Source organism: Cygnus atratus, chromosome 9 (genome assembly GCF_013377495.2).
Source record: "Cygnus atratus isolate AKBS03 ecotype Queensland, Australia chromosome 9, CAtr_DNAZoo_HiC_assembly, whole genome shotgun sequence".
NCBI lineage: Eukaryota > Metazoa > Chordata > Aves > Anseriformes > Anatidae > Cygnus > Cygnus atratus.
In genome coordinates this window covers 4884039-4944986 of record NC_066370.1, presented here as the reverse complement: position 1 = coordinate 4944986, position 60948 = coordinate 4884039, and the positions used below count along the sequence as shown (strand labels likewise).

At 39.6% G+C, this 60948-nt stretch overlaps 1 protein-coding gene across 1 annotated transcript; it reads left to right on the top strand.

The window, feature by feature from the left end:
• The first annotated feature begins 6555 nt into the window (after positions 1-6555).
• On the top strand, positions 6556-55528 carry ACSL3 (acyl-CoA synthetase long chain family member 3). Its single transcript, XM_050712583.1, has 16 exons — positions 6556-6670; positions 18466-18567; positions 22171-22592; positions 28590-28767; positions 34471-34580; positions 36324-36462; positions 38178-38328; positions 38917-39040; positions 39332-39403; positions 40219-40358; positions 40988-41160; positions 42193-42267; positions 43320-43511; positions 44754-44868; positions 49317-49474; positions 51321-55528. The coding sequence occupies exons 3-16, from the start codon at positions 22242-22244 to the stop codon at positions 51482-51484; spliced, it is 2142 nt and encodes a 713-aa protein (XP_050568540.1). The 5' UTR covers positions 6556-6670; positions 18466-18567; positions 22171-22241; the 3' UTR covers positions 51485-55528.
• Positions 55529-60948: the final 5420 nt, after the last annotated feature.

Sequence of the window (60948 nt, the reverse complement as noted above, 5' to 3'; positions counted from 1 at the left end):
CAGCTCCAGTCTCCAGAAGAGAAGTTTAATGTGCAAACAGCAGTTTGTCTTACCTAAACACAACAAACTATTGCCTCGCAAGTGTCAAGCAGCAGAGTCTAGCACTGCTGAGCACAGCCTGCAGAGCAGCACAGGTCTGCTATAGGCCTAATTTTTTGAAGGACTGACTATTTGAGCTTAGCGAAATCAGTGTGATAGTTTAGTTCCCTTGTCTCTGGCAGGGGAAAGGTAGCTGTTCCCTCCTGTACAGAGCATGCTGAAAGCCATTCTTCTGAAGCTTCACAGATTTATTGAAGCATTGCTGCACTTCACTACAAAGGAAATCCAAGTGTGTTCAATGAACTTATTTTTCGCTGACTAAATTTCATGGGTATTAAAATGATTGATTTGTTATGCCAAAATGAAATCAGATGCAGGTGTTAGGATTCAAGAAACTCCAGATTCAAAAACAATTTCAAACATGAATACAGAATGCGGTTTGAATAATCTGACCCTGAATGTATTGATCAACAGCACTTCGGTGTCTGTGAATCACAAAACACTTGATTTTTACACACCAGTCCTGAGACTTACTGCAATAGCTTTCTTTTTTGAAAGAAACATTTGTTTCTTACGCATCACAAGAGAGACAGAGCAACTGCCTGTTTTTTACAGAAGTTGCCTTTGTTTTTCCAGGAATAACTTCTCTGTAATTAAATTATTCTGTTGAACCTGCAGTGAATGAATCCATTGCTTGAATGATTTCACAGCTTGCTTTATAGTTTAGGCAGAACTCTAACTCCTTTTAGCCCTACTTTTATAATTCTCTATTAACTTCCAGGATAACCAAGTTCACCATAAAGTACTGTTACACTTAGCCACAACTTTGTGTCTGAAATTTGCTCCACTCCAAAGCAACTTTACTTATCTTCAGCTAATATGCCACAGAAAGAAAAAGTATTCATTCATCCTCCTTTCGTTTTTCATGTTTGATTTTTTTTTGCGTTGGTTACGATTCTCAGGTTTACATGTTTGAAGTGATGTTATACAAATACAGTAGGGTAGCAATGACTAATTTCATGAAATTTTTACGCAGACGTCGACCCTTGCGACAGAAGTACATTGCAAATGTCTGCGGAGGAGTTACATCAGGGATTTGGTCTGCACAGAAGACATGAGAAAGAATTGGGGGATGTTTTCCCCAAACAAATTCAGGCACATTCAGGCTCCTAACTAAGTAATGGTGTTTCCTAAGTTTAGTTAAGTTCCTAGTGTTTCCCAAACTGCCAAGTACCCAGTAGTTTACCTCAAATAATTTTCTCAAATAACACCAAACATTTGACTTGCACAAGAACCTGAATTTAAGTTTCTCTTTCAGAAACTCTTGACCATGTTTGTTTCCTAGTCAGTCTCAGACTGGAAAATGTTTTTGTTTTAGAAAAACTGCACGGTAGTTGACTGAACAAAACCTTGTAAAGAAAAGCAAAACCTCAGAGGCCTGTGCAGCTTTCACTTGCTGCAGTGGGAAGGCACGCTTTGATTGTCTGAGCCACTCACTGTCCATTACAAGCAGTTCATAACTACCGACTCCATCTGTAATACTGCTGCTTTTCCGTGCTTGTTTTTTCAAGATTGTCGAAAAAAGCAAGTCTGGCTTGGGAATTGCGTTTTTTCCTGCTTCCTTCTCAAATTTCAGGTGAGCACAGGGTAATCTGGACAAATCTGGGGAGTCTGACCATGGTAGTCTAAAAACCAAGATCTCCCACCGTGGTCCTGCCCTCTGCCAGCAGCCCCTGGGGGAGGCTGATCGGCCCCTGCTGTGTGGTGAGCACACAGGCTGCTGTGGCCAGTGCTTCGTTACTTGTGCTGCCAACAGCACTGCGACCTTAAATATGAGGTGTATTAAATATTGAGCACAAAGCTGCAACAGGCATTGGCACACCAGGTTGTGGCATGCCCAGCACACCCGTGCCCGTGGAGTGAAGTTTGGGTGCGTGGTGAGGTGCCAGCCGGCAGGCACGTTGGAGCTCAGACAGGGGCAGGGGCTCAGACCATGTCTGGGCGTTTCTTTGGTCTATTTGATGATTAAATTATATTGTAAGACACTGGTCATTCAGAACATTGCTGTCTTTGGAGCCCGTAAGGATCACCTTTTTTCTGCAGGCTGGAGTCACTGTTCATTGTTAGACGCTTTTGATTCCTCTTGGCTGCCTTTGACGCTGTCAGCTCAGCTGTAAAGCTTCATTGGCCTAGAAAATGACAGGAGGCTTTTGAGCAAGAAAGTTCAAGAGCAGAAATAAAATCTATTTTTAATCCTTCCTCTGATTTTGTGTGTGCGACACAATTTCTCATGGCATGGCAGGTCCAGAGCGTGGTGGTGTTACAGAGTGCACCTTGTAGGTTGTTTTACAGATTTACGTGCTTCCCCCAGCTGGAAATTTCAGTTTCTGGGGGTTATCATACTATTAATACTTAAATGGCACGCTGATTTATTGCAATAGGTTAGCAATATATTTGGCATTAGAAAATACAAGAGAAGCATTTAAAGAAGTACACAAGCATTTACAAAGCGGAACTGTGTCAAGTGATGATGAATTTTACACTATACCCTTGATCACCTTATTATTAATGTCATCAATCTCTCTCTGTGAAAAGTGGCGGTGCATATTAGCTCTGGGCACGACCATATTACCAATTGGTCTAATAAATAATTAATCATTTGGGGGATGTTGCCAGAGTTTGCTGCTTTCCAATTTAAGCTTAGCAACTTACTCATTTGTTCCTTTATTTGGAAACAAAAAGCTTCACGGATAAAAATGAGTCAAATGTACTGATACGTAAGTGGAGACTATTCAGCATAGAAACCTCATGCTGCTTTCTCTAGGAGAAAAATAAATCCATCTTTTAAAACAACACCCCAAAATTAGTAGTTCTGGGAACTGATTACTTCAGGAACACAGGCAGCTTCTGCTGCCAGAACCTGCATCCCAGCTGGTTTCCCTGCCCTCTGCAGTATTAGTTCAGCCTTCCCCATGTTTTAAGAGGGCATTTGGAATGCCACAACCAGGCTATCTTTAGAAACAGAGCATTGCAATGCCAATTTGATTGTTTAGTTAAGAAATGCAAGGTGTATGTGCCCTTTTGCTGGATGGGTTATTGTTTGTAGCCGAAACAAAGTAAGTTCTAAGCAAACAGCTTGAAAACTTCTTCTCTTTAGTTAAAATCTTCTTTTTAGTTAAAATCCATTTAATTTGAGTAACTATTTTAATTTGCAATGCTCAATAACTTAATGAGTCATGGAGAAAGCTTGCTAATTATAGAGTCATTTATTTTTCACAAGTCTGAAGGCATACAAAAGAAATACATTCTATCCAGACGAAGAGATTTGTCCTACCCAAGTCCTTTAATTATCTCTGTTATTTCACATAAGAAGTCAATTTGGTTTTAGTTTAACCATATGCACCTTCTTGAAGTTCTTAATTTTGTTTGTGTCCCCCCAGGGAATTTTAGCTATAAGCTTTCACATCTGTTATATCCGTGGCACTGTTTTTTTCCCCTCTGGCTTCTTCCTGAGTATCAGTACGCAGCAGTCTGCTCATCAAAGATTAATGCCAACCTTCCACACACATCTACCCATCATAGACTCTCCTCTTTCAGTGCAGTTCTTACTTTTGTTTTTATTAATTCCCACTGGATATTAGTTTGAATTGGCCATATTTAACAAGATAACGTTGCTTCTCTGTTCTCTTCCCTGATGAGTCAGTTGACTGCATTTCCTAATCAGTATTTTCATAAGCTCACTTGCAAGCTTCCCTGCTAGTTACTACTTGCTATTCATTCTCTGTTGTTGATCAAAACATATGGCAGCGTTCCTTTTCCCTTCACTGGACGCCTGAAACTTTTTAAAGTGAGAACAGTTAATGAGTTTTTCTCACTGGAAATTGAAAAAAAATAAACAAGTGTTTGTGAATATATTAATGCAATTTGTAGGAGCCACGTATGTTTTTGTAGAAACTCCTTTACTGCCTAGGGTGACACAAGAACTTCTTTATTGCCTTTAATTGTGCTGCTGTGCCTTTTTATTTAAAATATAAATCAGCCAATATTTTAACTTGGCAGTTCTTATCATCGTACATAGTTTGTATAGGAAAGCTTGCAACCTCCCACGGTCGCTAATGTATGCACCTTATACAGGAAAAGCGTTCCAGTGTAAAACACACATTAATTACACTGGTATCCTCCACAACTTCCAAAGCCCTACTCTGTACCAAACTATGTTCAAGCAGAATAATATGGTACAGTCCCTGAAATCAGGTAAAACTTTGTCTATGCTAGATGTATACATCAGGAATCTATAAAGAGGCTCAAAAGAATACTGAATATATGTAGAAATCTGTTTAAATCAATATGTTGTCATGTGTTTGTATATATGTTTAAAACTTAGGTGTCTCTAGCTCTGAAGTTGCTTAATCAGCATGGACTGCAGGTAGCTTTTCACCTCTGATGAGGAAGCACAGGGAATGCCAGGAGCCAGGCCATCTAACCTGGAGTACTGCCTCCAGCAGCTGCCAGCACTGAACTGTACAGAGGAAAGTTTAAGAGATGTCATTGTAGATTAATGGAATTGGACACAATTGAGCCTTTTTAATTAGAACTCCTTAGAAATTGGTTTGAACATTAATGAATGAAAACTTCAAAACCTGTCAAGATTTCCTTGTTTGTTCTAGGCATTTTTGTTGTTGTTTGGCTTACTCCTGTCTAAATTATCTGAAGATATGGAGTACACTGGACAGCTTTTGGGGACATAAGCAATGCTGTGTTCTGAATGCCTGACATGTAGTCCTGCCCACAGGGCATCCGGGCAGGGTTAGGCCGGTTATATTTCTAGAGCAATGAAAGTACTTCGGTTGCTTTGGTTTTTGTAGCGAGCTAATTCGATACAGGCGTGGAGCAATTGTTTGGATAACGTAGCTGTTATCTCACTGAATACTTCGATAGGATTCAGACCTAGCAATTTAATAAAGGGTCATGTTTAATTTCAAGCCCTGTATTCCATGCCTTTCTCAAAGTGGGGCTTTTGCCTAGGTATTGTGGTGTTTGGGCACTGGTGATTACTCGTGAATTCAATGAGATGAGCTGTGCCCCATGCCACTATCCAGTGTTGCGTTGCCCATCTTCTTTTCTGTAAAAGAGTTTTTCTTGTTTTATTCTGAAAATTCTTTGCCTTGAATGGAATGTGAAAGTTTACATGACCCAAGTGTAGAACTCCTTTCATTGTGCTAATATCGAGATGTCATATTTATTAAGTTTACTTTATCTCTATTGATGTGAGTCCTTTGGCAGAAAGCCATCTGAATTCTCTCCTGTTGCAGAAATGCCCACGTGTTCCATCTTTGAAAAATGAGTTTCTTCTCCTGTCAAGTGTACTTCTCTTTTTTAATTTTTATTTATTTTTTTCCCGATGAGTGTGAAACTGTTTTAAATATGACCACTCTGTGCTCCTACCCATATTTCAGTTAGCATCTTTTTCGGCTGGGCAGTTCATGACCTTTGTATCTCAGATGTCTCCTGTGGATAACGTTTTCTGCTTTTCAGAGCTGTCAGTGGTCTTCTCTTGGGTTCCACTTCTAAATACTTGGAAGCAATTTTTCCAGTAACCGAGGTGACTTTAGTTGGTCTTTGGGTAAGAAGTAAGTACCCTGTTAATTAACTTTTAGGAAGAGTTGGTATGTTTCTGCCACTCAAGGGCTCCACATGCAACCAGAGATGTAAACAGCGTTTTTTCCTCTGAAATGTGTGGTGTTTGTAAAGGAAAAGAAGGAGGGACTTTGTGGGACATATTCCATGTGCCGTTGTCCGCTGCACAGTGTATAAATGGTACGGAGTAACTCCCTGCCAGGCAAGCTGTAGGTTAGGTTGGGTTCAGACTGTTGCCCTTATCATTTAAATATGACTTTCTTGTTCCTTGTGCTGCTCAGGCCTGGGGGCTGTGTGAGAGAACACCTGAGCTGCACATACAGGGGAAAGCAAACCGAACCCTCCCGGCAACGAAGGCTGCCACCACAGCCGGTACAACCCCCCAGCCTGCTTTAATTACATCTTCTTCTGGGCTTAGGAACGTTTTTCCCAGCTGTTATTTTTATTTTGTTCATCTTGGTCAGGTGCTCAGCGACTGTCTTTCAGTAACACCTTAGGTCAGTGGTTTTGTCTTTGTATTACGTTAAACGAAACCCTTTAATTCTGAAGGAATCCTTGCAGGATCTGAACGAGTCAATACTGACAGAAGGATTTTAGTTACTGCTAAAGAGAAACCTAGAGCCCCCCAGACCAAAACGCGCCCCAGCTACTGCCGCTGGTGCGACCTGCTCCCTTTGTGCGGCGCCGCCCCGCCGACCCCCTCCCCTCAGCGCCTCAGGGAGGCGGGAACGCGCCGCGCAGGCGCAGTGGCGCTGCCCCGCCCCTCTCCGCACCGCGGCTGACCTGTAGTAACCCCAGCGCCGCTCTCCCCCCTCCCTCCCTCCCCGCTCCGCAGCCCGGCCCCGCGCGCCACCGGCCGCCAGCCAATGGGAGGGCGCCGTGCCGCATACGGAATGAGCGCGCCCGGCGGCCGCGCCGGGGCTGAGCCGAGCCGGGCCTCGGGGGCGCGCAGCGGGGCGGCGGGGGCGCGCTGCGGGGCGGCGGCGGCGGGGCGGTGAGTGCGGGGCTGTGAGTGTGGGGCGTGCGGCGGGGCCGTGCCGTGCCGTGCCGTGCCGTGCCGTGCCAGCGTGGCCGCGCCGAGGGACGGGCCCCGGGCTGGGGGCTCCGTGCGCAGGGCGGAGGCGGCCGGGAGGGAGAGGAGGGCCGGGGGTTAAGGGCTGCGTGGGCGCCGCCGCCGGCACCGCTGCGTTTTGTGGTGTCCGTAAGTTTCTGCAAATAACCCCCCCGACGGCACACGGCTTGTGCGTAATGGATGTGGGGTTGTGCGTAGCGACCGGTAGGTAAAGAAAGGGAAAATGCGGGTTTTTTATGGCACGTAACGATGGTATGATTAAAAAAAAAAAAAAAAGAAAGAAAAAATACTTTATTTTTAATGTACTGCTTTTCTGGCCTATAAAATGGTCTTGCTGGCACTGAGCATGAAATTCGCATATTTAAATGGGTTAACTCTCCAACTTTAAAAATGATGGCGTGGTTATCGATCCGGAATTTGTGAAAGAAGAGCAAAGCCGCGGGTGGCCGTCCTTAAGTAATTTAAGAAGTCCGTGTGCCACATCACGTCTTTTTGGGGTAAGAAGTAGTGGTCGGAAAGTGTGGGTGCTTCGTCCTGCCCCGGTTACCTCCCGAGGGGAAGGCGACAGCGGTCTGGGTGCAGCCACGAGACCTGGTGCGTGTGGCCATGTGCGCTGCTGCGGGAGCGTCGCTGGTTTTGCCTGGGCTGCGAAGTCAGGAGAGGCGTCGGTAAGGCTGGCAGCTCCTCGTTGTCGGGGGCATTTGTGCCTCGGGAATGGATGGAGCTGAGCGCTGTGACGGAAGGGCTCACCTTTGCTGAGTTGTCCTGGTGTTTATTGTCGGAGTCCCTGGAAGCAGGGCCGGGCTTCGTGCTTTGTTGTGCTTGGTGTTGGCTGGCTGCCGAACTTGAGTAAATCTGGGGGTCTGCTGGGCCCTGTGCTCAAGGTATCTGAGACGTTGCAGCTTCACTCCATGCGGACCCACTCCCTGTTGGCTGCGCAGGGAAGCCAGCTGCTTACTAATGGAAACTATCCCTCATAGAGTGGCAAACCTACCAAATTTGTGTTAAAATAGCCTGTGTGATCTGCAATGAGCTGTCACTTTGTTCTGAAGGCTGCGTTGTTTCCAAGCATCCCATTCTGCCCAAAGTAATCGTGAAAAGAATAAACCGTCAGCCTCAACAAAACAGAGACGTGAGCAGATAGTGGACACTTCACAATCGTGCGCCTTGTTGGGGTGCTGTGTATGGAGGCAGAGCTGGCCTGGAGCTGTGGGCAGGGGAAGGCCTGCTGGGGCATCTGGAGTGCCGTGGCTTTGCCACAGGGGGGTCCCAAGCACTGCCCACGTGCTGAGCTTGTGCTGATGAGACGAGCTGCCAGGACAGTGGTGTGTCAGTCCTGGTTCCTCTTCTCAGCGGCGGTGGTGGGCACTTCCCGTCTCCTTCCTCCGTCTCTGCGTGCGGAGGATCCTAATTACATAAAATCGCTTGAGTAGAGCATGGCAGGATGAGCACGCTGGTGTGTTTAACTTCTCAACTTAGGACACTATTATAAAACCATAATGCCGTGAGAAGTAACTTCTCAAATCAAGGGATCTGGCTCAGCCTGAATCCTAAAAAAAAAAATAATAAAAAAATACCAGAATGATACTCGCTGGAAAGCTGATAGTCTTTGAAGAACTAGAAGGAGCACCTTCCTGCCTGGCGGGAAGCTCTGTGCGTGTGCTCTCTGAGCTGGTGGGTGTCTAAGCCACTGATCCGTCAGCACACATTTAGTGCTGGTCTAGGGCTTTTATTCCTCCTTTCAGCAGACCAGTGAATAATTTGAGCCATAATCATATTAAAGACCAAATTTTTATCAAAGAGTCATCAAGACACCTGAAACAAAGCAACACATGTGGCTTAGGACAAAATGTGAGGACTGTGGAGAAATAGAGCATCCTTGTTCAGGGAGATCCAGATAAGGAATAAACTTCCAGGAGGGACTGCGAAGAATTAAATCCCGAATTGTTTGGAAGAGTAACTCAAGCCCCCCTTTCCCAGTCAGTGGAGAAATTGAGGTGTTTTTGGAGAGCAATTCAGAGAATTTACGTAAGATGCTGAATGGGGAGCTGCCTGAAAGCCAGCTAATAAGAAATGGGAGGCAGAAGGATTTATGTGGAATTTAGGCCATCTGAATATGGCCCTAAGATGCGACTTAGTACCACTAAGTAAGGTGTATTAACACTAAGAACACTTGGCTTCGATTTCCATCCATTTCGTGTACTGCAGGTTACTGAGCAAATTCACCCTTTAAACATGTCGAGGAGCGGGCTGCCTGGTGGGGAGCAGCCCCTCATTGCCCCGTGTTAACGTGAACGAGACAAGGGCAGCGAGTGTCCCCCTCTGCTCAGCAACTTGTTGGCCACGTCCAGAGCACTGATGCCCCTTGGGCCGCCCCCGGGACGAGGCGCATGTTGATAAATTGGGGTGGTGGAGGAGCGTCGGGGCCCTCTGAGGCGTGAGGAGAGGTGGCAGGACCCGGCCCTGCTGAGCCTGGAGATGAGGGGGGCCTGCAGGAGCCTGCTGGTACCCGTGGGGAGATTCTGGGGAGAGCAGAACCACGCTCTTCTCAGTGTTAAGTGATGGGAGGCCAGGAGGCTGCAGCATGAACTGAAATAGGAAAGGTTTGTGTATAGGGCATTTTTCAGTGAGGCCGGTCGAGCAGCTGACTCGCTGCCCAGAGAGGTTGTGCAGTCTTCTTCCTTGGAGATGTTCAAGATGCAGCTGGATAAAGCCCTCAGAAAGCAGGTCGGATCTCGTGGGTGACCCTGCTTTCAGCTGGGGGTTGAGCTGGAGACCACCAGAGGCCCCTTCCCACCTGGGCTACCCTGTGGTCCTGGTTAGAGTCTGCCCGCAGAGGCGTCCTCGAGGAAGTTTCTAAGCCAGCTTATTTAGGGCTTCGTGCAGTCTGGCAGTGCAGGTTTATTTATCGTACGCGGAGGAATATAGCAGGCACTTAGGGCTATCTTAAGAAGCTCTCAAATGGCAAAGTTTGATTTGTTTAATTTTGCAGTTAGAGTTGAAGGAACTGCTCTTCATCCTGAGATCCTGATCTACATCGTGGTTTGCACTGTACTAAGGCCTGGAGGGCTCTTGAGGGTTTAGTACTCTGCTTTGGGGAACCGTTTGGGATCTAACAACTTTGAGGCTGTTGGAGGAAATCACCTGGACAGGCCGTATCTCAATCATACCTCCCAAACGACCGTTATTAAATCCAGAGCTACAGGTGAAACAGAAATTGAGATCTCTGAAGAAAGCTCAAGTCTTATGCTGCATTAGCTTCTAAATCAGTTAGGGAAAAATAATCAAAATTCAAAACTGTTTTGCAGCAATCTTCATTGGTCCTTGGGAAGGAATCACCCTCACACGTGTCCTCTTGTTCCTTAAGCGAAGCTATAGCTTGCGGGAAGTCAAAGTACTGACTGGGTGTCTGTAATCCCACAGGAGGAGGTGGCAATCTGTCAACACGTGTGTGTCGGGAAGTCATGTTTCAGTGCTTGTGAGCGTTGTTAATTACAAAGACATGCTGGTTAATTACAGTATCTCATGTGGGACAAACTGACTTTTCAGTTTTATCAGTTTCCTAAAAAGCAGGAAAGATAGCAAGGTTTATCAAAAGTTACGGAATTGCAGATTTTCACTGCTTATAGTCGAAAGCAGCAGTAACAAACTGCAAGCATTTTTCCATTTCACTTGAAAACTAGAAACCGAGTATTTTGTTTCTTCTGGGCACTGTGTAAATACCATGCTTCCCCTGAATGCTTGTATCTAATAGATGAAACCAGGGTAAGACCCAGAAGGGGAAAAGAGATGATAAAGAGTAGAAGTGACTTGATGGAGATTAATATAGCACACAATAGCGCTAGCAACAGCTCTTCTGCATCTTTAGAGGAAAAAGTTTTCTGCCTTCCTGCTCCCCAGAACAGGGAGTAGAACTCGCCATGTTTTGTTCATGTTGGCTGTTGGGAGACTTGTGAGAAACCTCGGTGTCCAGAGGGAGGTTTTGTTTGGCTTCTTTGCTTTTCAAGCAGACTTCAGAGCAGTAAGTACAGTAGCATGCGTCTGAGTGCATGATGGCATAAGGCTTGTTGGATCAAACATATGGTGTGATTTCTGCGAACCCAAGTTTTAAGAATATATTCTGTGAAGCAGTGCAGCATGGTCTGCAATTGTTTCACCAAGCTGTTACAAAAATCAAAATTTATGGGCTTGTGCTCTGAGAACCTACAAAAAAGTTGGAAAGTGGAGCATGCATGGTGAGATCTTAAAAGCTAGATGTGTGTAATTTACATTTGGTAAAGAAGATGTGTATAATCTGTGTTTTAAGTAAATTGGTGCATGAGAGAGGCAGAAGGGAACAGGGAGAAGCTGGAGGTCGCGAAGGCTTTGCGGGAGGGTTTGAGTGGTTATATTCCCAGATGTACAGTGTGTCTGCTGCTTTTGTCTCCAGATTTTGTCAGGATTTGTATGGTGAGTGCCGAAGAGGAGACTGTAAGGCAGCAGGTGTAGGAAGGAGGCAGAAGTCCCTGCAGTGCTGGGGCAGGGAGCTTGGTTGCGTGTGGTAAAATGCGAGTTACAGCTGTTCTGCAGCCCTAAGTTCACAAACTGCTTGGGAAGCTCTGCCACCAGGGTTTGTCATTTATTCATAGCTGCATGTTTGATTGTTTTGATGAAGTATTGTTCCATTGTATTGTTTTAGGTATGCTGTGACTAGAGAAATCATTTTCCTAATGGGCAGTTTGAGATACATAGAAAATGTTTTGCAGTGGTGATAACTGTGTAGTTTTTTTGTTCTTGTAGAGAAAGATGCTTATGGAGATTTTTGTCTAGTTCTCTTACAATCTGCATAAATAACTTAACCTTGTAATGTCCAAGACTTTTATGAACAGTACTAATCTGCTTCCCGACCAAGTGTAGCAGTGCTGTGAACCAGGGTTTGAGCATCCCGGCCACGGAGGTGTCGCCTGACCAAGGCTGGTAGTGGGAGGTGGAAGGTGGCCTCAGGCCTTTTGTTCAGGAGCTAAAGTTAGATGGTCATGGAGGCACTTGTGGCAGCTTTTGTTTTCAAAAATCTGTCATTTACCAATTAAAAAAAAGTTTTATCAAAAAGGAAAAGAATTCTGCCCACATCCTGCGTTGTGCATTCACAGGCCCAGTTTATGAAAGAAGGGAGATCTTTCCAGCTGGAAGTTTTTTTCTGTGCATTGATAGATGTTTCTGTACCTATGATAAGAGTCTAAGAGTTTGATCGTTGAATTTGTATGTATTTTAATTACATAGTTAGCTTCATCTTTCATGATTCTTTTGGGGATTTTTTTTTTTAGTGAAAGATGTAATTATGTCTTTGTTTGAAGTGTATTTTAGCTGCTTCATGAGCCACAAACTTTTTCTGTTCTTATATTCTAGAAATGTTTAATAGTTCATTCTGGACTTCTAATTGTCGACTTGTGTTAATCTAATTTGACCATCTGTATAACACAGGCAAAATAATTTTGACTGAGCATATTCACAAAATTCCTACAAGTGCTGTTAGTACAATGGCACTTTTCTTTTTAACAAAGTCAATGTTCGTGTTTTAAAAATAGTGAAGACTCCACACAGCCAGGTACTTGAATATTTTGGTTTTGTTTATGTAATCAGAGTCTGAGGGTGTGTTTGTTTTCCCTGAATAGAAGAACAGGATTCCTTTCTGCCAAAAACTATTTACCTACATAGCATTTGTATACCAATTCCGAACTAATGACTTGAATTATCTCCTGTGAGCAGGTAATTACCTCCTCCTCCTCTTTATCCCCTCCAGTCCGCATCACTGGGTGCTAGATGTTATCCTCTCATTTTCAACACCTGGGTTTGTAAGTTCTGCTTTTAAGGGTGACACATGAGGAGCTGGAGCTGAGGATCACGCTCTTAATGCTTCTTTGCCTGGAATAAAACTTCCTCTAATGTAATGAGTCCCTGTTGTGCATTTGTTTCATGTTGTCGAATTGTCAGGCATGTTCATCCCTGATCCTGCCTGGCTTTGCTTACAAAAAAGCAAGAGGGGATTATAAAAAGAGAGGAAATGATAGTCATTCTGGTGCAGCTGAGGAGAAGGGTTGTCCTGATGTCCTCTTACTTCTAGGGTTAGAAAATAGGATGGTATCTCAAATGAGCAGGTTAGGCATCCTCGTATCTTACCTGAATAAATGTCAGGTTTTCCCCGCTGTCCCTAGAAAGCCAGAGCAGCCAAGGGAAATCGCCTTGCAAAGCAGCCTGCGAGTTTTTTTGCACTTGAAGCTTCTGTGCAGCTCCCCCGTGTCCTCTCCACATGCCTTCCGAGTGCAGGGGAAGTGCTGACTGCTGCGTAAATACCTGGGGACGGGGCACAGGGGGACGGAGGGCAGAACAGGACCAGCTGAGATGTCCTGCTGTGGTAGCCAGCCTTACCTGGGCTCCAGGTGTCGCGCTTCTCTATGTGGGAAACGTTACGTGTCTGAGTCCAGTTCTGCTGCTGAAATGCGTGTGCAGCCTTCTGGTGTTTTGTAAGCCATGGCTTGGTTGAGTTTTAGCCTTTTGGAAATCTGGAGTTAAATAAGCCAAGTAATTTTTGAATATGAGGTTATTAGGGGAAAAGGAATTTCTGTACATTGCAGCATGACTGGGGTGTATGTTCAAATATAATCTTAAAGTATTTCTGTAAAAACACAGCTTGGGAGCCAAGGGTAATCATCTATGAACTTGTGTTTTGGAGATGGGATTTCACAGATAGAAATGTAAGCAATCTAGTAAACAGAAGACTGGTGTTGAGAATAGATTTGTACCTTAGGATAAAAGTAAGTCTGCAAAAAGTGTGCTTGAACATTTCATATTCACAGAATTTAGGATGAGTGAATCGCATTTTGCGCTTTCTATTCATGCTGAGAGAAAGCTCCATGGACTATGCTCTGCATTTATATAGTTTCTGGAATGAATACTGCTTCTGATACACCTTGCCTGGCCCTTGCGGAGAGGTTCACTTCGTGAGGCATCGAGTCCCCACAGAGTCTTGTGCAAGTGTTGTCCTGCGGCTGTCATTTTCCAAATGACTTGACAGCTGAAAAACGTGCCGTTTGCCTTCCTGCCCAGTGGCTCAGGGTTCTCTGTGTTGAGAGGGACTGCTACAAAATGTAGTCTGAAACCTGAAGGCAAGAAGGTGGTGGACCCCCCTGGGGACTTGTGCCTTCCAGCGAGGCCTGCTGGCCAGGGGAGAGGGATTCCTCCTGCCCTGGAGATGCAGACACCGCAGCAGACAGTGAGGGGAAGGAAAGCAGCTGTTCGTGGGAACAAATTCATTACGTTTTTTGGTAGCAAGTCCTTGTAGATGAATGGACACCGTGGTGTTACAAACAAGAAAACCCAGCAAGCAGTCGGAGCCGTCCTTACAAGAGGAAGTGTATTGAAAAGTCAACAGCTCAGCCTTTCAAATGAAGTGGTGAAACATGCCCCTGTATCAGTTGGATGGCTTTAATCGTGCTGTGGATATCCTTATTCCTTTAAAGTGTATTGTGAAATTCCTCTTGAAAGTGTTGTTCCACTGGCTGATATTTTTGTTGTGAGGAACTCCTTTAAAGGCTTGGAGTAAAACCTTTACTTTTTCTTCAGAAACCTGTAACATCAATTTGGTGTCTCTGTGTTGCTTTGTTGCTTGACTTAAGTGTATTCATCTACTGCTTGCTCTCTGAAGACATTCTGCGTTAAAGTTATCCCTAACAGAAGCCCATCAAAGAAAAGAAGTGTTAGAGAAAGAAGGCAAAGATCTAACATAAATACATGTTCTTACCAGATTTTGGAGCTGGCCACTGACATTTTTTAAAAGGAATATAGGATAATGGGTAATCATTTTTACTGTCACACTATAGTAAAGTAATTAATCTAAAAGTAAGTGAAAATGTTTTTTTGTGCATGCTAAAAATAGCTAAAAATTTCTGGTATTGTTAGGTTAGATTTTTGTCCTGATCTGACAGATATGACTAGAATGCAGCATGCAGCCAGATTTTGTATACAGCAACAGAACATCTATTTCTATTTTGATTTTTAAAGAACCAAGCCTGTTTCATACCTTGATGTTTCAGATTTCCCATAAATAAGAGGACTGATCTGAGGCTGTATTTTGTAGTAGAAAATGGCACATCACACCATTCTGTTTGTTCCCTTCCATTTGGACTGAAAGCAGAGTCTGCCTCCCAGTGGAAGTACTTCGGACGATTGTTTTAAGTGACTGGAAAATGATGGAAGTTTGGAGAATGATAAATCAGCAGTGATAACTGAATTGCTACTTCTCCAGTAGCCAAAGGTTGGGGATAACGATAAAGCTTCCATTTTATTTTTACACAGAATTTTTCCATACTCTATGTGTAGTGATATTGGTGTCCTTGTTTAACTGCTCCTCCATGTATAATTCATAGTGTTTTAAAAATATAATAGTGTACTTGGGAAACGGGTATTTGTGTTTCTTTCTGGCAGCTAACGTGCAGATACCAAAGTTACTTTGAGATCTTCAGCAGTAGTAAGGTACACTGCCCATTAAATTTATTTTTCTCTGACACAGAAGTGAAAGCATTAGTTTTGTGTGGCATTAAATACATCTCTTAAATGCTGTAATAACTGCTTATGAGACGGGATAAAACCAATGTATTGACAATATCTGATGAATCAAAAGTGTCTGAAATGAATAAGACACTTTTTTCCTATGAAGCAATATTACGTAGTGGGAGGAAAAGGAGTCAGAGATGTAGTTGCAGCACTGGTTGTGTTCCTGGGTTAGCCATTACTTGGTTGAATGGCTTTGAGTAAGTGTGTTTATACCTCTGCTTTTCCTCTGTAGTAGGAGTAGCAGTGTCGGCAACTTTCTGGGGAGTACTTTTGTGTTTGCTGACAACAGTTGTTACCTGTTTTTAATTTCTCTTATTAGTAGAAGATATATTTGTCAATCCATGAAATAATTAGCTTTAAAATGTTTTGAATAGGAACATTCCTAAGATGCACAACTACAGTGTAGTTGTTTTTATCAGCTGTTTTTAATATCTTCAAAGGTTATTAATGCATCTTAGGTAACAGTAGCTTTAGGAGTGCCTGTTCAAGTATTGCTCCTGAATTAACTTTTTCTGCAGTATTAATTTTCTGTTGACTTAGGTTCCTGCAGTGACTCACCCTAGGCTCAAGCAAGCATCAAAGTGATAAAAAGGAAAATCCACCCTTCTGCACTGACGAGAAGGTTTAAACTGGATCAGCAAGCTAATCTGACTCGTTCCTGGCCACACAGGCGCTAGTGTGTCGGTACAATGGAGGCAGAGAGCTGGATTTTGCAAACAAACGGGCTGTTTTCATTAGCAGCCCAGCGTTAAATCTGCTTGAGCCGCATCAGAACCCTACCCTCATGAGCAACCTTGGCTGCCCCGGCAGCCTGTTGGATGCTTTTCCTGGGAGCTGTTTCATCCCAGGCCATGGCCGGTGTGTCTTCTGTGGCCTCTGTTTGGGCCCAAATGATTCCTATGTCCTGCCTGTGCTGCCAGCAGGAGTGGAAGTTATTGTGGATTTGTGTATGTTTGAGCCTTCCTGGGGGTGTTTAGGTGGCTTGGGGAATCTGCCTGCTCGTGTTTGTAGTGCCAGGCAGAGCCGCTGGAAGTTGTGAGAATTGGGGTATTTGCCTGCGCTTGTGCGAGAGGCGGGTGGCAGAGCTGAAGGCAACAGGGGCGCCTGAGCGAGGCAGTTTAAAATCAGCCTGGATGTGCTCGTGGAGCACGGTTATTCCCCACACTTGCTATATAAATCCCATGTCTTTCTAAGAGAAAGTTGTAGTGTCAGCTCTGCTCTCCCGCTACAGCCCTTCCTGCTGAACCAGGCGCAGGCCACAACACGCATGGTGGTAAGGGCAGCGAAGCCTTGGGAGATCAGAGTAGTGGTGAGGCTGGCAGGGCTGCACCATCCTTTGAGCAGCTGAGGGAACTGGGGATGTTTAATCTGGGGAAGAGGAGGCTCAGGTCAGACCTTACTGCTCTCTACAGGTACCTGGAAAGGAAGCTGTGGGGAGCTGGGGGTCAGCCTCTTCTCACAGGTAACTGGTGATAGGACTAGAGTCCAAGTTGTGCCAACGAGGTTTATGTCGGAAATGTGGAGACGTTCCTTCTCAGAAGGAACAATCAGGCGTTGGAACGGGTTGCCCAGGGAGGTGGTGGCGTCACCGTCCCTGGCGGTGTTCAAGGGAAGGTTGGACGTGGTGCTTAGGGACATGGTTTAGTGGGTGACATTGGTATTAGGGTGATGGTTGGACCAGATGATCTTGGAGGTCTTTTCCAACCCTAATGGTTCAATGAAAGGCCTTTGGCTTGGCAAGCCCTGTGGGGCCAGGTGGGGCTGCTCAGGAAGGGGCAGGAGTGCGGGGCACCAGCACTTCTCAGGACCCAGCTCTTCCCTTCCACCGTGCCTTGGAGCTCTCAGGGATTTCCATCCTCTCTGTTTCCTCTTAAGAAATGTGCAAAAACACTCTTGCTGTAGCTGCAAGGAACATCTGTTTCAAATATCACTGTCTTAAAGTTATCTTGCAAAATGGATATTCCACTCACATTGGTATATGTTACAATTTTTTTTCCTGACAACATTCATTACCTCAGGATATATCTCGCTTCATATTGAAGGGAATTTCCTGGTGAAATAGAGGCTGCTAGCTACTTTTGCATATTTCATTTTCTTCTGCACAGACAAGTACATTAATATTTATAAATGAGTAATTGTAATTTCTTTTAGAACTTCTTGTAAAAATAAAAAGTGTGCTTGCTGAATGCTAGCTAAGAAATGTTTAAAGTTCATATGGAAACTAGCAGAGGCTAACTTCTAATGCAGCTTAAGTTCTGTATTATGTGCTTTGTTATATTGTCTTGAGTTAGTTTTTTAACCAAGGTGTCAGACAATACATGCAGATACTCCGATATTTTGTCCAGTAAAGCCAAACCCTGTCGCAAACCCTTTTTTATCCTTTCTGTGAATATTAACAAATCAGTTTCTGTCTGTGAGATTCACTGATGTGAGAAATTTTGTGTATGCTCCTGTGACATTAAAACATTGACTGAAGTGTTCTTGAGTGGGGTCTTGGAACCCTGGGGTGTGAGTTTGGTCATGGGAAATGGCGTAGGTCGAGGAATTGCAGGAGTTGGGTGGGAGCACCTTGGGAGCTTACCTCAAGCACCAACTAGTCTGTCCACCAAACTGTCTTCTGGAAAAGATTATTAAGTGTTTCCATTTGCCGTGTATTTAAATGTGAATTGCTGGCACAGGTTTTTAAGTGTGACTTGTTTCCACAAAGGGTGATAAATAATAAAGCCTTGATGTATAGTAGAGCAAAGTCAATGCATGGGATGATTACTGTTTTATGTAATCTTCCAGGAATATTTATTACTAATGCTGAAATGTATTTTATACATAGTTACACAAGGACAGGTATATTTTTTTCCACCCAAAATGGTGGAATCAGTGTTACAGTGAGAGGCACCAGAGAACTGGAGTTTGTCAGGGAGACGAGTGGCACAGGCTGCCAAATCTGACAGTTCTAGCTACCCTGAATATACCGTGCTTGACTACGAACCGTGACTATCTTCTGGGTGTTGTAACAGATTTTAACTTGGATATAGTTTAGATTTACTTACTTATTTATTACAAAAGCCAAGTGAAAGAGCAGAGGATGTGTTTTGCAATTGCCATATTTAATTGGGATTTTCCATTTTTAGATTTTGCAGTTGCCTGTGACAGCACCTGTTGAGTAAACTGAGACGGGAGCACCTTGTATCAGCTGTTGTACCTGTACCTGCCACAATGAGAAGTTGCATAAGGTTTTCTTTTCTTGTTAATTCATGATTTTATTGTAATTAATGTAAGCAGGTCAATTAGTAAACACATTCCTGTAAGGATTTTATCTTTCGTTTAACAAAAGTTAGCCCCTAAAACTAAAGGGTGTGACAGTATTAGTGTAAGAAGTATATCAGGCCAAATCACTGATTATGCATTAAGCAGGATCAGTCCTGAGCACTGCCTGTTTACTGCCCCAAACTCTTCAATGAGTGTGCAGGTTGCCTTTTCTCCTTGCTGTTGGAAAAAAAACAACAATAACAGGAAAAAACAAAACAAAACATGGCCTTACTCTGCTGTTTGGTGACTGCTTTGTGAAACAGAATTACATAAAACCAGAACAGCTGTTATGCATGTGCAGAAACATTTGCTTCCACACCTTTTCTGTAAAAGTGCTTTTGCATAAATTAGCAGCTCTTTCCTCCAGGATTTAATCTGCCAGCTTTTCTTGCATCACTGGTCAGGGCTTGAAAACCAATGCCTCAAACCCCCCAACACTGTTGCATGAAACCAGAATGCATGCATGTTATTTAAGAACCTGGATGTTTACAGCTACTCTGCAGAGTGGACCGCTAACTTAAAGTTATGTTTTCACGTGTATCTTGTATTTTTATTTGTCAGTGACTAAATGGGAGTTACCCAAGAACAAAACTCAGGTATTATAAAGGCAGTGGACTTTGTTACAATGAAATAAACTAGCCAATACTTACTAAAACTATTTAGGATTCCATTCTTCTCTGCCTTCCATTCCCTACCCCCAAATGTTGGGTTTACTTACCCTCTCTTTATGATCAAAAGTAGGTGTAATAATAGATTGACCGCAAGTTGTAACTTCAAGGATATCTTCAAACAAATCTTAGAATATTATAAAGAGAGGAAAACTGAGTCTTACTTGGCCCATAGGGCAAGAAACCGTATTTGCAAAAGATACTTTTTTTTTTTTTATAGATAGAGAGTATTTGAAGTGGAAAAATACTTTTTCACAAGGGTTAATTTTTAAAAGAATCTGTTTGAAATAAGTTACTTGTAATAGCCTCAACTTAATGAAGGAGAAACTGCAATAATTAGCAACTTAGGGTAATGAAGGTTTATCAGAATTGAGTTCTAGAGCTGGTTTCTGTGCTGGACGCTTGATTTTTCTGAACCAGAGTGACATTCCCAAGTAGTTCATCTTCACCTGCCCTGTTGGAGCATTCCTCAGACCTGTGGTTGCAGTGCAGCCTTTATGAAATAGCAGGTTGGCACAATTTATGACTTGCAATTCAAAGAAATAATTTCCTTTTTGTTTTTTTGTGTACAAGGCTTCAGTTAAGTCAGAAAAGAGATCTTAAGATCAGACCTTGGTGTATTTATTTTTTCCCCAGAAAGAGTGAAGAAGTTACCTTTCTTATTCTGAGGCAGGAATAAAGCTGTTGGAAGATGTGCAAAATTAAATGGCAAGCTGTTATTCTAGAAGGTCTCGGTGCTTCCCTAAAAGTTATGAAACCTACTGGGAATGTTCGGGGACAGGCCTGTTTATTTGTCAGGGAATTTCTTTGGAGAAGAATTGTCCAAAAGGTATTAAGTCAGTTGTTTTCATTTTTGCTTGTCACGGTGGTTAAACTCTTCTTCTACTTTGTAGACACAAAGAACTTCTCCAGCTTTATAAGGAGAAAAGAAAAAACTTGTCTTCTCTTCCTTTCCTTGAGCTGGGCCAGTCAAGTTTATAGTACAATGCATACCTTTCTGTAAAACAGGTGAACGTTTGTCTGGTGAACTCTGGATTCTGCTTTAAAACATCACATTCTATGCTGCCATCAACAGCAACATAATTTTTCTGGACTTCAGTAGCTTATTGGCTGGCACATGATTATTTCCATTAAGTATCCTTCAGTGACAGCCTAAGAACATAAGTCTCTTCAAACGATTACTGAATTTGCCCTTTAGCCTACTTAAGTGTTTTTTTATGTCATCACTTGTTTTGCCTTTGATCTGAAAATTAAAATATATGCATTGTTCCATTTTTGGTTTTAAATCCCTTTGCCCTGCTGCTGCTTGATCCCTTAAGTCTCTGCTATGAAGAGCTCCCGTGCTTTAAGTATATATTGTCTGGGTGCTGTACTGCCTACAATGAAGAAACGTTAGTGATGAGGTTACAGTAGCTTGTTAGGGAAGAAGTTGACATTGAAGTATTTTTGCTGGCATTCTAAGAAATTAATTTAGAGAAAGATAGAATTAATCCTATCTTACGAATGGAGGATATTGGATTGATTCCTTTAAAAAAAAGGACCTACAAAACTAAGATTCATAATGAAGCAAGTTTTCTTTCCATTACTGAATCATAGATAAGCATTATTTTTTCTTTTTTTTTAAGCATTTTCAAACTCAGTGAATGTTCTAAGACATCACCAGAAATGATACAGTATTGGCATTGTATTTTATGAATGAAAACTTCATTTAGGGAAAAAACAAACAAATTTGTGCATCTTACATATCCAACAGTATTAGTTTTTTGGTTTATGTTATTGCACTTAATGTAGTTGTATCAATACCTTTGAACAGTTAACTAAATATATTTATAGTCAGACTGTTTGTTTTGCTTTTATGTGCAAAACGATTACTTTTGTAACTGGTAGCTCATTCACTGTTGCAGAAATTCATCTTCAGCCATTATGACAATTGCCCCTGATTTCCCATAATGATTTTAATTATTTTTTTGATTGTGTGGATCTTTTGTTTAGATAATTTCTTTCCTCCGCAGTAGAACACATTAGGAAGTTGAATCATCATGTTTGTTAGATGTGATAAATGATACTAAAAAAAAAAGTAAAAGTAGTACTGGTATTGTTAAGGACACTGGAAAAAGTTGCACAATCTCTTCATACTGTGGTTGCTAGGATTTGGGGGAATTTTTAAAAAACATTTTCCAGAATTTATGAACTATTATTTAATTTATTATCATGTTTAGTTATGTTTGGAAAAAAAAAGTGTTGATTGCATACAAGTAGCAAGTCTGAAATCTTGCAACTAATGGAAAGTCCCTAGGAATGGAATATTCTTAGGTAGGTGTCCCAATCTGCATGATGCTTGGAAAGCATTTGAACATACTTAGTGAGTAGGGTTCCCATTTATAGAATGGTAGCATTATATATATATATTTTTTTTTTTAGGGCTTGTATGGAGGTTGATTGTTTACAGTTGAAGGACATGCAGATCGCTAGTTAAGATAGGCATATAGGAGTTCTGGTGTGATTGGAGAGAATCTTTTGAAAATGTGAATGGTGTATATTTATCTCATAATGTTTTGTGATATGTGTAATTTAATTAAAACCCCAAGTCCTTGAATTCCTTAACAATTCTGTATTTGTGTTGTACAGTATCAAAAGAAAAATACTAATCAGTACTGCAGTCTGTTAAATGAGAATGGAAATGTTTCCTCATGTATGGGTGTCTTGTGATGTTTGTGTTAAGGATTAAGACTTTTAGCCTGATTTCTGCATAAAAAGGCCTACTTCTGATGTGGATTGTAATAACATGTCTGAAAATACCTCCCTTCCCCCTAATGTATGTAGAGTTTACTGCTAAATTTTTCTTTTTTTTTTCCCCAGGTCTTTTTGGATCCTTGTCTGATTGATCCATGTTGTCAGACTCTCCCTTGTAACCTTCAGAGGCCGCCAAAATGAAGTTGCAGCATAACATCAACCCCATTCTTCTGCAGTTTATAAACTTTATAATCTTGGTGTACTCAGTTGTAACGTACATTCCATGGTACATATTTTCAGGATCAAGGCAGGCTATAGCAAAAGCCAAGCAGGTTAAAGCTAAACCTGTGAATAACAAACCTGGGGGTGCGTACAGGTCTGTTAACAGTCTACATTGCTTAGCTTCAGTTTTATATCCTGGGTGTGATACACTCGACAAAGTTTTTAAGTATGCTAAAACGAAATTTAAGGACAAAAAGCTCTTGGGAACACGTGAAATCCTGAAAGAGGAAGATGAAATCCAACCGTCAGGAAAGGTTTTTAAAAAGGTGAGTTTTTGCTGTCTGCCTTCAAGATCTTTTTTCAAAGTGTTTGCTTTCTGTTGCAACAGTTCTAGCCCAGCAAAGCAAATTGTGTGGAAAAAAGAAAGTTTCTCTACTTAGATTATGTAGTTGTGGAAAGAATTAAGTTATCTAATTCCCATAAAATAAATCTAAAACTTCTTTTTGCATTCTTGAGTAGGTATCCTTTGTTATAGTTTCAGCCAAAAAAAAAAAAAAAGCACAAATGTTTTTTTTTAAAAAAGGATTTAGCAGATGATGTAAGAGGCTTTAAAGTTTCTATTTTAGGTGAATAAAAAAGGTTTCCCTTTGTATTATTCTGAACTATATTAGATATAATAGAGAAAATTAATAGATGCTTTATACTCAGATGTGCCTTTTCAGTGAACTTAATTATAAATTAAGCATTTACAGTTTTACCCAACTACTCTGCTAATCTGTAATCATAGTGTGGGGAGGGAGATGCAATTTCAGTATAAAACTTTGTTGTTTGGAGGGACTGAGGTTTTTGTAGCCTTTTAAGTTCAGGCCTGTGTTGTTGGTTGCTGATTCATGTTTGTTCAGAGGCATTTAAAAATATAGTTTTGCCTGAAGAAGCAAGTCAAGGTACCGTAAACATATATGTGCAAAATGAGTGTTCAGGTTCTTTGCTTCTGTATAGGAAGTTAACTACATGCTCTTAAGACAATTCTTGGTTCAGATTAGTTTTCCTGTAGAAGAAAAAATTATATAATAAAGGATTCTTTAAACAATGCTAATTTTAATTCTGATATAGGAGATTAATGCTTAAAGTAGAATTTGGTTTATATCTCAATGACTGGCAAAATTTAGTTATGTTAAAATCTTTCCAGAAGCTTTGTTAGTGAAACTTCCTCTCAATCATTAGGGTTAAAATTAACTAAGAGGTAAATGCTGTTTAACCTACAGTCTGGTTTGATGCATGTTTTCTTACTTCATTGCCCTGTAAAGAAACAGAAAGAAGTTCATGTTGTGCAAACTGGGCTTCTGAGCACAGATCAGAATTTTGGCTGCGGGTGATCTGTGCTCTGTTCTTCAAATATAATTAGTAGCATAAGACTTAAGAACTTAGGAGTTTTAGCCTTTCCCATTATGCAAGCAATTCATTCCGAATAGTGGAAAGTTGAAGAATGTTGTTGTTGACCTACTTAAATTACTTGTTTTTAGGCTCAGAAATTACTTAAGCTAGGTAATTCTATCTAAGCTTGACACAACAGTTCATTATGGTCAGTTACCATGCTTGCCCTAGCAGTATGCTGTTCCAGGTTGTGGCAAAATCACGTAACTTTACTTTTCTATTATTTTATTTTTGCATTAGGAATACAGTGTTTCTTAATATCTCATAGCATGCTTTAGCAAGTGAGTAAACATGAAAATTTCACAAGGTGCCTTTGTTTCTGAATGTTAGGGTTATTTTCCTTTGAATTTTGTCTTTCATACCATATACCTTTGTTACTGCTTGGTTCCCTTTAGTGAGGGCAAAGACTAAGGTTTATTTGGTGCAAGTTTTTGAAAAGGTACATGACAGTTCTTAATTCTTATGTGTAATGCATATAATTTGTATATCTTATAGGAGTTGCAAAACTTGCTATTTATTTATTCCATTCCAGAAATCGAACGGAGTGGTGGGAATGATTGATACATTTTTCTGAGGTCATCTGCAAGTCAGTGGCAGATCTCAATGTAGATCGTGGATCTGTGTACTGAATTGCATAATCTATTAGAAGGTGTCTTTCAGATGTGCAAATTGCACAGAGTTAGATTAGCCTAATTAATGAGAAATTATTTGGGTAAATAAATATCCCCTGAAAGTGAGCTTCTGATTCTTAGAAGAACTACGTGTATTCACACTTAGTAACTCACACTAGCAAAAATTATTTAAAGCTAGATATTTAACATCTTTAAGATCATGTACTACTGTAATATCTTCTGAGAGCAATGGTATCTGTGATAATCTGTAATTTCTTGAATTTTTGTGATCTTGTTTGTAAGAGTTACTCGTTTTTACTGGCCAAAAAATCAGAAATTCATAGACATTAATTAAAAAAACAACAAAAACGTTTTCTTCTGTGTGCTTTGCGTTTTATAAATTTTCCTATGTAGTCAGTGTTTCTGTTTCCTTCTATGGTGTCCTTAATACAAAGATTTGACAGCATACCTAATATAAATTTCATAAAAAATGTTTTAATGTTGGGATGAAATAATCTACTATTAATTTCATAAAGTATGTATTCAAGTCAGGATAAAATCCTTGAGTTAAGATGTAAGAATTTGAGAAAGAAGTGCGGAGTTCATAAGTTTAAAAATTTTTTTTGATACCCATAGATGAACTTTATTCTGCTGGTTGATTATTTTGTATGACCTTAGCTATAGGTTTCGTTGTCATGTGCTTGATTTCATATATGTTGGTATGTGGATTTTGCTTTGCTTGTAGATTTCTGCTCTATTTTCATAGTTTTCTGGAGGTGTCTTTTTTCATTTGTTTACTTTTGTTTGTTGCTTTTTTTCTTTTTGGAAAGGATTGGTAATCAAGAACAGCATTAGTGGAAACGTAGTAAATAAGACACAGTGTCGAAAAGAAGACATGATTTTGGTAGGAGAAAGGGATGCTTCTAAAACCTGCCAGGCTCTTTTGAAACAGTAAGCACATGAGCAGGAGTGGTCCAGTTGAGGTGGTGTACTTTGATGTCCACAAAATATTTGCAAAGAATGTCACCAAAGAGGTTAAAGAGCCTGCTGTTTCATAGCCTTGTCCTGGTCTAGTAAGTGCAAACAAAGGCAGGAAATAAAGCATGAGGGTAGTTACCTGGTGCTTATGGTGGCAGGAGTTTCATAATGTGAAATTTGTGCTCTTTAACACTTTCATAAAAAATCTGGAAAGAGGGAGATGAGCAGCAAGGTAGCAACATTGTTCCTTGTAAGAAATGATGCTAAGGTTAGCTGGTATTGAAATCTGCTGTGGGGCTGCAAGAAGGTTCTTGCCATGACAGGTCGTTGAGCAGTACAAGGGTAGTTAATGATGATGAAAAACATAGGGTGCTTTTATGTAAATAATACTTTAGGGTGTTTTTTTTTCCCCCAGAAGTGTTCAGTAGCAATCCATGTTTTCATGTAAAATAAGGCCAAAAGTAGACATTGCAAACAACCTCTTTTTGCATTTTTAATAAATTTTTCTACAAGGAACTATGTTTAACTTGGGATCAGTGGATTTCAAATTGTAGCTGAGATTCTTTGAGCCTTATAAGCTACTCTTCAGAAGATTGTGAATGGTGGCTGAGGTTGGGTAGCTCTGTGACTCTCCATGCACCTGCTGTTTCTTTGAGAACGTTTTGTGACACTTTCACACTAAGGATGTGAATACAGTTGCCCTAAAGTCCAGGTTAAAAAAAATGTTAATCTTGTAGCAATAATTTATTCTTTAATAGTTTGACAGCTTTCCAAATATTAACACAGTACTGATATTTAATAATATTGTCCAGTGCACTGAAGTATAAAATTTAAATATTTTAATAACTTGCAGCTAAGTGCGTTTAAAAACTGAGTGCACTAGAGGGCAGTATTTTTCTATTAATATGCTATTTCTAAGAAAACATTCAAAGGTTCTGTTGCTTCTGATTTAATGCTTGGTTTTATATGTCTGTTTAATCGGTTACGAATAATCTTGGCTTCTTGGGCCCTTCTCTTGCAAACTCTTGGACCGTTATTTTCTTTACATGTGTAAGTCGTTATCAAGCAGGAAGAAGTTCTGAAAGCTGTAAAATAAAGCATGTGTGTGAACACTCAAAAGATTATGGTGCTTACCATCAGTCTTAACAGCTGTTTACAGTAAAAACTGTACATGGAAAAAATATTTATGGAAAACTGCTGAGGGAAGGGCCAAGAAGAGAGATGCATTTGGAGACCAGTACTCAAATGTAAGGGTGAGAGAAAACAAAACCTGCTCTATATTCCTCAAAGGAAGCGTATGGGGATGCCCAGAAGAAAGGGGCATACGGATAGAGGCAGTATATGAATACGTAATAGGGAGGGGATAGAGGACATGAGAATTTCAATACATGGAAAGCAGCAGCAAAGGTAGACGTCAACATAGCCTGATCGGAAAAGGCCACACATCAGCGTTCTTCAGAAATGTAGCTTCCAATTTGTTAGGCCTTTTCTGTGGATTGTTTAATGCCTTAAGAAAGGAAAGCAGCAGTAAGGCCTTCTGATACCATTCTGTAAGTAGTGTAAGGTGGTGGAAACTGAAGAGTTTTATCGAGAATTTGCAAGTCTGTCAAAAATACTGAGTCTGGGGGAAAAATGCCCCAAATTGAAATTAGAATTTGAAATAACTGAAGTTTTAATGGACTGGAAAATGTGCAATATTTTTTTTGGAAACATTAAAATATTTCCACACCAGAACTACCTTAGTGTGTCAACCGGATGAAGTCCTAGGTCCTCCTTGGTATCCTACCAGCGAGTCGGTGTCGGTACCCAGGTACTGTCCGTGGTGTTGCATGTGACCAGGCAGCATCTCTGCTGTGGTTCTCTACCAGGTACAGCAGAGGAATTGGCAGTGACCTTAAGGTTTTGGGCTCTTGAACAGCCTGCTTGCTGGTGAAGCAAACTTTCTGTAAATAAAACAGGAAATCCTGAGCAGATAATCCATGTGAGATGTGTTTATTTTTTGGTGGAATCGCTGAGTATTGCTGTTGATGGCAAATATAGTTTTCCCGTTTTGATAAATGATATTTTCTAATGAAAACACTTGTGAAATTTCCAAGCATCTTCCTCTATGCCTATCCTGAGTTAAGAAAGCGTTGTCTTGCAGAACATGTATGTTAATGAACAATATGCAACAAGGCTGTAGTGAGTACAACTCGGTTATTCACAGGTAAACATCAGCAGTGTGGAAAAGTGTTTTGATAAAAGAATTCTATTAGAATTTATTTTTCAGTTCTATTAAAGTTTGAGAGAGATTTTCAAATCCATTTTGTTAGGAAGTTTGGAAATACAGCCTTATTAGAGATGTCAGAAAAGTTAGATTTTATAGCCTACAACTTCAAAATGTAGTTAAATTTGAAAAATTAAATCTGGAAAACAGAACAGGGTGATGAGGGAGAAGTTTTCTTTTTTTTGTTGTTGTCTTTTTTTTATTAATGCATTGTAGTGAAAGGAAAGGTCTGAAACAATTGACCAATCAAAATGATATGTTTCAAAATTGTCAGGGTGCTTGTATAACTGGATGGGTAAGGTATAATCATTTAGACTTTGAATTTTCAGTGCAAACTATTTTGTAGTGCATCTGTATGTGAAAATTTCTAGGATATCCTCAAAATAACACGTCGCTCTTTGAGAAAATGGTACCGTAAGGTGCAAGTGTACACACAGAAACCTGTTAGATAGTGAACTGTAAATTCATATCCAATTTTCCTGTGCAACAGCATTCCTGTGATGAAGAAAAATGAGATTGCTTAACTTTTTCCACATGGCTTTTCAGTGCTGATATTTGCCAGTAATTTCCTGTCCAGTCTGCTGTCCCACTTTTGTTTAGCAGTAAAAAATGGCAAGAAGATTACTCTTCTCCCGACATTAGTTTCAGAACAAACAAAGGGAAGGAAGGGAATTTCACAATTTCTGACCGAGAACCCATTGATCCAGTGCTTTCTGAATTCCAGTTTCCTTGGAGTTTTTCATCAGATTAACACCTAAGTATCATATCTGCGTAAGACACAGTGGGAATAGGGTGTTCTCCTATTGTGAAAACAGCAACAAAGGTGGTAACGTGCATAGAGATGTCACAGTATTTGTATTGGAACTTCCACAGCCCCTGTAATCTTGGGGAAGAACATTATATTGAATAAACTGGTGTTATAATTCAAACAACTTTTACTTCAAACATCTGTGGTTTATTCATGTGGATAAAGATGAAGTAGGACATATGCTAAGGCTTTTTGTTTTCTAAGTTGAATTTATTATCCTTATTAGGTCATCCTTGGCAAATACACCTGGCTTTCATATGAAGATGTATACGTTAAAGCTGTTAATTTTGGAAATGGCTTAGCAGTGTTGGGTCAGCAACCAAAGACCAACATTGCTATCTTCTGTGAGACTAGAGCTGAGTGGATGATTGCAGCACAAGCCTGCTTCATGTGCAACTACCAGCGTAAGTATGAGGCTTTCCTAAGATTTTGATGTCTTTTAACCTAACAGTACAATCTGAAAATAAACCTTTTTCTTCACCTTACACACTAATACAAGTTTATATGATGTTTATATAGAACACTTAAAAATTAAAAACAAACCCACACAACTGCATAAGGTAGAAACTGTGTACTTGGTAGTTGCTTTACTAAATGGGGAAACCTGTATGTGTTTGCAGCTGGAGTGTGGTTTCAGTAAATACATCGTGTTCAATGAACTTCTGAGAGAGGTTTGTTTTCTTCTAATCTCAAATCAGTACAGATTCCCAAGTTCCTAAAAACAAACAAACAAAAATCACACATGAATGCGTTGACTCAATTTAAGGAGTTGACGTCAAACCTTCATCTGTGCCTGTAAGTTTTATTTTAACTGGGCATTTTGTCAGTTCTTCAATTTTGATTTTAGTTAATCACGTTAACTCTAAAAAGTGAAAAGGAATGAGTAAGTCATGAACTTACTTCAGAGAGCTCTTTCTGATTAAAAATTTGCTTAGTAACTCATCTACCGAGCTATAAGACACTCCTTAATTCATACCTTAAGCAGAGCCTGATAACTTTTTTTTCATTTTGCTTTTTCTTCTTTCTGCCTCTTGACTTTCTCGTAGTCCATTTTGTCATTTACTGAATTCTAATATTACTTGAATGCTAATCTGAGACTTTGTTTGAGAATGGCCTCGAGTCCTGCTTGCTGCTTCAGACACTTTGCTGTCCTATGTTTAGCTTTGGTGAGCTATTTAAAGTCAGTCTCACTCTCATTGATAGTATGTGGTTTAATTGCACAGTAACTGGATCCTTAACCCTGGCAGTGGTCTGAGACTCAGCTCTCTGAGCTGGACGATGCTCCTTATTTTCTCACGCAGTGACTGTAAGAGAGATGTCTTCTGGGCTCTTCTGTCTAGTGACAGTCTAACTTCTAGTTACTGATCCTTTAGCCCTCTGGGATTTCATTGCTGAGACCACTAAGAGTGGGGCAATGCAGATTCAGTTCAAGGAGGAGAAGGTGCTTTCCTGGCAGTTTGGTGCTGGACGTGTACGCGGGCTGGTTGCAGGCTGTGCTGGAGGTACCTTTTGAAGGGCAGCAGGACAGGGCGTTGTGGCTGGAGCTGTCCTCACACAGCTTCACTTCGCAGCGCGGCACAGAGACAGATGTAAATCCAGGCTGCTCCGCTCTCACGTGACTCATGTGGGGGGCCACGGTGGTGTTGAAGATGCATCTCAGCCAAGGCAGAAAGCCTGTTGTGTGCCCTAACCTAGCCTGAGCATAGGCACAAGGATATGTGCAGGAGCTCTAGACCTAAGTTTCTTGCGAAGAAACCCATCGAGTGCTGATCTTGGCTTGGTATAGGCGTTATTTTCTAATGTCCATTTCATCGCCATGCCTTAATATGCCATCCACATAATTGCAGGCCTGTGGTGGGGGCATTCTCAGGGGAGCATTCCTTATTTCCACAAAGGACACCATAAAAGCTGCTGTTCCTTGTGGGCTTTGGCCTCTCCTGGCCCATACCATGTTTAATCTTCTTTACTAAGAACCAGCAACCAAAGTCAGATGTGCAGAAACTTCTGGTTTACTACCAACCTACACTGAAGATGTATATCACACAGATTTTGGAAGCAAACCTAGCAGAATTGTATCTAAAATGATCCCTCTCTGCTCTAACCATTTGCTTGATAAGCCATAGAGTTATGACTATATAGCAGTTTACATGCAGTTCTGTATGGTTATTTTGTGTATTCCCTTATGCTGTATTATCCCCTCAGCTTTAAGGGTCAGGTTGTTTACAGGATAAGCTATGGTAGCCCGTACCTTTTCCACATCTGTCTCTTTGCCTTTTGTGATGAGATGACTGTCTCTCTGGGCAAGGGGGAAGAGTGGATGTTTTATACTGTGACTTTAGCAAGGTCTCTGGTACGGTCTCCTATAGCGTCTGCTCAGCTAACTAGAGAGATAAAGACTGGATGAGTAGATGATATGATGGATGGAGAATTCCTTGGGCCATTAGCTGAAAAGCCTATGATCAGCAGTACAGAGTTAGCTGCCAGCCTTTTGGGATTGATGATGAGACCATTGTTGTTTAATGCCTTTATTGAAGAGGGACCTTGCTGGCTGGAGAAGTGGGCTGACAGGAACTTCATCAAGTTCAACACAGGCAACTACAAATTCCTGCACCTGTACTAAAATAACAGCATGCACCAGTACAGGCTGGGACAAAGCTGGGAGGAGAGCAGCTTGCAGAAAAGGACCTGCAGGTCCCTGTGGACAGTGAATGAAACATGAGCACGTCGTGCGTGTTTGCAGTGAACGCCATTGGCATCCTGGGCAGTGGTAGCACAAGTGTAGCAAGTAGGTTCAGGGAAGTGAGCCTTCCCTTCTGTTTGAACACTGCTGAGACCAGATCCAGAGTGCTGTGTCCGGTTTGGGGCTTCCCTGTAGAAGAAAGACAATGATGTGCTGGAATGAGTCCAGTGGAGGGCTGCCAGGGTGATGAAGGGGTTGGAAAACATGACGTATGAGGAGAGGCTGATAGAAAGGGTCTGCTCAGCATTAAGACAAGTGAGTTGAGATCTTAGTGCTGACTAAATAAATCTACATAATGGGAACATGCAGGGGGCGAAGCCAGACTCTGCTCAAAGGTGTGTCCTGATAAGACAGGAGGCAACAGACATGAGTTGAAACACAGAAATGTTTGATTAGATAATAGGAAAAACTTGTTCCCTGTGAGGATGCTTAAATACCAGAACAGGAGCCTAGCAGCATTGTGAAATCTCCATCCCTGGAGATGCTCAAAACTGGAGTGGATACAGGCCTGAGCACCCTGCTCTAATGACCTCTTTTGAGCAGGTGGTTGGACTGTGTGATCTTCCCAGGTGCCCTCCTACCTAAATTCAATAATTTTGATCCTCTCTTCATTGAGTGACTGCTGTTAATTTTCCTTCCAGAGCAGAGATTTATCTGCACAGCCTGTTCTCAAATGTGTTGCTTTGTAACTACACTTCTAGTACACTGTGTCAGTTCCCTTTTAGCACTTTTGGTATGTTAGATTCTCAGTGACTGTCCTGGGAATAAAATAAAAAGGCTTGCATCAGTTATTCTAACATTGGAAGTGAAGTACGTTTACGAATACTAGGAAGACTTCGTAATTTGGGGAAAAAATTTAAGATAGTGAGTGGACGGATGTCGTGTGTAGAATGGTATGCATATGCTTTTGGTTTTGTTGGGCTAATGTTTTAAATTCCCTTGTTGAGACGTGCTTCAGCACACTGTCTGCTGTCTGACGTGGTATTTAGCATGTGAGCTGTATGTCACCTTATGTGGAGTTGTGACTTGTGTGTTGGCAGGTGATAGTGTTACCCTGCAGCATTCATGCGGTCGTTTTGCTGAATGAATGGTAAAACTCAGTTTTTGTTGAAGTAGTAGTGTGGCAAGGCATTGCAAAATTGCCTGTATTGACACTTTTCAGTTTTCAGGTATCGCAACAGGTAACTGCAACTGCTCTGGTAGTGCTGTGACACTTTCTGAATATGAAATGTTTTAAATCTGATGGTACATGCACAAAATTCTTGCTAACAGAACAGGTTCACATGCTTTGTACCTGGTGCTGGAGAGAGTGTCTTTTGTATTTAAGAATTAAAATGGAGAAAGTCATTTTTATGTTGTGTATTACTCACACAGAAAAAGTAGTTTCAAATGATGCAAAAACAACAAACAGGAACATAGAGTATTTCTCATCATCAAACCATGTAAGTCTTGCATTTGCCAGAGGTAGAATGGGATTGTTAGTTGAAAAATAGGGAAAAACAGTAAAAAAGAGTGATATCTGTAGCAGAAATTGAAATTTGTTTTGAATTTAAGACTTGCTTTTAATATTGCATATGTAAAGATAAGCACAAAAGATAATCCCTTTGGGATTTGGTATATCTTCAAGACAAAAAGGAAGGGAGGGCTAATGCCTAAACAATTTTCAGATGTGCTGGAAAAAATTTTAGGTGCTAATATGGAGAAGTGAGAATTTCACAGGTCAGTCGCTGCTCAGTTTCTTCCTCTCCATGACATCATTCGTGGACAGACACCATTTTATAAATGGTATATCTGTCTGTTTCTTTTCTCTGTCACATAACCCTAGGTTGTCTTTGATGTATTTATTTTGTTGATGAGTAATTAATTATATAAATGGTTAGTTTGGAGATTCTACTTTTCTTTCGAAGCAGTGTGGCGTTTCGGTTGTGCTTGTTGGCTTGGGGAAACTGAATTTCTGCTAGATGTTTATATAACAGGGGTCACCGAAGTAAGTAGGGAGAGCTCGTGGGAACTAGTAGAGGCACTCTTCTGGACTTTGCTCCCACCAAATTAAAGAAAACACAGTGCATGTGCATTTGCCCTGCAACAGTTCTGAACTATGATAGACTGTTTTAAGGAGGAAAAAATAAGTAGAGGTCAGCTATTTACTTCTCTGTGTAAGAAATGTCTGCTTCTGAGTTCTTCCTTACTCTGCTGTACTGAGTTAATAACCCCATGGATTTCAAATCCTCAGGATACAATGGAGTTTGATCTTCTGCTGCAGTACAGCCCTAATTTGTAATAGGGTGTCTTGTTCTAATAATTATTGCTATGTTGAAGTTTTCAGCTAAATTTAGTTAAATAAATTCAGATACTTAATGTGATAGGACCTCCAGCACTGATGTTGTAATTCTCAGTAATTGCGATATCTGATCTTTAAAATTTTTCAAGATGTGAGCTGTAGTAAAGTGCTATTCCCCTATTTAGCATTCTGCTTGGAAAACAGGAAATCACTTTTTTTTTTTTTGAGAGCAATACCTCTCTTCCTTTCTGAGCTGCCTTTTTTTTCCCCCCAGCCTCTGCCTTTCTTTTCTCACGCAGATCCCATAAAAATGGCAGGAAATGAAATCTGGTTTTAAAATCGTTAATCTGAAATAACTGTGGTTTAACACTCTATCACTAATGAGCTGCCCTTAAATACCAGAAATGTAGTTTTTCTAATAGTCAGTCTCCTCAATGTTTTCTTACGTTGCTATTCTGTATTCTCATGATGTCAGTTCAATGCTGTGACTGTGGTGATTAAACCTTAATTTTATTGTTTTAAATAGATGGGAGAGTATGATAGTCACAGATTTATTACCAAGTAAGAGAACTAATCTGCCGATAAGATGTACAACAATAGTCTAATAATTTCTTCTTAGCAGTCTTTTGTACGAGGCTAGTGACAAGAGCATATGAATTCTGAAAAGTCAAATAAATACTGTTTCTTACCTGTGTACAAAAGGACTGTGAAACAGTGTATTTATTAAATTGAGAACAGATGTGTACTTTTAAAATGGTGAAAAACATGGAGATGAGAGAGCAGATCTAGAAGAGAATTACATAGGGTAATGTGGTTTTATACTACAAACTAGAGCTTGAAAAGTAGCAAACAGTCACACATACAATATTTGTTCTTTGTTACCCCTGTGAATAACTGAAAATTATGCTGTATTTAAATACACATAATGTGTATTTTTAAAGTACAAAACTACAGCACCTTCCTGTTAGTTGACAAATAGATTTACTGTTTTGCCTAACTTAGTACAGGTTAATCTCAGCCCTTTGTTATAAAACTGAATGTGAAAGTGTAAAACAAAGATTCACCTTTTCTTTTTCTTTGTTTCAGTTGTTACTCTGTACGCTACTCTAGGAGGTGCAGCAATAGTACATGGGCTCAATGAAACGGAGGTGACCACCATCATTACTAGTAAAGAATTGATGCAAACAAAATTGAAGGTCAGAAAACTTATTTATTTGTGTGCCTTTCTCCAGTGTATCTTATCATTGTTAAAAGGCCTGGTAGCTGTATGAACAACGATTTATTGCCTTTCTGTAGTGCAGACAGTTCTTATAGAACAAGAATTTTGTATCTATCTTCATATACAGGAAAAAAAAAAGTTAACTTTGGGTTTTAAGCTCCCAAATGACTTCTGAGAACAAGATGAGCTATTTGCACTACTGAAGAGCTGTAATCCTGCCTGGAACAACACCTTTACGAGGAAATTCTGTGGTTTCTGGGTGGATTTAGTGCCTGTAAAATCAACAGTTTGAAGGAAATATGAAGAACAGAAAAATGTATGAACTATATATGAATAGCTAAAAGTGATCATACTCCTTGGACGTTTTCCCAGGAGAGAATGGCTCTTAAATGTAAAGACGAATGCTCAGAGAGTTAGAACTCTTCTCTAGTGCAGAGAAAGCTTAACAAACATTAGTATAGTCCAAAAAAAAAATCCCCCCAAATGTATTTTGTATTTAATTGAATATTTTCTGTTAAATAAATCCCAACAACATGATAAGAGTACTTAAGGGTTTTAATTTCATGCCTTAACCAATTGTGATTCTGGGCAATTGGGAGACTGCAGAAACTTAGATGCCTTGCTTCAAACTCCAAAGTGCTGTAAATGATCAGTGAAGTTCCTTAACTGGTTTCATAAGAACTTTTCAGACCCAGTTGCTCCTTTCTCCAGAGGTTTAGGTCTTTAAGCATATGAGTGAGTTAGTGTCAGCTGCTGATTATTGTGTATTAGTTGTTCCATGGTTAACTGTCGAGGGCATCTACAGGCCTGCAGCACTTACAATTCTTACAATTTATGTAACTTACCCCTGCGTTGTCTCTGCCAGTCCAAGAGGTCTATGAAACAAGTGATGTGTGGTAACTTTGTGGTGGTCTGTTTATTTGGCAAAGCTCGGAGTGCAGGATACCCACTGTTTTCCAACTGTCCCTACTGACCCAGGTAGAATACGGAGGTGGAAAAACAAACCTGCATGAGTCTAGTCATAGTGTGTTTTGGAGGAACTAGACCTTTCACGTAGAGGAGTTGTTTAATTAAAAGCTCTGCGATATTGCTGCATGTTGAGAGAGAATTTTCCAAGCCTTATGTTTTTCTCTCAAGTTATTAGACTATATGTACTGCAAGCTGAAATAAATGTGCATTGTAAGAGAATGAATTCCATCCGCTAGAGATGATAATTATATCTTCTTTCTCTGGAACTTTGATAACTGTCTTAAAACTTGGGTTTTGTTTGAAATACTTAACTATTGCTTAAGTAATCATTTTATGTATTTTTGCTTGCTGTTGGTTATTTTAAACAGCATAGTAGACAAGGAGTAACCAAAGTATTGTCGTGATCTCGGTGTCGCCAGCTGCCCAGGACCTTTTCTTCTCAGTGTTCTATGAGAGTGTAAAGTCAGTTATCTCTTCTGATCTTTATAGTCTTATCTGTGGGCTTTTCTTGAAATAAGACCCAGATTAGTAAATGGATGGAAAATAATTTGGACTTCTAGGTGGAAAGTTCAATTAATCCCACATATCTAAATGTGGAAAGTTTCAAGCTTTGCAGCTATTTGAGCTAGATAGGTTTATCCTCTGATATTGTAAATGTTCAAATATTTTGTCTTTTTTAATGTGTGTAATAGATAAATTTCTTTTGTTCTTGTTGGCACAAATTTCATGATTGATGTCTGAATTTCCACAGGAAATTGTTTCTCAAGTTCCACTGCTGCGACATATTATTACAGTGGACGGCAAACCAACAACATGGTCAGAGTTTCCCAAGGGTGTCATTGTTCACACTATGGCTTCCGTGCAAGCCATGGGTGCCAAGGCAGATGCTGGTAGGTTATCTTTTCTTTCCATTTGGATCATGTAAATTATTGTCCTACTTTGACCCTATTGAGTAAATTTGGGAAAATTGCACGTCTCAGAAAATTATGCAGTGGATAAAATGCTTTTAATAAAAACGTCTTCTCCACAAGCGTCATGTATGTCAGAGAATAATTTTTAGCATATCTATTTAGACCAGGATAGAAATTTAGCATGCGTTCTTATGATCAGATGAATTAAAAACAGGTTATTTAGAACACACAGAGGAAATACTTCTGCATTTTATAGCAAAAGGCATCAGTAATACACTACCGGTAAATTCACAAATAACAAAATGTAAAATAGCTATTTAAACCGGGTAGAACTTGGTCACGGTTATTGTAAGTCTGATAGTCTCAATCTACTATGAAATTTTCTTGAAATTTATTTCCAAATGATGTAACGTTCTTAGGGTTAGAAATAAAGAATTTCAGAAGGTGTTTTAACTATCTTGTCAACAAATTTTTACTCTTAGCTCTGAAGGGCTGCTAAATCTAGTATCTTAAGGTTTCATTATATTCAATAGTTGATTTTGTTCTTGTTCTTTGTGTTTTCAGAGTCTTCTAATCATTGAAGGCACATGAATGTTGCAATGAATTTTGTTTTAGGAGTGGGATGGGTGTTTAATCTGCCTGCTGTTGAAGTTTAGGGGAATGGCAGTTGTGCTGCCAACATGATAACCTCTCAATTTTTTAAAAAGATTGTTTTCCCTTTTTGATGTACCAGTTTTGTTTACTCTTAAAATTGTTTAAGAAAACACCAACAGAATAAATTATGGCTACAACCCATTAGCTCCTTGAGGCTTTTTAATGCATTTGCTATGTAACAAGGTGTCTAATCCTTCTTCCTCCAATCTTTCAAATATTGCATACAATAAAGGAATGTTACCTTTGTTGAGTTAACCACTCATAAATTATGGAATACTACAAGAAATTTTTTATGGTCAAGCATGTTCTGCTTGTTACATTAAATCAATGAGGTTCTTGTTATGTTGTTTCCTCTCTGCCGTCATTGCACAGGATGGACAGGGTTCAGTGAGTGGGAAATACGCTTTCACTGTTCTCATTCAGTGTGTGTTTTGCCACAAGTATTGTACATTATGCAGTTTTTCCTCTGAGTATACGCAATTGTTTTCATATTTTCTTGCTTTCAGTGCAAGTATTTAAAAATGCTTTAATCCTAGTAAAGCTATTGAACTTGAATATTTATAGAAATTGGAGGTCATGTTGGCCCAGCAGAGCCTTGCTGTGAGCGCTTAGATGAGGCAGCGTGTTACTTCTCTGCTGCAAGTGCATGACAAAGGAGCTTTGCAAATGGGGATTTGCCTTGTGCCAGCTTGGAACCATTGCAGCATAGCTTCGTAAGCATATGGAGCTCAGTGGCGTTTTGGAGAAGTCAAAGACCTGCCCATTTTTCTGTCTTCGGCAGGAATACAGGAAACGTAACAGGAACCAAGCTGTCTCCTAGGCTAGGGCAATCACTGGAAGTATTGCTCAGCTCACACAAAGAAGCCCCTGCTCTTTATGAAGGCACTTAAGCTTGCCCACAGTCTTTTCAAATGAAAGCAAAATGTAATGTCAATAGTCATGTTATATTAGAACAAATGCTATAATATGTTAGCATGTAAGATCTCCCAATCTGATAGGCTTTCCACATGTCACATTCTCTTTTTTGATGAAAATTACAGGGAACAAACAGCAGGCCAGGCCTGTACCCTCAGATATTGCAGTGATCATGTACACAAGTGGATCCACAGGAATTCCCAAAGGAGTTATGATCTCCCATTGCAACATAATTGCTGGTATAACTGGAATGGCTGAAAGGATCCCAAATCTGGGGTATGTACCAACAATTACTTAACAAAAATAAAGAAGTTGGGTAGCTGCATATAATTTTAGATGAATTATTGTGTAAAATATTAACAGTTGTATGTTGCTTTGTCTTTGACGCATCATACTGTGCACTGATGTCTGAGCATCTTCCAGTACTGCATTAAATGACATGATTACTCCATGTGCTGTCTCTCTCATCTTCTGTATGTGGGCAAGACCGGGACACAAAAGCCTGTGAGGCCGCCTTGCAGTAAAGTGGTTGAAAGCTACCTTAGCAGTACTTCCTTTGGTTAGTGTTAAATTCTGTGGTTTCTTTCTGTTTGGTGCAGTTTTTAATCTTGTCCACAGAGCTGCCTTTGCAACCATAACACACGGTTAATTGTCTTGGGATGAGAAAACATCACACTTCATTCATGCCATAAACCTACAGTATGTAATAAAAGAATTTTGAAACTAAGTCCATCATATTTGAAATACGTTCATAAGCTCAAATGCATTCTTCTACTTTTCTAGCTCTTCAGTAAGCTTTGTATAAATTTAGCTTAGTGACTCTAATGGTGTGGCATAAACCTATTTCTTAAAAATTCTTTACAGGGAAAAAGACATCTATATTGGCTATTTGCCTCTTGCCCATGTTCTGGAACTGAGTGCTGAACTCGTGTGTCTGTCTCATGGATGCCGCATTGGTTACTCTTCACCACAGACATTAGCTGACCAGGTACGTTGTTGATATAAGCCCATGTAGTAGAAAATTACTTGTCAGATCTTATTTGTGTGTGTTTGCGTATATATGTATATACGGTGTGTTTATTTGTTTGATATTGCAATACATTTCCATTTCTACAATTCATGAAACAGGATATTGGGAGTTATAACTGATACTCTGGGTTAGTGTTAATTGTTTAAAATAGAATTCAAATAAAAATGGTTGGAAGATGTGCTATGTTATGTTGTTTCTTATGTCAAAAGTCTTGAATATGTTTGCTAGTAAACTTGTTCTTCATTTTAGTCCTCTAAAATAAAGAAAGGAAGCAAAGGTGATGTTACTACACTTAAACCAACACTAATGGCAGCTGTTCCTGTAAGTAACTAAAGAATAATATAACATGTTAAAAATAAAACTCATCATTCAAATTTTATCAGTAAAATAAATGCAATGATCATTTAAAATATTTTTTAAGTTGGCTTAAAATAATGTATTTGGTATTTATTTATATGTTGAAGATAAACATACATCACATGAGTGTCAAACTTGGAAGAAGTTTAAATAGCAGTGCGGATTAGACTGCCACTTTAGTAATCTGTTCATCATAATAAGCAGTGTGTGTGGATATGTACATACATGCTGTGCATTTACATGTTTATGGTATGTACTCTCTGCCTGATGGCTGTTTTTATATCATATATATGTAAAAAGATATAAACCTTATGGAATAATACATACATGATTTGAAAATAGCCACAATGTGATAAAAACAGTCCTTGACGCAGACTTCTCTTTACCTCATTAGACCTTATCTGGGAAGAGAAAATATGTTTCCACGTTGTAACATGTTAAAGATGGTGTTTGCCTGTTTAGCAAGCAATGTGCTGGTTTTCACACTAATTTTTGAAGTGAGCATAAGGTGGTAGTGAAGAGAAATGGACTCATACCCATGTAATACTTCGTTGAACAAGGATAGTTAGCAGTAGGCAGCGTGGGGTTGAATAGTGCTCCTGCTCAGATTTCTGCTCTCCTCCTTTATATGAGCATCTTGCTATTTTTTAGTAATGGAAGAGAATGCAACTGGGAGTGGTCGTCTGAGCTACATTAGATTTTCTAGATTGTTTCCTTTTTATTGTACTGAATTTAAGATTTCTCTTGCTTTGAGTTGAAGTTTTTCTTTTTATAACCAGGAAATTATGGATCGGATCTACAAAAATGTCATGAATAAAGTGAATGAAATGACAAGTTTCCAGCGGAATCTATTTATATTGGCCTACAATTACAAAATGGAACAGATTTCCAAAGGTTACACTACCCCGCTTTGCGATAGGTAATTTTAACTTTTTTTCTTAATGGTATCAGAAAATACTTACCAAAATCTTACTACATGACCAGTATCTGATTTTTATGCTTTTCTTTGTTTTAATGTTTATCCTTGAAATAAAACATGAGCAGGCCTGTAATGAATTGTAAATTGAAACAACAAATCTGTAGTTTGTGAGATGGCTTTAAATATTCACTGATATAATTTAAATGACTTATGTAACTTGAAGCTGATTTACATTTGTTGCATTATGTTCATCAGGGCTTTAGTGATGAGTTTATACAGTTCTTGGGTAAGATAGGAAATCTGTAGATATTTGCAGTCTTTACATTTTCACAAAAGTCAGACTAAAGGGTAATTACAAAATTTATAGTTTATGTAAAATATTTTTGAAGAGAAAATCACAGCTTTACCATCTTACTGAAACTGCACTTTCAAAATATTTAATCCATCTTCAAGTCAGAATGTAGAAATAAATTTTTGAAATGTTGTTTTTTATGGAAAATCTTTAAATGTGCTCCTGCAAGGTTTTCTGAAGTTTATGTGAAGATGGATGAAACTTAAAACTTAAATACAAAATCAGATCTTTTGTTTTTAAGCAACAAATTCTTCATATTCTCATCTTTGTATTTTAGCCTTATTTTCCGGAAAGTACGAATGCTGCTAGGTGGAAAAATTCGCATCCTGCTTTGTGGAGGAGCTCCACTCTCTGCAGCAACCCAGCGATTTATGAACATTTGTTTCTGTTGCCCTGTAGGACAGGGGTATGGACTAACTGAATCAGCTGGAGCCGGAACCATCACTGAAGGTTGGTGTAGGTGCATCCTTGCTGAGTGCTCTGTGGGGATAATCTTTGACAGTCCCTTCATTTGGTTTTTGCCTTAAAACATAATTAGGAAATGCTGTTAGTCAAAAAATTTACGAAACAGTAGGAGTGCTAGGTTTGACTCATTGTGCTAAAGCTCATGGGGTACATATAAAATCAGTGTTCTCATTTGTAATAGAGAAACTTGTAAGAGCGTGAATGAGATCTTGGCAGTATTGCGCTTACTAGTTGAACTGAATAAAGTATTAATTTCGGTGAGCATATTGAGATGTTAGGAAAAAAAAGAATAAATACAAAAACCTGTGCCAAATTTTAGCTTTAGATAACATGGAACTTCATGGTTACAGTTGCTTTTTAATCCTAAAATTCCACTCGTATTCAGTGGTGGCAAAAACAGTTAGAGCTGCTGTTTTTTGTCAGTGGTGCGATCTAGCAAGGAGTCATATGAAAAGTATCTAATGTTCATTGCTATTATGCTGGATGTAGAACATGTATTGTTCCTTAGTGATCCACAGACTACTGGGATGTGGCTTTTATTCCAAGAGGTCTTTGGTAATGGCTTCTTTAGTAGTTTGGAGGAGGAAAAAAGATCACTCTAGTAATTTGGGAAGGTGCCAGGATGCAGAAGCATTGGGGATTGAAACCAGGGAAGTGAATCAAAATGCTGAGTCTGTGAATTGTTATGAAATACTGTTGCTTATCATTTCAAAGTCACGCAAGCACTATTAAAAGTTGTGCTGCTTCTACAGTGTGATCCATGTGGACATGGAGTCAGAGCTGTGTTGATCTGGCTGGAGCTATCTGTAAATACAGCCATCTACTCTATTGCAGGATGAGGAATTTATCTGTATTACCTTGATATATCCATTGGTATTTTTGGAAGTTCTGTTGTGTACGTTAACATTAAACTTCAGAAATAAATAGTTAAATTTCACTAAATGAAGTGCATGACAACAAAGATTTTTCTTGTCAGTTTTGGTATTTTTTCCTTAAAAATGCTTTTTTAAATTTTAGTTTGGGATTACACTACAGGAAGAGTGGGAGCACCTTTGGTCTGCTGTGAAATCAAATTAATGAACTGGGAAGAAGGTAAGAATTTATATGATTAAATTATAGTGCATTTGCAAGACATGGTAGTTTTCTGTAGGATTTTGCTTAGTAGTACTAATTAGAAGACTGTTTCTTGCCTTTTATTTTTTTTAAATCCTACTTTTACCTATATACATTTGAACCTGTATACATTTGATCTTGGAGGGGGAAAAAGTAAAATAAATTCCTCTGATTTTTAAATGTAAACATATCTAGACAGAAGCTATCAACACATCAATAGTGTTTTGATTAAGTTATATTATGGCTTTCTTTGCCAATACTTTTTTGTTTATTTCAGTCACTTTAAATGCATATTGTTTAAGTGTATACAGCATTGCACCTTTTTCAAGTTTGGAGTAGTATTCTTGCAGGAGAGGGTGTAAGTCTTGTATGTTGCATCTTGGAGTTGGTTTCAGTAGACTTTAACTGAAATCTATGCACAATACCTTCTGTTGTCATTAAGAAATTTTAAAATAGACTTCATAATATTATTAATAAAATAAGTAAGATAGTGGCATATGGAAAGGTAGCTTAATGGATGCTGTATAAAATACATTTAATGAAATTTGAAGTGTGTTTAGACTATTTCCTCTAAGGTAGGCTTTTATGTATTGCAGAGTAGAACTACATAATACTTGAGGGAGTTCTGGGGCTAATATAAGACCTTAGATTTTGGTAGTTTTTCTTCCTAAAATACAAGATGAAAATTATATATTTTTTTTTTCATTTGAGCCTGTGTGAAGCTTATAAAGCATGTTAGTCCAGACCAAAAAAAAAAATGCATAGATGTGTCATCTGCCCTCCACATGCGTGTGAATTTCATTGTTTGTAAGCACGTATCTTAAACAGCTGCTTATATGCTGAAAAGAAATGGAACCAGCTCTTCTCTTACTTTATTATTCAGGCAGTGTTTTCAAGTGGTGACTAAGTGTTTTTTGAAGTGATGGCTAAGGACCTATTAATTTTTTTGTATTTAAATAGTAACAGTGATAGGAATTCTTGCTTTGGAATATATTTTTAATTCCTGCTAACTTAAGAAAAACTATTTTCAGGTGGATATTACAACACTGATAAACCATATCCTAGAGGTGAGATTCTTATCGGGGGTCAAAATGTGACTGTGGGCTACTATAAAAATGAAGGACGAACCAAAAAAGATTTCACTATTGATGAGAATGGGCAGAGGTGGCTTCATACTGGAGACATTGGAGAGTTTCATCAAGATGGATGTCTAAAAATAATTGGTGAGTTCATAGATTCAGGTAAACACATATAAACAGATTATTTTCAGGGCTGCTAAATACTGTAGTTAACAAAAAAAAAAAAACTACATATCTTGGCATGCAGTCCAAAATCCTATGATTTATCCTAAGAAAATTCTGATATCTTAACATATAAACATCATCATGTGCTTTTAAAGCTATTTTTTAAAACATTTGTTTCCTTTCAAAACAGTCTGAACGTTGACTCCAGTCTGCTAGTGAGTAGTAATTAGTTGAATGTAGGCTACCTTGAGCTAGATAAGCTGTCTTAGATTTTATAACTTTGTAAGTGTGAAGTTTGGTAGAGTGAAAGGGCTCTTTTGTAATGTGTTCTCAGGAATTAATTTTTTTTTTAACCTTACCATTCTTTATAATAAGAGTATTCCTTTATCGTAAAGCAACTAAGGGAAGAATATTCTAAGGTAAATATCTTACTCATAAGACTGTGATAGTCTCCTAATGCTTTGACATCTGTAGGCACAAAAATAGGTGCCTTATAGACTGCCAAGTGTCTCTTGAAGTCAGTGGATGATTCAGCATGCTCTTTAATTCTGAAAACTAAGCTTACTTGTTTTATTAAATGAGTAAGATCTTAGGTCCCATTGCAGCTACCTTTCCCTGGTCAAACAGGTAAAAGCCAAAAAACAACTTTGCCTGTTTGAACACTTGTACAGGCATATAGCAAAGGAGAGGTATTCCTGGCTGCCATCACAGCTGAGTGGGTACGGTGCTATAGTGACCTTGACTTTGTGTCTACGTACAATAAGCTCAAGTAATTTGGGCTGAATTTTCAGTTTCAATTGTTGTGTTTCAAGTAACAGATGGACAGTTGCACTTTAAATATGGATTTAGCCTAGGAATAAATAGCAAAATGTCACCAAATGCTGCATCTGCTGCCTCAGGCATCTGGACCAGACAGCACAAAATGTGTGCTTCTAGCCAAACACTGTTTTTTACGTAACCCTAGTTGTCTTCCATTCACTTGCTAGTGCTACAATATAGGAGACGCTGTTTAAAGGCAGGAAATGCATAGAATTGGTGTGGCTCATGCTTAAGTGAAGGACAGGTTGATGAGATTGAAGTCTGGAAGTCTGATATTAAATCTGGTACATTCACCAAAAATGAATCAGCTTTCCTTTTGACATTTATACATTTCAGAAAAGTATAAATTCAATGCCTAAACCTTTGTGTTGCATAATTAGCATTTCTTTTTTTCCTCAATAGATCGTAAAAAAGACCTTGTAAAACTTCAGGCAGGAGAATATGTCTCTCTTGGCAAAGTAGAAGCAGCTCTAAAGAATCTTCCACTGGTAGATAATATTTGTGCATATGCAAGCAGGTAAGAGGCAGCTGATGTTTTGATGTTGCTATATTCTTTGTCTATCCTAGTGAAGTCATATGCAAAATGTTTTTTCTTCAAAGCATGGATTTTTTTTAACTTGTTGGAAAAGGATTTTATTTTAAATACAATGGAATAGCTTTCTTTATCAAAACTAAACATCTGAGCTGTATGTTTTTATTTTTCTTTTCCCAATTTTTTCCACTGTTTCTTGGAAATGCCAAGAATGAATCTTTCACTCCCTTTTTCCCAACCTGAAAAGCAGCTGAGCTTTGAAGGCTAACTGCATTCATAACAGACATCACTCAAGCACTTTAGAGATACTACCTATAGAAGTCCTAGTAGACCTTGCTCCTTGCTGTATTCAGCTGTGAGCTGTTTGTCAGAGGAATGAGGGGAATGAAAACAAAACCCCCCAACAGCCCAGAAGCTGCTTTGTGTCCATGCAGAACACCAGCAGAAGCCTTGAAGCTGGAGAGAAAACACTGTAAATCCTATGCAGAGCCACAATCGATAAAAAGTGATGAAACATCCTTTCTATTTTCTTTCTAAGTGTACTACCAAGTTAGGAATATAAGGGCTCAAACATGTCTGAAGTTTCTATTTGTAGAATTTCTTATCTGTACAGAATATAGACTTAAATGTACAAATATCCTTCAGATGCTTCTGGTTTCCTTTTGTCATTTTGAAATTTGGAAGGTCATTTTGGAGCATCTGAGTGATCAGAAATGTTCTATTCGGTATAATATACATTCAAAACAAGTCCCACTTAACTTTGAAGGAGGCCAGAACAAACACACCAGAGAATTGCTCAGTAGTAATAGTAAATTAACTTCTGGTTTGTTCACCTGGTTCTTTGTGTTTTTCTTAACTAACAGTATTCATCTCATAACTTTAGTTTTGACAGTTTCATAAAAATAGGCTAAGACATATTGGACATACTGCTGCTGAGAAGCTTTCATGTTATTAGGCTTTTATTATGGTTTTCACCTAACGAACAAGTCTCATATTTGCTTACTTTGACTGCCTGAGGTTACATGCATGTTCTGAACACTCCCTGTAATCGATGGAGAAAGAAGCTCCTACAGATGATGATTGCTGCCGTGCTATGAGTGGAATTCATTCTAGAACTGTACTGTCAAATTTTTTGTTAATTTTGCCAGGTCAACGTAGCATTTACAGTGTACTAGAATACTTAAAAAGGACCTGTAAATTTCAGTAATTCTTCTACAATTAATACCTTTGTATACCATAATTCAAATACTTGATGTGCGTTGACTGATATTTTGCAAAGTGATAGCAATGAAGTTTTAAAATTACTAGGATTGGAATTTCTGAAACAGACTTCTGTGGTCAGTCTGTAGCATTTCTTAAGTAGAAGAGCCATCCATTTTACTGGCCAATCTAGCAAAACATATATATTGCTTTTCCTAATAATAGCTTCTTAATTGATGCACTTTTTATTGTGTCATAAGATCATTGTTGCAAAAGTGTACTGTTATTTTTTGTATGCTTTTGTTCAGCATAATTTGCAGAAAGAATTTGGCTCTTGAAGAGCTGTATAGGAGTGTAGATTGAGTAAACAAGAGAGTTCAGCTTGAACAGATCAGCTTTCTAGATATACTTGTTCTTTAATGGTGTTACATTTGCCTTTGACATTTATGAAAGCTTTGAGACTTTATTTTTTAAAATATTAGTGTTTGTACAGTCAACTCCATATATTTGGAATATACACCTGACTGAGTTTGAAAAAATAAATTAAGTTAGCTACCTCTACTAGTTGCAAAGTTATTTGTGAATTACCAAGATAAGGAATTTGTGGCCAAATCTGGTTACATGTTGCTGCAAAAAAAAAAAAAAATTAAAAAAAATCTCACCAGTTTCCACTGTTTGGTATGCTGACTGTAAAGAAGTGAATTGGGACAGTAGAGCTGATCAACCTTCCGTTAGAAATTAGGACAGATAGCTTGATCAATGGATCTCAAGCATCACATCAAGAAACAGAGTAGTTCAGTCACCTGAGGAACAGGCAAACATGGTGAAAAAATGAGTTCTCAGCAGGAAGCTCAAGGATACAAGGACCAGACTTTACAGAATTGGTGGTATGGACATGTAGTGCCACTGCAGATGTCTTTTTTGATAAGTCTGAGGGCTGTATTCAGACAGGATCTCAAGTACAGAAAGGTAGGAAGGATGTCTAGTGTAGGAGAGACTTTGGCAAAATCTGCTTTATAAAATGAAGAAAATAAAGTGAAGAGCTACAGAGAGGCTGTGAGCTCCAAGTGGCTGTTTCCAGAAAAAAAAGTGTAGTTGAATGAACTCATTTGTCCATAGGAATTTTCAGATGAACTGGAAGCTTGAGGCTTATCCAGCCAAGCGATTACTTCTATTTGCTGTTTTTCTCTGGAGATGCTGAAGTATTGCTGAACATGGCCTTAAACATGTCAAAAGAGCATAGGAGCCAGGGATGAGAGTGCCAGAGTCCTTTGTGTTCTGCATATAGGTTAGCTGGGAACAGCCGTGCCGGAGGTAAATACATGGCTGCAGAGTTAGTGATGGAAAGACGTCCTAGGCAGAAGTATACAAATACAAGAAGGGAGGAGGATCTGGATGCGTTTGGATGTACAATATATACATGTTACAGAGTAGATGCCAAGTGAAGTCACAAAGGGTTTGGTGCAGCATATGGGAGAGAGGCAAAGACAGAAGGTGAGATGCAAGTAGTAAGTGATACTGAGGCTAATGTGAAGTCTTTCTGTAAATATATTCTTAGAAAACTAAGATGGGTTTGGAGTCAGCCAACAGACAAAGCTTGTCAGCAGATGATGCCAGAGAAGCCTATGTTTGTGATGGACTTTAATGCGGTCTTCACAACTGCTGTCAAATGTAATTCGTATCAGTGACAAAAGAAAAAAAAACAGCTTACATTGACCAAAAGGGTCTTTAGAATTAGTGTTTTAAAATTATCTTACAGTCCTTAAAAGATAAACTAAAGTAATCTCCATACGAGGGTTATGGTTCAGTATTTTTTGCATGAACTATCTGTGTAGTGGGAGAGAGTTGAAATGATTTTTTAAGTCTGTAGATGGGTAAGGTAGGGCAGGACTGAGGTAAAGTGGAGGACAGAATTAGAATTCAGAGTGAGCTTGACTAGATGGAGATACTGTTTAAAAAAAAGGTCAGTTTAAGGGAGAGTGTATGTAAATTATACACGTAAATGTACAGGATAAAGAACCACCAGATGGTAGCAGTTGAGTTGCAACTGATATGAGTCTGCAAGTGCTGTGCTGTTTTACGCAGGTAAATAGGATAATATGGCATAATCAGATGCACAACAATCTTTTTGCTCTAATAAACATTAAAGGGTGTCGGTTCCATACACAACACTTCAGAAAAGGTGGACCTCTTGAAAAGAGTCCAGGAGGAAACGGAAGCATCTGGTCACAGCTCTGTGAGGCATGACTTACAAGGAAGGGGCATTACTTAAAATCCTAAAGAAAGTTAAGAAAGGCAGGAAGACTAGAAAGCTGAGAAGGCGGAAAAAGTAGTAACAGTATGTGAAAGAATAACTAGCTTCTGTGGAAAGGAGAGGAACATCTGAGTGTTGGCTGTATGACAATACAACTGATGTAAACTGCAGAAAGGAAAAGTCAGGATAGCCATGAGAAACAGCTTTCCAATGGTGAGAGCAGTGATGTATTTGTAATGTTCAAGAATGGGTTAAGTGTCTTTTAGATGGAGCTGATCTTGCTTCAAAGCAGGTGAATGAATTAGATCTACTTTACTCCATCTCAAAAACCTTGGTTATTTGTTTCAGGGCAGATTGTGCTTCAGTGTATTCCAAATACTTTAAGGTCACAGCTTCATACGTTCCAGGTATATCAGAAGTAGACAAAGATTGCCAGCAGTAGAGTGAGCGTATGGACAACCACTTGAAAGAGAAAGAGAAGTCACTTCCCTTACAGACGCAGGCGTTCTTTGAGATGTGTTGTGCATATGCTTATTCCACAACCTGCTCTCCAACCCCTCTTCACTGCAGTCCTCTACTCCTCTACAGTAACTGGATTCTGCAGTTGAGAGGAAACTGAGGTAGGGAAGCCGCACTCCAGTCTTCATACCGGGATGCAAAACATGAGGAGAGGCAGGGCACATTGACATCGTGTGGGTACTGCTTCCCCAAAGCCTTGAGCATGAGGCACAGTGGAATATGCATATAGACAGCACACCTTGAAGCAATCCAGTTGCTGTAAGGTAAGTAGCTTCTCTTTCTACTTATTTTGAAGCAGGCAAAGGTAATTTGTGTACTACTTCAGAAAGTTTATCAGGTGAACAAAAATCAGCTGTTAAGAGCAATAACTGTATGAACTGCACCCCCCCACACTTGAAATGTTGTGTTTAAAGAGTTGTTAATGTTACAAAATTCATACTAAAATACATGTACTTCTCAGTTTCCATTCTTATGTCATTGGATTTGTTGTGCCAAATCAAAAGGAGCTTGTAGAACTAGCTCGAAAGAAAGGATTTAAAGGAACCTGGGAAGAGATCTGTAACAGTCCTGAGATGGAGAAGGAGGTACTGAAGGTGCTAGCTGAGGCTGCCATGGCAGGTGAGTAGCTGGGTGGTAAATATTAGCCTTGTGGACAGTGATGTCTGTGAAATGGATAAGCATATGCCCTAAAAATATGTCCTTGTGCATGTGTATTTTACTGTGTTGCATGAGAACATATATGAAGTGAAATTCTCATACAAAACCCAACAACAGCAACAACAAAAAGAACAAATGTGGGTAGGTCACAGAACCGGGTCAGTTCTTTTGGTTCGTTGTCATCTTGTGTTGTGTAGTCTTGTAACTTCTCTCTTTTACTGTGGCCAATACCTGAGCAAAGAATGTAAGTACAGGACAAATACATCAAGCATAGCTCAGTTCCCTCTCTATGTGTGTCTGATGCTGTTCAGGATTTCCTGTAGTATCTTCTTGATACGTCTGTGGGGGGTATCGGGCAGTCTCACATGCTACATACCTCTGTGTAGGTGATTGGGGAAAAAAAGCCTGCAGTGAAGTGGGCTCTTCCAGCCTCTTGTGATTTCTGTCTGAGGGATTTCCTGAACAGAAAGCAGTGTCTTTGTAGCTAATGACTTTCAGTAGACTTCTCTTCATTAACTCTTCAGCCCTATTTTAAAGTTACATCAGTATCTGTGCTATCTTGTGGCAGAGTTGCACTGCGCAGCTATGTTAAAGGTGAAGAAATGCCTTTTGTGTATTTTAGCCCAGCCATCTGCTAGTTTAATTTGATTCTGCTGAGCTCTTGGGTTGGAAGAGCCAGTGAACAGTCACAAATGCAGTCAGAGCTTTTCTCTGTCTATTATACTTCCCCTCAGCTGTATCTTTTTCATGCTAATTGGCTGTAGTCTATTTAGCTATTCTGGTGCAGAATTATTCAGTGGCACTGTGATACTTTTTCTTCGTACGTAATAATTCTGCCTTGTTCTTTTGCACTTGACTATTACCAAGAACTGAGCTTTTTACAAATAGCTGTCAGTTACAATGACAGAATGGTTGTTAAAATGGTCAGTGTGGAGTTTAAATTTGTTTTTCGTCTGCATTCTCTTTTATATCTTTCTACAATGAGTGTTTTCTGCTGTTTTGTTTTGCAATCACTCTGTATCATGATGTCCTTCTGCAGCTCTTTGCAATTTGCCTTTATCTTTTCTATCCTAGATAATTTTATACTTCCAACAGTCTTTGTCCTGTTAATCTTCACCTCTCCTCCATATTGCTTGTGAATATTTTAAACCTCTGAGTAGTATATTTGCAGAGTTCTGTTACTGGAACATAATCTTACAAAGAATGCAGTCTCAATACTGCAACAGACATTTTTTTCTTGCCCCGTGTCTCTAACAGATTTTCGTTCAAGGCACAGAACATCTGGGCAAAATCTTTCTAAGAAGCTGCTGTGGTGGAGCTCATGTACAACATCCCCTTCTTTTTCTTTGTTGTGCAACACTAAGTATTTTAAAGGGAATTGTATTGTTGCAAATAGATCGTTACAATCAATGAAATGGAATATTTGATTTAATCCTGAGGCATTTCTACATATATTGTGTCGATTTATATTTGTGTCTTTCCCTTTAGTATCATAGGCTTTAAAGTAAGCACTGAGGCTTTTCTGAAGTTAGGGAGCAGCACAGATACTCAAACATTGGGGGTTTATTTCAATATTTCTGGGGAACTGGAGAACAATCAGTGGTAGATCCTGTAACTCTACTTGTGACCGCACTGGGGTTTATACAGCTTGACCATGGGGAATTTGTGAAGCGTTTCTTCAGTCATATCACACGCTTTTGTGTGTGAGAATATGGTTCCTCTGTTTTTTGGTTAATTGTAGAAAAACAGTTATGTTTACATTTTGCATTAAAAATGGTTGTGTGATTTTTGTCTTTTGTTTTTGCAGCCAATCTGGAAAAGTTTGAAATACCAGTAAAAATCCGTTTGAGCCCTGATCCTTGGACACCTGAGACTGGCCTAGTGACAGACGCGTTCAAACTAAAACGCAAAGAGCTTACGGCATACTATCAACAGGACATTGAACGAATGTATGGAAAAAATGTAAAATAATTCTTTTTCCTGCACCACTTTGCTACGGTGAGCTTGGATCAAATAGGAAATACTTGAATTGCCTGTCTCAGCGCTTGAGATCAACACACAAAACCACCATTCCTCATTTGCAGCATAAACTGTTATTTCTGATAACATCACCCTGATGACTGGCAAGTTTAGTAAAATGTTACGGCAGCAAACTTGTGTCTGTCTCCTTTTTTTTCCCAGTTTTCTCTGCTACCTTGTCAGTCTGTGGATTTTCCTGACTCTTTTTGGAAAACCATGATTCTGAAGCCTCAAGTTTTTAAACATTTATAAATCCTGTAAAATGTTTTATTTGTATCTTTAACATTTGGATGTATATAGAGAGAACTTGGCTATATAAGAAATGGTAATACTGGGGGCCTTTTTTACCTAATTATTTAAAGATAAGGAGGTATTCATGTTGTGACATTATGTAAATTAAAAATGCTTATAATGAGATCACTGTTCAACAGGGGACCAGGTTCTTTGCTGCTGTGCTATTTTTCCATGTAAATCTGAGGGAGAAAATGTTTGACACTATAGCTTGTGTAATACACCTTTAATACGTGCCTAATGGTTACTTTTATTTTTACCTGTAAATGAAAAGGTGGTCATGGCACAGCTCTGTATAAAGGCGGGTACTCTTGCAGGTGTTAGTTAAATCTTTATTAATACAAAAGATGATATTAACACAGCAGAAATTACACCTAAGAATTTCTCAAATACAGAAACTTCTTTTTGAAATAGCGCATGACCATTCCATACAGTAGCTGAATTGCATAGAGCCAGTAGGAATTCAGAGTTAATTTCGTTTAGCGCTTTGTAACTTTGACTTTTTAGCAGAGGGACTGTAACAAATTCTGTTCTGTTTTGTTATCTTGTTAAATTTGGGCAACACACTGGGTTTGCTCTTCTGTTGTTTGTGGAACTCTGATAAGAACCCTCTTCTGTGCTAGCTGCAACCCAATCTTACTGGGGGGGGATTTTTAAAGTCATAATGACAGTTACGTCCTCAGCTCACACAGTGCCTAGCTGCCCTTTGTGCCATTAAAAATCTCCCTTCTAATTTTGTGTTTTTATTTAGCGTTTTTGTTTTCCTTTTAAAAACAAGCATTTGAAGTATTTGTCAGCCAGAGTCATGTTTGTTACTTGTTTAATCATTACACCCAATTTCTTACTCTGGGAAGGTCACAATTCTGTTTTACTACAGATACGTGAATATTGTTTGAAGAGTTGTAGGGGATCTTTCTGTCTTAAGTGAGAACATTTTAGATTTGTTTCAGATGTGAATTTTATTTTCAAAATACTTCTAGAAAGAATATTTTAGGGTTACATGAAAATGTGATAAAGCATACATCTGTCAACTTTGTAATGGGGCAAATATTAAAACAGTTCAATAATAAGTTAATTCTCATGTTTATCATCTTTACTTAAAGGTCTTGATGCTTACTACCGCTGTATGGTAGCATACAGCAATTCTGAACAGCACAAGCTTTATCTGGCAGAGGGAATTCCTGCTGCTAGCACTTGTGAAGCTTTGATGCAGCAATTGTGGAAAATGTTTGATATGCAAATTCTTACTAAAAAGCATTCTGAAATACATTATTTAAAGTAACACTTTCCATTGATTATAGAAAACAGTTTCATAGCAGTTAAATGTTACTAAGTAGTTACTCCAGCTCTGGTAAAATGATGAGGTTTGTGCTGTATTTTATGTTATGTTTTCATCACTCCTGCTATTCATGGATTTCCTCTGCTGCTGTCTATGAAAAATTGTTACATTTGGTAAATTCTGGTATAACAGGTCAAATGGAAATACAGTTATAATTTATTTTTGCTTGTATTTAGAGCATTAATGCCTTCAGCTGGAAATGTTGGAAAACGAAGTATCGGAATGTGGAAATTGCCAAGTCTGTAGGGAAGTGTCACATCGTATATTAGGTTCTAATATATATCTGTGCTCCATCAACAGGTTCTTGAATTGTTTGCACTCAGCGCAGGATGTATGTTGATCAAATGGTTTTTGTTTTAGCGAAAACTAATAAATTGCTGAAGTACTGTGTATGTCACTTGGTGCATTGTGCAGCAGATTTAAGAAAAAACAGATCTGCATTTGGCAAATAGGGAAGGAATTTGAAATTAGTATTTCATTCTGCTAAGGGTCTAAATGCACTTTTGAGTAAATTGTAAATGAAACAAATGGTTTGGAAATAGTTTTTTGTTGTTTTGCTTGTTTTTGTTTTTTCTAATCCAATCTCAAGATTGGGTTGCAGTCTAACAGTGCATTTGATCTTTCAGTCCATTTTATATTTTAAATTGATGTCAATATATGTAGTTCCTTAGACATCAGTTTTGTTGTGAAACTTTATTTCTTCTACAGAATGTGAAAATAAAGCGGTTCATTCATTTTAGCTTCAGTGCAGAAGATTAGAAATACTTCTTAAAATACTTGCGTGGGCTTAATATCTTTGTGATGAGTGTGTTTTCCTTTCAAATTAGAACAAAACAGGGAATTTAATACTTCTATGTTCTGCATTCCTCCAGGTCCCATTGAGGCCACCTGTCCTGTGGGTGTCCGTGCTTCTCAGTGTTATCTGGTTATGGTGGGACTGGACTGTAAGTCACGGCTGATTTTCAGGTGCTGGGCTTCCTTGCTCCTGCAGTCTTAGTCCTGTAGCCTACTGTGGCAGCCAAAATCCCCAGCAGGCACCACATTCTTACCCTGTGCTCTTACATTGCTGAGCACAAAGGCAGCTTCAGGGAAATTTGGAATCCTGGTGGTACCAGCATAGACCCACTACTCACCAGCCAGCAATTTGCCTGGTTATCTTTCCTTTTTCTCATTGTTTTTGTCTTCCCGTGCCCAGTGTAACAAGATCAACATCAAAGCCACCTGATGGAACGTGTTGCACGTGTCCCCTTGCACATGTAGACAGCTGTAGAGTAAGTTCTGAGAAGTGCATGGTTAGAAGTAGCAGCCTCCATCACACGGGGGATTTTGTAGTGAGAAGAGCTGTAAACTTCTGAACAATCTTTTTGAGCTCAAAATAAGAACAAGGGTTATATACCTCATCTGAGGGGCCCCCAAAGGGGGAGGGGGGATTTCTACTAAAGCTTTTGTAAATATAAGACTTGCAGGATTCTGAATTGGGAATTGTAACTACTTTTCCTGTTGTGAAAATCTATGTAGTGTAAAAACACATTTCATTATAACGACCAACCAAGAAATTCCAAGGATCTCCTTTGAATTCCTACACTTACTTAAAAAAATGTTTCAGGCCTTTAGACTAAATTTAATCTAGGTGTCATAAATGTTCTTTGCAGAGAATAGTATTTTTGGGGTAGGTTGGAAAATTAAAAAATTATGTATCAGAAAAAGACCTTGCAAGTTAACTGATGCTGCTATTACTGCAGATTACACACAGCTTCCCACTGAGGTGTGGTCCTTCTTGTAGCTTAGCAGTAAAATATTTTGCTGAAATGAAAGCAAAGAACAATGTGCAACTGAAGCTGAGAACATAATGCCTGTCCTCATGCTGCTGATTCTATAGACAGGATGTGGAAAAAGTTGTGGGATTGAAACCATACATAAAAACATCCTATAAAGCTTGCAAATTTATGCAGAGATTGCTATAGGACATCCGACTCCTTTGCAATAACCTTTTTCCTGCTAGAATTCACAAGCTTTTATTCTGTACTAAAGCTACGTCTAGGCCATGCAATGCAGCATTTTTCATTTCTTTAATGTGGTGTATTAACTACGTCGGGCTTTCTATCAGTGTGTGTACATCTGTTTCCTTACCGGTAAGAGGAACAATTGTCAACTTGCATACACCTTGGGCCAGGCTGAGAAATGAATTGAATGACCAGTTGTATATTACTGTAATTGGTTATTTAATGTAAACTCATTTTTCAATGTGATCTTGGTTGTTACTATGACCTGCCTGAACATTGTATATCCTAATTGAGTTATATTGTATGAATTATTTATTTGTAATTGGATATCATGTTTCAAAAATAAAATTAATTTCACAAATTAGGCCCCATATGTCCATTTTTTTTTAAGTGGTGTCTCATTTTTATCAGTCTGGGCCTAGATAACTTACAGCTGTAAATGAGTGAATTGACTAACAAATTAGTTGGGAATGTGGCTGTTTAATTAAGAATGGGAACGGATCAAAATGTTGTGTTATAAAGGAGGTCTGTTGGGTGGTGGGTATGCCCGTGTGTTTTGCTTCCTGCCTCCCAGTGCTGGTACTCATGTTTAATACCTCGACAGTTGTCTGTGTTAATAGCCATGCTCTTGTGCTTTGCAGCTGGTGAATATTCAGGTTGGCTGCTTGGCTGTTAGCGCTGTACACACATTGTTGATTTATTTATCTGTATGTTGATGTTGTTGACAACCTTACGAATCTGCACAAGGTAACGGCACACCCTTTATGTGTAGGGCTCGCTAACTCAGATGTAAAGAAAATGACCTGCCATTTATGTTTTCCACTTTTTGAGCACCAGCCGTGGTAATACCTTATGTAAAGCTGTAAAGTACTGGTGTCTTTTACTGTGCTGGTGTATTAGCGCTTACAGCTGGTGTTAGATTTGTAAGTTTGTGGGCTGAAGGGTCAGATCCCAAAGTGATGCTAATGCTCGCAATTGGACTTCTTGAGATCTTGAGCAGTTAGAAGATTGTGATCACAAGCTCACAAACTGTTGATGAGATCTCTTTTTTTTCTTCCTTTTTTTTTTTTTCTTTCTTTACTTAAAAGTTCCTTAGATGCATAGGGTCATAGTGCTGGCTGAACGTGAAGCCTTCCCTGCTGAATAGATGATCTTTATCTCTTACAACCATGAGAATCTCCGGTTTCCTTCTGTTTTTAAGCAATATTCAAAGTAGTTGTTTTCTTTCCTTCAAAGGACTGACATTTTTTATTTCAAATTCATTTAAGATAATGTGACTCGATTGATTCCCCCCCTTCCCCCTGGGCACCTACAGCTGCTAAAATGATTTTAGGAGGCTCTTTAATAACATACACAGTTCTGAACTCTTATAGTAGGCAATTTATTATAGCAAATAATTTCAGCAAGGATAAATGTAACCATGTTAGGAGTTTTACTTCTCAGGAAAAAAATTAATCTGTTAAGGAAACCATTGAGAAGGTATAGATTCAAAATACTGAATACAATAAAATTATAGCCAAAGTATCCTGAAGTTCTGAGTTGCTATTGTTGTCCTCACCAGAAAAGTCTAGGGGAGGTAGCAGGGAAAGGGAATACCAAAATGGTTGAAAAACTGAATCAACTGTCCTGATGTGTGAATGAAATAGAATCCTCTTTTAATACTTAGGAATAATATATACATAAGAATTTGTGTACATTCATTTTCTGTTTTGGGCATAGAAGTTAACCCAAGAACACCACCTGGGCTCTGCGCGTAACTGTGGCCGTGCTGGTGTAGCATGGCTTCTGAACAGCTGAGACATCACCTCGCTGCCTTCAGCTGGGTGTCCCAGCGGTGGTCGCCAGATGGATGGGGTCTTCCTGCTGTCCGAGTTACAGGTTCTCCTGTGGCCAAGAGCAGATAAAAGGCAAATGGTGTGGGAAATTGCCACTGCGTTTTCCGTTATCTCACACATAAAGTGGATTTGTCTGCACTCTGCAAGCTAGGGGAACAGATGATGTGTGTGCCTTTTCTTTATGCTGAGGGATTAATTAATAGAAATATTTCTTGGCTAGGAGAAAAGGGCTGAGTAGTTTTCATCTGTGTTCTGGGGTACAAAGGAGAATTGGGAAAATGTCAAATGCTACCAGGAAAATACCTCTTGCCTTTGGATAGTTCAAACCACATCAGGCTGGGACAGCTCTGTGCACCCATGTGTCTGTGCCTGCAGCAGTGGTACCCCAGCACTGCGGTGCTTTGGGCACGTGTCCACAGGTGAGAAGTGGCTGGTAGAAAAGAAAGCACCGTTTCCCTATGAGTATATGTAGGCTGTGTTTTCTGCGACTGTACGTACCTTACAGAGTGACACAGCCACCTATAATGAAATATTTCATGCAAGGAACATTAGAAACAAAACAAAAAAAACCCACACCCTTTATTTCAGACTTTGGGGTTATGCAGTGCTGCCAAGCACAAGAGCAGGAAAATAGCCATGTGCCATGTTTTAATCTCTAGCCCATGAATATAATCTCCAAATATAAACTCAACTGAATGAATTAAGATAGCTCTACCCTTTAAAAAAAAAAAAGTGGAAAAACAAAACAAAATGCCACAAGATATGGACAACCATTTAGGGTGCAAAAAGACACAATGAATGGAAAGGAATAGGGATCAAAAACCTTTTTTTTTTTTTTCAAAATGTTTCTGATACATTCTTTCTTTCTCACTGTATTTGAACAATGTGCTTTTGTTTTTTTCTATAACGTTTTCTATTAGCAGTGGTGGTAAGGATTGGTAATTATTTCCAGGTAATTGAGATACAACTTTACAAATGTAAATGATTTTAATGGAAAAGTTTGTACAGCTTTCCATCAATACGTGATTGCAGTAACTGTTTTGCACAGGCCTGGTAGATACTGTCTTTAATACCTCTGGAACAGAAAAATCTTGATGCGGATCCTTACAGATATGTAGAGTTCCTGCTACTTAAGGCACCTAGAGAGGGTGGAGGAAAAAGTGGCATCATCTTGAAGTATGAAAATACTAATAACAAAAAAGAGTGGCTATTGTGTCAAGCAACCATAAAATTCACTCTATCCCAATCTGGGAAAAAGTTCTGGATGGCTAACTAGTTAACACAGACATTGTTTTAAGGATTTACCTTAGTGGCACTGATAGATACGGTTCAGTCTTTTCTAAATTAGATTTGTATCGGATTTTGCTGCCAAGACACTATTTCATTACCATTCCTAGTACCGTATGTATCTGTTGTAGGCTATAAAACTTAATTGCGTAATGCATTAGAGTTAAGAATGACTTGGAGAGAGTCATCCGGCATATTTTCCATTATTTGTTGTAGTCAGAAGGTATGTTGTGGATGCCTTACAAGCTTTAAGAAAGCTAATTGGTAAAGATTAAGAACTTTCTGTCTAATCAGTTTACTGCTCTGGAATCTCACCCACGTTTACTGGCAGTATTACTGCCAATATTCTTGGAAATGAAATGTTTTTGCTTGATTTGTTGCAAGCCGTGACTTAGTCTGTTCGGGCTGAAGTTGTGTAACAAAGCTATCAGGAAGGCTGAGTGCCGATGAGAAGGCCAACGAGCAACCTGGCCTATTCAGCAGCTGCCTCCTCTTTCTTCCCCCACTGGCCAAAGTCGTGCAAGAGTCATACAACAATAGAAAAAGGTCAATTTTCATAAGTAATTTCCACATAAAAAGGAACTGATTGAATTTGCGATTTATCGTGACTCCACTAGGATATTCGCTTGTGCATGCACGCACACACCCAGAGACATCCAAGCTCATGCCGTGTAGGTGATACACAGCAGGTCTGGAAGGTGGGTCAGGTACTGACTGCATGTAGGGCCAGAAGACTCCTGTCTCTGCGTGGTGCAGACCAGCATGAGGCTTCTGGGGGACAGGGGGTTGAGAGGCCGCCTTTGGCCTGCCTGTTCTACCTCTGCTCCACATCTCGCCGGGGATGCTGGGAGCAAAACGTACTAACGCCTCCTCGAGGCCTGTTTTTATTTGTCTGAGGCCCTGACAGGTGGGTTCCTGTGAGAAGGTCTCCCATGTCTCCATGTCTATACTAACCACGGGATTACCTCTGCTTTCCAGAAGTGGCAGATGCCAGGTCTCGTTGTAGGCAGTGTGTTACCGATGGAGTGTTTCCCGGGGCTGGCTTCCTTCACATCCTCAATCCTAAGGACCTCTGTGGGTAGCCTAACTTGGGTTTGCTCAAATTTAATTATCCTTCCAATGACAATTATGGTGTTTCTACTGAGTATGCAGGCAAGTTCCTGTGCCTTTGCGTGCTGTCCAGTCCCCCAGATCTGCTTGTGGTGTATTTTCTTGGTTTTATCCATGGCCCATGGATAACGTTTGGCAATAATTTTCCCAATGTTTTCATAAATAGATGCGATTTAGGACTTTCTCTGGGATTTTTCCCAGTGTTGCATAGGGATACTTACTTTTAAATTTCTCAAAGCTGCTTTCTTTTGATGTATTTTTGCAAAATTTCTTTTGCAGAAATCAACAGCTTTCTGGTTGCAGGATCCGGGCAGGTGGCTGCTGCTGCAGCGAATCTGTTGCAGTCGCCATTCCCTGCTCAAACTTTCCCACTGCATTTTGCTGTGGAATATGCAAGTAGGGGTACAGCAAGTAGAGGGCAGTGTAACTTTATCACTTTGTCTGCTGAAGTCGGGCAATGAGCAGAAACACTGAGCGGCAGGCTGTGAAGGGACAGCACTGCTCCTGATGTGCAGAGGTGTTCCTGGCTCCCCAGAGCTTGCCTCCAGCCCTGCAGTTCCCGGATCATCCCTCTGGCACACCATACAGCTGGATTTAATTCTTCAGTTCAATTAAATTTCCCTCCTCTCCTTGCTCCTTGCTGCACACCTCTGCTCGTGCAAAAGCTACAGCAGGTCAGAGCCATGCAGGGAAATCAAATGTCAATGAGCACCCCATGTTTATCAGCCTGCCTTGTGCTCTCACAGCCTTCTACACAGGGTGTGTGTGATGAGCAGTGCTGGCATCAGGTGCGTCGCTCCCTTGAGCCCATGGGCACCCTCTGTGCCACACTCCTTCCTTGTCACCTTGCCATTGCACTTGTGATCGCTGGTGCAGAGGGTAGCAAGTCAGTCCTCCTCCATCGGGCACGTGCATGGAGAAGCAAGAATTGCTGATATATGCCCGATGAGCTGCTGCTACCACCTCTCCATAAAGATCTTCCTTCTTCCACTACCTGTACTAATGGTATATACAGAGAATATATATACCTTCCATGACTACGCTAATGGTATATACAGAGAAATGCTGTGGTCCAAACTTCTGGTCCCATGGTCATGACATGGAGTTGGTTTGAAAAGCTGTAGTGTGACAGGCTCTAGCACGAGAGTGACGTGGGCAAATTGGAGTATGTCAGGTACGCAAAAAACTTTATATGATTAAATTGCAGCAAGTATTCAGTGTACAGAGGTGATTCAGCCCCTGACCGAGCTTTGCCAGGGCTCACAGGCTTTGTGCTGCTCAAAGCTGGTGTGGGGAGCTGTAGGGCTGGGGACCTGGCTGGCTTGGTGGGGCAAAGACCCATGAGCAGAATCGCTGCAGTCGTTTGGTGTTGCTCACAAGCTGCTGCAGTCATCTGTCTGCTTTCCAAAGCTGATAGAAGTCTTGGGGCAGGGTTTTGCAGATGTATTTCTTTTATCATGAAACCAAAACCAAAACCAAACAAACAAACAAAAAAACGCCCCAAAAGAACAACCTAATGCTGATGCCCATTGAGTTGGAACAGAAGAACCA

Bases quoted from the DNA above. Each gene is read 5' to 3' on its own strand.
- ACSL3 (XM_050712583.1), top strand. From the start codon at position 22,242: ATGAAGTTGCAGCATAACATCAACCCCATTCTTCTGCAGTTTATAAAC. The intron at 28,768-34,470 runs GTAAGTATGAGG...TCTTTGTTTCAG, and splicing joins CTTCATGTGCAACTACCAGC to TTGTTACTCTGTACGCTACT. The intron at 39,041-39,331 runs GTACGTTGTTGA...TCTTCATTTTAG, and splicing joins CACAGACATTAGCTGACCAG to TCCTCTAAAATAAAGAAAGG.